The 71,754-nt window shown below is 41.5% G+C and overlaps 4 protein-coding genes across 6 annotated transcripts in view; 2 read left to right on the top strand and 2 right to left on the bottom strand.

Moving 5' to 3' along the window:
* Positions 1–4,647: 4,647 nt before the first annotated feature.
* On the bottom strand, positions 4,648–11,483 carry macroh2a1 (macroH2A.1 histone). 2 transcript variants are annotated; one of them, XM_026195474.1, is made up of 9 exons: positions 11,335–11,483; positions 10,625–10,801; positions 10,444–10,550; positions 10,014–10,202; positions 9,787–9,888; positions 8,104–8,194; positions 5,978–6,067; positions 5,722–5,896; positions 4,648–5,074 (listed from the first exon to the last, which is right to left on the bottom strand). In XM_026195474.1, the coding sequence occupies exons 2-9, from the start codon at positions 10,794–10,796 to the stop codon at positions 4,909–4,911; spliced, it is 1,092 nt and encodes a 363-aa protein (XP_026051259.1). In that variant the 5' UTR covers positions 10,797–10,801; positions 11,335–11,483; the 3' UTR covers positions 4,648–4,908. The 2 variants fall into 2 exon arrangements, with proteins under 2 accessions (XP_026051259.1, XP_026051260.1); XM_026195475.1 differs by having other exon boundaries at positions 11,138–11,453.
* A 1,863-nt stretch (positions 11,484–13,346) lies between these two features.
* Positions 13,347–18,085, top strand: faxdc2 (fatty acid hydroxylase domain containing 2). The gene is made up of 8 exons (XM_026195476.1): positions 13,347–13,465; positions 13,899–13,996; positions 14,083–14,186; positions 14,357–14,478; positions 16,197–16,402; positions 16,553–16,658; positions 16,736–16,902; positions 17,730–18,085. Exons 1-8 carry the CDS (start codon positions 13,457–13,459, stop codon positions 17,887–17,889), a joined length of 972 nt encoding a protein of 323 aa, XP_026051261.1. The 5' UTR covers positions 13,347–13,456; the 3' UTR covers positions 17,890–18,085.
* A 1,867-nt stretch (positions 18,086–19,952) lies between these two features.
* On the bottom strand, positions 19,953–38,582 carry LOC113038214 (la-related protein 1-like). 2 transcript variants are annotated; one of them, XM_026195478.1, is made up of 19 exons: positions 38,130–38,582; positions 35,718–35,779; positions 34,599–34,664; positions 31,149–31,293; positions 30,899–31,033; positions 30,384–30,536; positions 29,538–29,697; positions 28,328–28,472; positions 28,091–28,247; positions 27,773–27,930; positions 27,134–27,499; positions 25,717–25,840; positions 25,043–25,239; positions 24,858–24,964; positions 23,782–23,939; positions 22,512–22,656; positions 22,314–22,423; positions 21,183–21,310; positions 19,953–20,907 (listed from the first exon to the last, which is right to left on the bottom strand). In XM_026195478.1, the coding sequence occupies exons 1-19, from the start codon at positions 38,368–38,370 to the stop codon at positions 20,764–20,766; spliced, it is 2,901 nt and encodes a 966-aa protein (XP_026051263.1). In that variant the 5' UTR covers positions 38,371–38,582; the 3' UTR covers positions 19,953–20,763. The 2 variants fall into 2 exon arrangements, with proteins under 2 accessions (XP_026051263.1, XP_026051262.1); XM_026195477.1 differs by having other exon boundaries at positions 27,134–27,502.
* Positions 38,583–70,457: 31,875 nt separating this feature from the next.
* LOC113039162 (tripartite motif-containing protein 16-like) overlaps positions 70,458–71,754 on the top strand; it is a 5,436-nt gene continuing 4,139 nt past the window's right edge. The window contains exon 1 of the mRNA XM_026197058.1: positions 70,458–71,106. Coding sequence (XP_026052843.1) covers positions 70,534–71,106 — 573 coding nt within the window. The 5' untranslated portion in view covers positions 70,458–70,533. The remainder of the gene's footprint in view (positions 71,107–71,754) is intronic.

Here is a 71,754-nt window from a genome sequence, read left to right on the forward strand (position 1 = left end):
GGATATTATGACATTAATCCATGGAAGCCAAAGACAACCTGAGAACTGTAACACATCTCAGGTTTCAGATTGATTCTGCTGGATATTGCTGGGATTATCTGCGCTAGCCACTCAGTCTAGACAACGTTTGAGATCTGTTAGACACAGGCAATGATTAGACAGCTTGTGACTGTGAAAGAAGTCTGTAGTTTGGAAAAAGAGTGTGCATTACACGTATTTCATTTTATAAAATAAAATTAAAGCACTCTTTGAAGAAACTTAAGCATTCTATATAGTTTGTTTTGCAGTCATTGTCAAAATGCCTTTGATATTCTAATGCATATGACTCATAAATATGCATTAATCAGCATTGCTGTAGATCACCACAGACATTCAGACTTTACATTGTGCGTCTGCTTTTGACTCGGATGACAACCGGTAAGCTCATATTCTCTTAAGCTTTTAATTACCCTACATTGTGCCTGTGCACTTTGAACTATGACATGCAAGACTCTTTTTCTGCATACCGTACACAGGGACAAGCCTTTGTCATTCTCTATCAGATTCCCAGTGCTTTAGCAGGAGCTGAAGACCAGATCAAACACATCTGTTTATATCGCACATCCAATCAACACCATTGGTCTGTTCAGCAGTAAGGGGATGGTTCACACAAAACAATTGATAAATACAAATTTAGAAATATTACTCAACCTCAAACCTGTTTTGGTTACACACATTCTTCAAAATTCATTCTTCTTCAGCATAAGAAGAAGTCGTCTTTTGAGGAACCCTGCACTGGACTCTGCTAATCACCGAGGCACCTCAAGGTTCAGTGCTAGGTCCTTTTCTTTTCTCCATTTACACAAACTCAATGGGCACAATCGTAAAGGCACATGGCTTTCAGTACTACTTCTGTGCAGATGATATGCGTCTCTATCTGTTGCAACATTGACAGAGACAAGACAAGACACAGATAATAAAAATAATAATATACAAATATATAAAACTGACAATGTGCAAAATAGCAAAGACACAATATAGAAAATAGACAATTTAGTATGTACATGTATATGTTAGGTGCAAATTTGAAATGTAAATATGTGTTTTTTTATCGCACACACACACACACACACACACACACACACATAATTTATTACAGATCAGATCTTAAGTTATCTAACACCAATATCTCTATTTTTTGTATTCTATTTTCTTTTTTTCTCATTGCTCTTCTATTGATTTTGATTGCTTCTATTGTCCTCATTTGTAAGTGGCTTTGAATAAAAGCATCTGCTAAATGACTAAATGTAAATATTTTACGCATAATTATTGTTATTGGTAAATTATAAAAAAAGAAACATTAAATTATATATATTTTTCTTTACTCAATTTATTATAAAAAACAAAAACAAAAGCAAGAAGCCCTTTCACTTAAAAAGCATGTTTTGTGGTGATTGTGTTTGCACTGCTTTGGGATTTAATGTTCCAGGTTTAATGCTGATTGCAGAAGTGGCTGTTGAATTAACAGAGCTGTTTAGTTTGATTATTAGTGTGAACATAACGAAATACAGATAAAGAGACTGTAAAAGAAGCAGATATATGACATCACCTGCTTATATATGACTTCAACAGAAAGAGCAGTTAATTATACATAAATACATTGATTTCAAAATACTGGTATTACAATTCAGTATAACCCAGTAAAATGTAATGATGATGGAAATGTTGGCTGATATTCCAGTGAATAAAAAAAGAGATCAGAAATATGTTTTTGTTCTTCTGCAATACACCCTTAGCAAAGTTAAATCATGTAAATGTGACTAAGCTTAGCGTTCTACTAATTACTTCATGGGATGTACATGGGACTATTTGCTAGCGTTTTTTATTTTTTAATGCTTGAACTGAACTGTTCAGGATAAACACATGCTGCCATTTGTTCTGCTGAATTTACTCTGCACTATAAACAGTCTTTACTTCCTGATGGCACCACGTCACTCTATACACCATAACCTGATGTTTATTTCATTTCGTCAGCGACGAGGAGTCTGATTTCCGGCACCAATAACAGCCTAAAGGAAGCCAAAGCAAGCATTCCTGCAAAAGGCATGAGCTCAGAAGCTCCTGCTGAAAACACACGGGTGGAGTCCCAGGAAGAGATGAGCGGCTTGTTACAGAGCTTTTGTGAAAGCAAAACCTGAATGGCCTCCAGGCAAATGTACATACAGCTCTTTTGTTTGTCTAGCTGTGTGTGTGTGTGTGTGTGTGTGTGGTGAATGCTTGTATGTTTGACAGGAGTGACGGGATAATGATAAGAGGGTCTCCTCCCATGAGAGTGTGTGTGTGTGTGTGAGGTTGAGCTGGAGGTGTTGGGCTTCCTAATGAAGGACGTGACAGTCACACCATTACAGACGACACAATGCTGTAGACTCTCTGGATTAACGTGGGTCGTCCTGATCCAGCGAATCCCTCGGCAGACGGGATCATTATGTGTGGAAAAGCTCAAGACTAAAGAGAAGCAGCGGCCGCATACATGAGTGTGATGCACAAATCTACTTTCACAGACTCCACAGATGATATTTAGCTTTACACGATGGCTTTGTGTGAGGAACAGACCCATGTGAGCGGTTATCTCCTCCTCTCTGCAGCTCTGGAACGTCTCTTGTGCGTTCACGTGTTCAGACTTGCTGTGTGAAGATGCATTGGTTCCTCTGCTCTCTTCCCGGCTGAACACAGTCAATCACGTTGTGTTTAACCATTTGCAGATAGCAGGGAAAAGCTGAGGGGTCAGGCTTTATCTGTGGAGCTGACCCTTTGATCTGGCCTACAGATTAACCCCTGACGCACAGAGACCCCAGAATCACCTCCAGACCCTCGCAGCCCAATAAAAGCTCACCGGACGAAGAGGATTGTGCAAGCTGTGGTCTCCTGCAGCAGGATAAGGTCCACCGCAATGAAGCATTGCCATCGCTGAAGGATTCTGAGCTGGAAAAGTGGGACCATGTTCCAAACTTTCAATACAAAACTTAGTTACTGCATGTGTGAACTTGTGAGTGAAATTGTATTAGGGTTTAATGCAACTCTTGAGCAAAGTGGTAGGATTTCTGTGATGAAGCCAGCTCTCACTGAGCTTCTGGAGTTCTCATGCAGTACAGTATGATGTTTTTAGAGAAATAAACCATACATGGACAACCAGAAACAGTGTAACTGGGGTCCAAACACTTTGGAAAATGAAGAACATGAACTGGTTGTATTTTTTAAATTCCTTGATCAAACTTACTTTCTTTGAAAATGGATGAAATTTGGTGTGCCTCTTCATATTGTCCTAGTGTCCATGTGCTCCAAGTTTTATGAGGTTTGGACACTGTATTCCCAACATACAGGGAAAAAATCATCACGTGTCACACCCAGAAAATATATATCCACTCAAACTTGCCAGATAAAGCAGATAATCAAAATACTTTTTTCATGAATGTTACACAAATCTCATATCAGTCAGATGGGGAGTCTAGTTAGAGTATGAAAAAGAGGTTTCCAAAACATTAAAATGGCTTAAAAATACTTCAAAATTCAGTGAAGGGAGTTTAGACTCCAGCGCCACCTTGCTGCCAACTCTCACAGTTTGGTTTGTAGGCCACACAATCCTACATGTGTTGATGGATACTCAGGATCACGCAGGAACCAAGAGCACAGGTTCCCATCGGCTTCCTAAAAGAGCTGCAGGATCAGATCAGGTGTAAGAGGTGTGAGATGACTGCCTCCTGAGCTTCATATGAACATGAAGAGCCCTGAACACAGCAGCAGTATTATTAAGCATGTGCTCAAAATGTATGTATTTTCAACAAAAGGAGGTTAACTGTTTTACTAAGAATGGTTTTTACTCTTTAACTTTCATGCACAAGAGTGTTTTCCCACAGGTCAAGCATTTATCATCAAGCTGTTTAAGACTTTCTTGAGCTTCAGATAAGAGCTTTAACACTACAAGTGCCCTATAAAAGTAAATATAGTTTCAAGAAGTTGAAGAAGTCCCATCTGAGCGGCTGTGAGTATATTGAGTCGACATTCTTCACGATTAACAAACAGATTCTCCACATCCACTCAGAATGACGGATATACTGCGCTCCTTTCATGTGGACCGGCGTGATCTTTGATGACTGGCTATTTACGCTCCCTGATCCCGCTGATGTTTGCTTTAATTTCATCTAGTCCTCTGCCCCTCTGGGCTAACTCTCTACATGCAAAGAATAAAAACATCATCCGCCGGAGCTCTGGGAAAGCGGCCCTTTCCAACCCGTGCCTACAGATGCTTTGAGTTTGAGGAGACGAGGAGAGAGCTGCCCGTGTTTCCTGTGGATTAGTCGTCAGATGGTGGAGTCTGTGCTGGGAAACTGACCCGCCGCTGACCGCCATAACCCCGGGATGAAAGCTGAGAAACTGAGCTACCCAACATACAGAGTACTCCAGAGTTCATCTCTGATCAGTCCAGAGCGATCATAATTCACATGGACCGATATCACGGGAGCTAAAGAGGAGGTTTGAAATAAACTAATTAAACTAACTTACCCAGATGTCTCCTCACAGATCCTGTATTGTGTTCAATATAAGGTGACCTCATTGGAAATCTAATACTGGACTAAGGGCTCCATCTGCTGACAGCAGTCACACATTACACAAGTTTCACACTTTATATATATATAGATATAGTTTTATGCAAATTAAAATTGTGATACACATTATATATTGAAACAACAGAGCAAACTAGAGAAAATGATGCAGTACACAAAGCCCAATCCCGCTGATAAAAATCAAACCAAAGCCTCAAACTGTTGCTGTTCTAATAAAAGTAGCCCAAATATTTTACCCCCCAAACTTCATCATCAGGCATAAAATAATCCTAGTTCCAGCTCTGAGATCGTCAGAGGATGGTCTTCTTCAGTTGGCGTCGAGTTTGGCCATCTCCTGCACGTAGATCCCGATGCTCTCGCTGTCAAACAGCACAAAGAACACCGTCTTGATGGAGGACGACATGGTGGCCACGAAGTAGCTGGAGATGGCCTTCAGAATGAGCTGAGCGGCCGTCTGCTTGGGAAACCCGTTTCTACAGAGCAGAAACACAGGGAAGCATGCAGCGTCACAGAAATCAGGAACCGTTAGACTTCAACAACCTCCAGATGACCGACGGCAAACACAACCAGCATTAGCATTCAACAACTCATGGATGAGAAAACTAGCATGAGTATAAGCTAATCAGTCTGTACATCTTCACATTTCATTACTAATGACCTGAAATTATCTTTTTTCTGCACAACATGCATTTTGCGACATGTATTATTAATATTGTTAACTGAGGTTTAAATATACCCCTTTAATTAACCTATTAACTACTAACTTATTTAACAAGACCAACCTAATGTTTAGATTCTTGAAGTTATTTCTGACCTGACTGAACATGCATTCATAGGAGCTTCCCTTTCAGATGTGATTTACGAATGTCTGCGCTGGTCTAATGACTAGTATTTGTGCCATTATTTAACTCTCCCAGAAAAGCATGTCTTCAGTGATGTGTGCTGGTCTTTATGGACACGATCTGCAGTGTCTGTGTTCTGTAATGTGTGCACGGTTAGTAAACCTCTCACAGAATGATCTCCCATCTGTTCTTTCATGGAGTCACAATCTAACACTCATTTCCTCTGTTTAGTAGATCTGGTCTAGGGCTATAAATGACTTGATTTACTAAAGTGGTACCTGCCGCTGCCGATGGAAGGGAAGGCCACAGATTTGAGCTTCTTCTCGTCAGCCAGAGCCAGACAGTTCTTCACCGTCTTCTCCAGCATCTCCTCACATTTATCTGAGCCCCAGCCCGGACTGTTACAGTGGATGACGAACTTGGCAGGAAGACCGTGTCCTGAGGTCATGGCCGCTGAGCAACGACAAAGATAATGAACTTTATCAAACATACGGCATCTTATCCACAATTAACAACAGAGCGGGTGTAATGTACCTCCTGCCACCTCCAGAGGGCCGTTGCTCTTGCGTAGCTCCAGAACTGCTTCAGCAAGCTCCTTTCCTCCAGTCTTCTCCAAAGCACTGCCTGAGAGAGACACCGAACGGTCACCACAGACAAACGACTAACAGACGAGTCTGAGTAATGACTGTGCACATGTACTGGCTGGTGTACTTTATATGTTCAGTCACAGCCTACACGTACAGATTTCATGTCACTTCTGACTTCCGTCTGTGGTTGAGAGTCGAGTGACACCAGCTTCAGACACAAGAGCATCTCCATCACAAACACAGAGAGCAGAATCACTGCCATGCTTCACCAGACCAGTCCTGTCATCATCTGCTCATCCTCATGTTGGTTTCTCTCTTCCGTGGAACGATTTGAAGTTTTCCTTACACAGAGATGTATTACACACTTCAAACCTGACTCCTCTGCTATCTTCCGGAGCTTCTGAAGTGTTAAAGGTCCCCTTCTTCATGATCCCATGTTTTAAACTTTAGTTAGTGTGTAATGATGTTGTTGTTAGAGTATAAATAATATCTGTAAAATTCTAAAGCTCAAAGTTCAATGCCAAGCGAGATATTTGATTTAACAGAATTCGCCTACAAAAAACGACCCGTTTGGACTACACCCCTCTAGTTCCTGCAGTAATGACGTCACTAAAACAGTTTTTTGACTAACCTCCGCCCACATGAATTCACAAACAGGGGGCGTGGCCTTGTTGCGCTCTGACGGAGAAGAAGGAAGAGCTGTTTGTTTTTGTCGCCATGTTGTTGAAACGCTGTTTTTTTCATCTCTGAGTCCAATCATCTTTGTCTGGGCTTCCCAGAAACGCTGTACTTGGAGATTAATGGTTACAATTTATGTTTAACTCGGTTCCTGAAAATTATAATCCACATGTAAAACTATGTGCAGCTCATTTTGCTGAGGACAACTTTCTCAATCTGAATCAGTTTAATGCCGGATTCGCACAAAGATTATTCTTGAAAGATGGAGCAGTTCCCTCTTTGTCTGGAGAAGGTGTTGTTTATGGACCACAACTTGTAAGTTTATTTTATTATTTAAGTTGGTGCGTTTAACAGTTTCTGTAACTTATTACACAAAGGGCAACGCTGTTTAGCTTTGTTAACTAGATGTTAGGGCTGTGCAAAAAAACTAATGCGGTTTTCATGCGCATCTCGTCAGTAAAAACGCTCCTGTGACTATAAATACATCTCCAGCATGTGCGTTCTAGTCCAATCACGTTACCAGGAGGGCAGCCTGCTCTCAGCTGGTGTCGAATCACAGCACAGGAACCACTGGCCCAATCAGAACTCGTTACGTATTTCTGAAGGAGAGGCTTCATAGAACAAGGAAGACATCAGCCCGTTTTTTGTGACAGTGAAAACAGCGGTATACAGATAGGTGAACTGTGTGAAAAATACTGTTTTTTTACACGCGAAACATGAACACATGTTATATTGCACATTGTAAACACAATCAAAGCTTCAAAAAAGCGCGTAAAACGGGACCTTTAAGATGGTTTGTGTGAGGAACAGATCTAAACTGAAGTCATTATTCACTGTTGATCTGAAATCTTATCTGAAGAATCTGACGTGATGTGTCTTGAGCTGCTTTTTACAATGAATGTGTTTAAAGAAAAGAGCAATCTCCTTTTATAATCCTCATTAGAGAAGTCATATGGGTTCACAATGACACGATCATGAGTAAATGATGACAGAACTGGTATAAAAAAATAAAAAACACTTTACTTCCCAAAGATGAATATTAAAAGTTGGGTTTCAAATGAAAATGGGCTCAGGAATCAGTGAAGACACGCATGCTTGGGAAAACAAGTATAGGAAAACAAAGATGACAGAACTCATGTACTGAGACTAAATGACTAGCACAGAAAGCCAAACAGAGAGTAAAGCATGACCCAAACCACAGCCATGAGACTTAACTGCTGATCTTCATTAGTTTTCTAGCTAACAGATGACTAACAGACCAAATCTAATCATGAACACAACCAGGCCATTTAGACATGTGGCATACCTTGTTATTGTCAATGAGCAAATCTTATTAGACGGCATTATCTTTATTAATTGTGAGTCAAAGTGGCAGAGCTGTGGTGTTTTCTTTACCTACTTCACCACCCATGTAGAAGGTGGAGTTGGTCGGGTGAACAACCGCTTCACTTTCGATGCTGGCAATGTCAGCTTGCACAACTTGCAGCTACAACAACAGGCGAACAAACACAGTGAGAGAATGAGGTGAAACCATGACCAGAAGACACAGACCGGTTGGACTGGAAAAGACAAAAGGAAAGAGAAGGAGAAACACACAAACACACACGACTGCTGAATCCATTCACGAGAAGATTGATCGATCCTAAAACCTGTCCTGCTCACGTTATACCAGAGGTGATAGAAGTGAATTAAAGTTGTCCTAAGACTAGAGTCCTTTTTGGTTTTTAGGTTTTAGGACAACGCTGATGAATATTTGTTATCCACTTTAAATGTTGACTACTGTATACTGAATTAGGAATGTGGATAGATTTGGAAGCCATTTAGTGTACAGTGACTATTTTAACAATTACTCCCAATAACACAAAAAATAATGTATCGAAAATGTCCAATGTGCAAAATAGCATAAAACAGTGATATGTACTAGAGTATTGATAATCACGACAGAAGATGACAGGTCATGGTTATTATAACACCCACCAAGTTTGGTTTAAATCCACTAAACTAAAGCATCACAGAGATATAGCCTTACAGTATGTCTACTTTGGAGAGCTTTGATCAACTTGATTTCCATGTTTTAGAATTGACATGGTCTGAAGATGATATGGTTAGATTTTCATGGAAAATAGACGAACTATCTAGGATGAGTTCATAAAAAGACAAATACTAAATTGTGGGAAATTACAGCATGGGGTGTTTAAGAGGGTGACCAGAGGACAGATTTAGTTTCTAGCCCTAATGGTTCAAAAGTTATTAGCACAAATGTAAGTGCAGATATGAGCAGTTGGTGGCGCTAGAGGGTTTGAGTTAGAGACTCCAAATTTGGTGTGCTAAGTGCTGAGACTGTCCTTAATCTGTGTGCCAAATTTCATAATTACCTGCCATACGGTTCTATGGGTGGCCAAAGACTTAAACGCGGAAGAAGAAGACGACACGATGACGACATACAACAGGTGCATACAGTACACACCTTGGGTTCTTGGCCCCTAATTACAAACTCATGATAGTACTTAGAATGAGAATAATTTCATTACAGTTTTGAGGTGGATTCTAGATAATTGGATTATTATGGTTTTCTTTTGATCTCGAGGTGAAATGTGACCTGGAAGTGTGAGTTTAGCTCATCTACCAATCAAAGACCCTGGAAATGTGACTGAAAATGGACAAAACTGAGCGTGTGGGCTTTAACCAGCACTCTGTTCACATCGATTTCGCATTAGCTATTATTATTTACATTTCTGATGAAAATACAACTTCCAACAGATCTCGATCAAGCTACTTTGTAAAGTGTTCATATGGTGCGATTTCATTTCTTTCTTCCTCTTTGGAGTGTTACAAGCTCTTGGCAAATAATGAAGATCTGTAAAGCTGCAAAGACTAAAGTCTCAAATCCAAAGAGATATTCTTTGTTAAAGTAAAGACGTGTAAAACAAGGTAATAGCTACAGATGTTTCACAAAACAGAAAGATGATTCTGGACGTTAGCAGCTAGTCTCAGCAGAAGAGCGGACAGACAGAAGCAAATCATATACAAATATGCAGCTACTGTAGGAAGAGTGTAATCTAATGAAAGCAGCTTTACCTTCTGGCCGAGGAACAAGCTTTTGGAGGAGAGGACAGTGAGACCATCGGCCGGGCCGCCCGCTGTAGAGCTGGTCACTGCTTTAGCCATCGCAGCCCGTCTCTGTCAAGAGCAGACCACTGCATTCATCCACTGATAATCACACTGGACATGAGACCGCTTCACTGTCAGGAGCACCACACACTGCTGATGTGTTAGCATCAGTGTAATGAGAGTTCGGCACATACCTTTACTCCAGAGGAGTTTTTGGAGCCCAGTTTCTTGACAGCTGCGTGGTTGGTGGTCTTGGACTTCTTCGTTGGTGGAGGAGTGATGACGGCTTCCAGCTTTGCTTTCGCTCCTCTCTTCTTAGACAGCAGCTCTGTGTGGATGTTGGGTAAAACTCCTCCGGCAGCGATGGTGACGCCTTTGAGCAGCTGCACCGGTGTTAAACAGAGACGCAAACAAATCTTTGCACCGTAAAACACATCTGATCCAAATAAATATGATTTCATCATCTTTCAGGTGTACGATGTCTAGTATTAAATCTGTTCAGAGGTTGTGTAGTGCAGACAGATCAGATCAATTTCTAGTATAACATCACATCAAAAAGACTTCTAGAAGCCTGTGATTTCTGCGTCTGCGTGGTGTGAGAATGTTTGATCCTGAGCTTGTTACCTGGTGAAGCTCCTCATCGTTGGCGACGGCTAGGAGAATGTGTCTGGGAGTGACGCGGCTCTTCTTATTGTCTCGGGCTGCGTTGCCTGCCAGCTCCAGGATCTCAGCTGAAAGCACCACAGAAGAAGAGCTTCATGAGGACAGAAAGGCTTCTGATGCGCTGGTTACAGAAGCTTCGTACCTGTCAGGTACTCCAGTACCGCAGCCATGTAGACTGGAGCTCCAACACCAATCCTGTATTTGGGAAGCCCTCTTTTAACATAGCGCAGCATCCGTCCCACAGGGAAGATCACGCCGGCCCTCGCAGACCTGGACGTCTTGGAGATCTTCTTCTTCCCTCCTCGACTGGACATGATGCCTGAGGAGCAAACACGATGAAGTTCACAGTCCTGTCCATGCATTTCTACATTCTGCATCAAAACAAAGCGTGCTGGCACAAAGAACAAGTCATGTATTCATGCAAACGAGTTATTATTGCGCACATGAAAAGTTTGTGCTAACTAGGATCAATTAAATTGCCAGGAATGTGATCTTCTGTGAATGATGCATGTGCTTCATATGTCATCAGATGTTAAGCAGATGATTCAAACATGATTCTGTCATATTCTGTTCTCCATCTCAACACAGATGATGCATCTGACAAGTTCATTTAATTAGCATTGCAACATCAACAATAATAACAAACTGAACATAACTATCGAGTCTCTACTGAGCGTGCTGCTGTCGAGTATTTGTGTCGGTGTGATGAAATCAGCGTGACTGTGCTCCAGAGGTGTTTCCGCGTGTTTCTCAGGAGCGATGACTTCCTGATGACGCGAGAGTGAGAGTCGAGTCGCGGCGCGCGGACGCGCAGGAGTCACCGAGACGCGCGGGGGACAGCGGGAGACTTACAGCAGAGAGCTCGGCGTGGCGTCGCGTCGCGTCGCGTTTAGTCCAGCACAGCACAGCACAGCTGAAGTCTGACGAGCCCAGGCAAGTACCGTCCCACACACCCAGAATGCCCAGCGCGCGGAGGAGGTCACCCGTCAGCAGAGGCGCTGTGCTCGCTCCGAGGGCCAGGGTTATGTAAGAATGACATCTGCTGGAGACGAGCCTCTGGGGCTCACAACATTTAGCATGGTGAAACAGGCATTATATTTCCAAGACCTAGTCGTACAAAAGAAATGTGATCAGATTTAGCTGTCATAATAGATTTAGAAAAGGGATTGATAAAACAACAACAACAACAGTTGTCTGAAATGTTTTACACGGATACATTTGAAGCAACAAACAAAAAACTAAAATAAAACTGGATTATCCAGATCCCATCTGAAGATTGGACTCAAGGTGGTGAAAAAAATATAAAATACTTGTACAATATTTGTTTCATGTAGTATACGCTACAGATATCTTAAATATTTAGAAGATTATGCAGTCTATGATTAATTTGGTTGTGAGTCATCTGAAGTGGATATCTGGGATGTTTTCTGTCTCTGATCCAGAGCTAACAGAGGTTTGGTCATCTGGTAACTTTAACCCTAACTTTTTTAGGGAAACCTAACCGTAACCCTCTCGACACCCGCTGGTGAAAACACTGTGGATAAAACCAGACGCTTACATTACTTTACATGAGTCAGAACCCAAGATTACTCTTTAAAAATGAGTCTGAAAGGTGAAAGGGGAGGTGTTGCTACAATCATAGCAATATTTCCAGTATTTCTCAGAGCTCTGGTTTTAAGTATAAGTTGTTTGAAGTAATGGTGCTTTATAGAATATTATCTACAGCAATAAGTGTTAATGATAAATCCCTTGTGACATTTGTACTGCCTACTGTATACAGGAACCATACAGACTTTATCAAACAATGTGCTGATTTTACATCCGAGTTAGTGCAGATAAAGTCTTAATTGTTGGTGATTTTAATATCCATGTTGATAATGAAAAAGATGCATTGGGATCAGCATTTATAGACATTCTGAACTCTACTGGAGTTAGACAGTCTTCAGTTATCTTCCTGATGTATCCCAATTCCTTAGCATATCACAAACTTCAGAATAACTTGATGATGTAACAGAAACTATGGACTCTCTCTTTTCTAGCACTTTAAATACAGTTGCTCCTTTACGCTTAAGGAAGGTTAAGGAAAACAGTTTGACACCATGGTATAATGAGCATACTCGCACCCTAAAGAGAGCAGCCCGAAATATGGAGCGCAGCTGGAGGAAAACAAAACTAGAGGTATTTCGTATTGCTTGGCGGGAAAGTACTGTATCCTACCATGCAATTCGAAATGATTCTAATGATATTGTTTCTCTGTGCCTTTATCGTTATAGTTGTGGTGTGGACTCTGCTATTCTTTAATACTGAGAATGATTTTTAAAACTATGTCTTTATCACTATCTTTATTGTTATCTTTATAGTTATCATGCTTGCTGTGAACGGGCCTTAACTCTGTAAAGCTGCTTTGACACAATCTGTTTTGTATGAAGTGCTATTTAAATAAAGCTGAACTGACTTGAAAGGGCATGCACCTCTGAAGAGAATAGAACATCATAGAATATTTTTCACTTTCTAATGAATCTCTGGGATTCTGCTTGGTCTGTCATCAGTTTGGTTTGATCTGATTTGATTTATATAAATAAAACACAATAAAATAATAATAATAAAAAACGTATTAACGTTAAAAGGCCCGTGTTTTTACATGGCTTGAACTCAGAGAATAACATTTTTTTTCCCCAAGGGTCAGGTCTGTCTGATGTTTTAAGACCCTGAAACCCTTTGTCCTAAATTCACAGCTAGTGTAAGGATCAGCTAATAATCACATGCCGAATAAATAAATCTGCGAGTAATCACTATTTCTGACATAACGATATGTAATAACATATATAATTCTGACCAGTATCTCTGCTCCAATCATGTATCAGGGACTGTGTCAGCTGACCAGCGGTCGACCAATCACAGAGCGCTCGTGACGGTGTAAACAGCGGCGGACGCGCGCAGGGCTGTCAGATGCGCGCAGCTCCAGACACACATCATGGCCGGAGTGAGTCTCTTCACTTTATAACTCTCTCTGCACACTATTGCGATGCTTCTGTGTAACGTGTTTGTAACAGCATCAGTTAGAGATGTTTCGCGCTGAAATCGAGCTCGAACACTTGATAAATATCAACGCAATGGTGCTGATGGGACAGATTGAGTTATTCTTTGGCTTCATTCATAACTTTCAGACTCGAGCGATGTTTACTTGTTTGTTGACATTCCATCGAGTGAATATCAAACAAATATCAAACAAATAACGATGTTCCTGCGAAGATCTCACATCTATAAATCAGATCAGTTCACAGTCAGAAGTGTTCTTGTGTTATAGTTCATTTAAAAAGTAGAAAGTGTAAAAGTGCACGAATTAAAGGCTCTTATGATTGAACTTCATGCATTAGTTGACTTGTTGTTAATCATATGATCATCTCTGTGTAAAGGAGAACACAGGAGGATTGTGGGATTCGTTGAAGAAAGCTGCTTTTGTCATTGGATCTGGGCTGTTCTTCCTGGTGGGGTTTAGGAACTCTGTGACATGGTAAACAGAAAAGCACGTTTAATGTGCTCTTTGTGATCCTAGCTCTTGCTGAACATCAATTATTAATGATCTGTTTGTGTTTGCAGGCACTTGCAGAGGTTTTGGGGAGCGTCGGGAGATTTCTGGCAAACACAGTGGAGCAAACTTCACCAAGCCTCGGGGGGAAACGATGCGGCCTTGTTCTTTATCGGTTAGAGAAGTTGTTTTTGACCTTTACATGGCGTCCCTTCTGGACATTGATCACACATCTGTTATTAGACTCAAAACTCAAATCAGCTACAGACCACGTATAATCTTATAATGTCCCCGAAAATAAAGTGTTTCCCGCACAAATAGAAATCTATTCTGTTCTGTTAACAGGGACCATGTTGGTGCCAACGCTGGCGTTCTGGGTGTTTAACGGCCTCCTGATGCTGGTGGACACGACGGGAAAGCCACACTTCATCACACGCTACAGGATTCAGCCCGACAAGAACAATCCGGTACGTCCTTCAGCAAACACACTTCACTTCATCACTTCATCACTTCATCACTGATTCACTCCACCGTACTCTCATATATCCTCCAGGAACGGGAATCATTGACATAATTGATTGTTATTATACACTATACTGTAATGATGACCGTCCACTGACCGCTGGACGTCCCAAGGTCCACTCCGCTGGATGGAAATATTGCCCTGTAAAATCATAACTGCTGCTTTCTCTGATAACCGTGTCAGCACTGATAATAATTTCAGCACACTTTGCATGAATTCAAGATTACACAGCACAGATAATCTTAAAATGTCAATCATTAATATTTGCGTGTTTAGATTGTAATAATGTTCTGTGTGTGAGTTCAGAGTTCAGTGATTATATGAATCTCTACACAGATGAACTTGTGACAGGTCAGGTTTACACTAGAGTAACCTCAGCATGAGTCTGGATCCTGCTTCCATCACTGCGTCCGAGTATACACATTTCATCACATGAGTATTAACCTAATTACATGTATGCATCCTATCGTGTGTCAAATTATTAATTTAATTTAATTAATCTTAATAAAATCAGTTCAAATAGTAAGACACTATAGGGCTGTTACCAGTCAAATGAAATCCGTATCAGCAAGCATCAGTATCTGAAGTGTGTTTAGATGCATTTAGACGGGTTAATGCTGGACATGAATGCAGTTAATCTGCACTTACAAATGCATAATGATTTGATGTTTAAAAAACAAACAGTTGAATACTGATATTTCAAAATGAGGAAACTATAAATATATAAATAATACTATCACTAATAAAATCGCCAGTAGGTGGCAGCGAGTCACTTCATGTGTGAGTCATTGAGTCATTCACTCAAACGATTCGTTCGAACGCTGGATTGATTCATTAAAGAACCTGAGACACACATCAGTTAAATTAAATGAATGCATTTAGCAGACGCTTTTATCCAAAGCGACTTACATTGTATTCAGACTAACAGTTTTCTCCTGAAACTCTTCGTTTACTGTTTATAATGTAACCTCTTGTTTATTGAACTGTTCGCTGTCACATTAATGTCAGCATTCTTTGTGTGAAGTCATACAGGGGCTTTTTTGTCCCAATATCTTGAATTAATGTTTTTTGATATTTGGTCTTGATGATGTCTGATCACACATCAGTAAAACAACAAATACAATATTATCATAACATAATTATATCACACACCCCTAATGAGTTGTGCATCTAAAGTCAGTGGAAATGACCCAAATGACTTGCTGAATTGTGATAAATATCTCTGTATTTTTTTACTATTTGGATTTTGTTTTCTGTGTTTATGAAGAAATCCTGCCCAATGTTGTCCAGTGAAGCAATGTTTATATTCTAGGCCTGAGAACAAATAGCGAAAGCCATCATATTATCATGCATCCTAACACTGTATTGTAAAAACATTGCATTTTAAAGCAGAAGTTAAAGTCACTAAACTAAACCTGAAAAGAAATAAAAACAAAAGCATGGGTTAGTTGCATTATATTTGGATTAGCCCAAAACAATCCATCGTAAGAGGACATCATGTCATAATCTTTAATATACACTTGTTTAAACAGTTTCCAGTTCCTCACGAGACACATTAGTGGATATTTCAGCTAAAGGAAGCATCGACTCCTGACAGCAGAACAGAAAGCTTCTAGAGATGGAGAATGTCCTCCTCACACTGATCCTGTGTGTGTCTGACAGGTGGATGGTGCGCGGCTACGGCACGCGGTGAAGACGGTGCTCTTTAACCAGGTGTGTCTGTCAGGTCCTGTGGTGGTCTGCACCTATCTGCTGATGAAGAGGAGAGGAGAGCCGTGCGGCCCGGAGCTGCCCACCTTCCACTGGGTGCTGCTGGAGCTGGCCGTCTGCGGTCTGATGGAGGAGATCCTCTTCTACTACACACACAGGTGAGGAACACTGCTGGGGGTCACCATGTGCTCCAGGAGAGGGATGACCACTGTGAATAATGCTGAGAGGGTCGACTGGTAGTAGTAGATTGCCTTTATGTAACCTGTGTGTAGCGCTGCTCGTCCTCAGTCATCTCTCGTCTCTCTCAGGCTCGTCCACCATCCCTCGCTCTATAAGAGCATCCACAAGGTCCATCACGAGTGGACGGCTCCGGTCGGGGTGGTGGCGCTCTACGCTCATCCGGTGGAGCATGTGGTGAGATCCGTCGACCGGTCACAGATTCAGTCCGCTGTGGAACAGATGTGTTGAACGGCTTGCTCCTGTGTGTTCAGCTGTCGAACATGCTCCCGGCTCTGACGGGTCCCGTTCTGCTGGGCTCACACGTGTCCACCACCAGCCTGTGGTTCACCATCGCTCTGCTGGTCACTACAGTCTCTCACTGCGGATACCACCTGCCCCTGCTGCCCTCGCCCGAGTTCCACGACTACCACCATCTCAAGTGAGTCTCGAGCGACGGAGGTGAGCTGAAGCAGCTGGAGCTGGGGTTATATCGCCTGAATCACACCGTGCCATGTTATATAGGGGAAATTGAATAAATTGCAATTATATTTCTCATAAGTCTGAGAAAAAAACTCAATTGCAGGAAAAAGAATCTCTGAAAGGGGAGATACTCACGTGATGCACAGTCTGTGTTGTGTGCTGCTCATGACATCTACATGTTGTGTAAAGACTCAAGGCAAAGTGTACTTGGGTTAAAGGTGACGGAGGCCTGTTTTCTCTACTGTTTATCTCCGATTTATGTCTCTTTTAATAATTTCCTCACATTTATCTGCTTCAAGTGAAGGCTGTTTTGAAATCACACAGGTACAGTCTTCTCAAAATCAGAAGGTTTTACATTTTGTGTGTGTGTGTGTGTGTGTTGTAGGTTTTTACAGAAGAATCAAACGTTTGCTTGTTGATCATTTTCAGAAACCGTCCGTGTCCTGCAGTTTATCTGAACATGCAGTGTGTCAAAATAAAAGAGCAGAGCCTCTGCTTAAAAAAGTTCAATTTTTTGGAACAGAAAGCTGAGAAAATGTCTTTTTTGTTCAGATTGATGATTCAGTCCCTGTTGGCCTTTCATTGGGCAGATTTGATTTAAAAGCAGTTTAGTTATTCTACAGATGCATCTGCTTACACACATGATCGTGTTTCTGCTGATGTTCAGTATTGTGTCAGGAGATGAGTGATAGCGCCTCCTGCTGTATAACAGTGAAAACACCAAGCCTGAGGTTTCTGTCAGCGTCAGGGAGAGAAGAGACTGATCCTGCGCTCGTTTCTCTCCAGGTTTAATCAGTGCTACGGCGTGCTGGGAGTGCTGGACCGGCTGCACGGGACGGACGAGAAGTTTCGTAACGCTAAAGCGTACGAGCGGCACACCGTCCTGCTGGGATTGACCCCGCTGAGCGAGAGCATCCCTGACCATCCCAAGAAAGCCCAGGAGTAACCCTGCTCCTCTCCTCCGTGTACAGAAACACTAATGAACTGATCCGAGGTCCGAGACCCTGCTCCTGACATCATCCAGGCAGAATATGATTTTAATTCTGTATTTTAGCACTCAAATCTAGTGATAGTTTTTGGAAATGAATATTGTACTGTTTCTGATTGATCATCAAACCTCTCATTAAAGCTGATCTGCTGTATGAAGTGTGTTTGTGTTATTCCTGCACTGATACACACTGAGAGAAGCATGTGTTATAATGTCGACAGTATCTGATGGCAGTCCCTCAGCTTACCACCAGAGGAAAACCAATTCTGCCCCAAAGAAAGAAAAGAAAAGAAAATGCATCCAGGAACTTGTATGAGTCTGGGATAAACGGTTGAATCATGACAGAATCAATGCCAGACTAGAAATGGCCATTAATAATCCCTCAGACTACAGGAGGGTACATCTTCCTGCAAAAACATCAGGTCTACGAGAAAACAAGCCCAGATCAGTTATTAAAAAGTAATCTAATGCATTACTATTCATAAAAAGTGCAGTGCAATATTGTAATGCATTAGTTCCCCAACACTGGGTTGACCAAACCAAACCAGATTAGCAGGCTAGCTAGGTTAATTTCACTTTAGGTTGGTTTTATGCACCATCACCATAGCAACAGCTGACCTGCTCTTCTATTGGGTAAGAGATCTCTGAAACTGGACCAATCAGATGCGAGCAAAGTGATGATGCAACAACAAAATAAGCCACTCCCCCAGTTTTTTCTTCCTACAAATTAAAGGTCACTATAAAGTACCTTAAAAAATTCAACAAAATTGTCCGGCTTTATTGAAAATTAGGATTTATATACGATTTATATCATTATAATATGATTTATAGTACTATTAATCCATGACACAAGCAATCTGAGGTTAAATTCAGTTCATAGAAGAGTTCAGCAGCTGCTTTAAGGGGTTTGACCTTTTTAAATTTTTTATTTTTTTTTATTTTTAAGTATTAAAGATAAATTCTACAAATTATAAATCGCACTAAGAGCAATCACATCTGTTTAGAATTCAGATGAAGTGTTGTGATACAAGATGTGAAGTATTTTACACCTCTCATTCTTCTTCTCTCAGATATATATCTGTGTGTGTGGTATTAATGAATGCAAACAGTTCTTTACAGGTCCTTCTCAAAAAAATTAGCATATTGTGATAAAAGTTCATTATTTTCCATAATGTAATGATAAAAATTAAACTTTCATATATTTTAGATTTTGGCATACAGCTCATGAAAACACAAAATGCCGGTCTCAAAAAATTAGCATATTTCATCCGACCAATAAAAGAAAAGTGTTTTTAATACAAAAAAATGTTCAGTTATGCACTCAATACTTGGTCGGGAATGCTTTTGCAGAAATGACTGCTTCAATGCGGCGTGGCATGGAGGCAATCAGCCTGTGGCACTGCTGAGGTGTTATGGAGGCCCAGGATGCTTCGATAGCGGCCTTACGCTCATCCAGAGTGTTGGGTCTTGCGTCTCTCAACTTTCTCTTCACAATATCCCACAGATTCTCTATGGGGTTCAGGTCAGGAGAGCACAGTAATACCATGGTCAGTAAACCATTTACCAGTGGTTTTGGCACTGTGAGCAGGTGTCAGGTCGTGCTGAAAAACGAAATCTTCATCTCCATAAAGCTTTTCTCGTTGTGCAGTGTTTTTTTCCCACACTTTTTCCTTCCCACTGAGGTGCCTTAATACAGCACTCTGGGAACAGCCTATTCGTTCAGAAATGTCTTTCTGTGTCTTACCCTCTCGCTTGAGGGTGTCAATGATGGCCTTCTGGACAGCAGTCAGGTCGGCAGTCTTACCCATGATTACCCAAAATCATCAGTATTACAACAATAAAAGACCTGAAATATTTCAGTTGGTGTACAATGAATCTAAAATATATGAGAGTTTATTTTTTTATCATTACATTATGGAAAATAATGAACTTTTATCACAATATGCTAATTATTTTAGAAGGACCTGTATATGGCTTTCAGAATAACAGCATTAAGGGATGAGAGGCTTTCAGCACACCGCTGAGGTGAATAAAAGGTTTTAATTACATCAGTGATCACAAGATTATCAGGATTTGACCACATCTACTCTGAATGAAGAAGCCTATCGAGAAGGGCACTGCTAAACGTGTCGATAAAACCAAAATAAAATCAAAATCAATCACCGAAGAGAGATGAATGGAAACCAAACCAACTGAAAACTTCAGGAGCAGACAAACAAGATGTTCATATGGCAGCAAAACTCATAAATTAGATCAGGAACATTGCTTCTGATGTGAATGCCGTGGGTGAAGTTATCAGATGCATCACTTATAATCATCATTAATAGTGTCTGTCTTCACGATTCCAGCTCAGCTTCCCTTTAGACAGAGCGTCCTGCTGTTCTCATGAAGAAAATCAAGAAGCGATGCTAAAACAAACCCGTGATGACATCCAGCTCAGACGGAAGGCAAATATATCTCTATAAACAATAAATGACACGTACAGCCGGCGGTGTAATGTCTTAATTTGATGAATTCATATGTACAGTAGGATTAACTCAAACTGTGAGGACGAGGAGCGCAGGAGTGATCTTCTGTAACAGACACCTGGAGGAAGCCTCCGAGAGCTGCAGATCTCATCCAGAGTCGACTCTAGTCAAGAGCAATCCTTAAAGATCAAGAGTTCGGCCTAATCAGACTCTACGGAGGATATAAAGCAGGAAGATTCAACTAAAGCCGATGATACAAGAGGAATAAAACTTCAGTCTTTAATAAAACAGAGAGGGGAAGTAGTTCTGGTGCTCTCTGCTGTCGTCTGAGAGGATGAGGAGGAGGAGGAAGACCGTGGGGAGCTCATTTGGGCGGCGCTGCTCTCTGACCCGGGGCTTTGGCTTCATCTCTCTGTGTGTGTGTCCGGCTGGAGGCGTGTGAGGGAGGACGGCGACGGCTGTCTCCGCTGGACGGGTGTCTCTTACGCCCACCGTCCTCCATCGGGGGCTGACGAGAGAGAACACACACCGCTGTAACAACACACTCCTGACTGACCCGGCCATTCTACTGTTCATTACAATCTAAATGTTTTAACACCATTTTATTTTACAGAAATCAAGGAACCACAATTTTGAATAGAAACAGCGATCGTAGCCCAGCAGGTTTTGTTTTGATCAACGGGGAAATGAAGCGAAGAGTGTTTATCAGTCAAGACGAGAGACTGTGAAGGAAGCCATGTTGATGTCAGTCCAGCTAACACCAAGTGAAAGAAGTGCACTCACATCCACCCTGAAGTCCTCCAGGCGCTTGAACTTGCTCAGATGCTCCTGCAGCTTGGGCTCGATCTCCATGTTCTTGGTTTTGGAGTATTTGAGGAAGGCCCAGAACTTCTCGAGTCCGTACAGCTGGCCTGTCACAGCACAACAACACAATAACGACACAAGAGCTCATCACTCCGTTCAGATCAATTCACTTATTAATCCATTCATGGTTTTTTAATTTTTAATCAAATGTCAACATCCAATGTTTTGTACAAATCTTTGTTTTTAAGAGAAATATTGGGTTAGCAGGCAACCCAATCTAAAGCCATGCGCAGCTTTGTGTGCCATTTCTTTTCCCAAATAATTCTTATTTTTATTGTCGTTCACTTCTAATCAATTGTTTGAAAGACATTAAATCTTTTATTCAGCAAGGATGTGCTAAGTTGTTATAGCTCAGATTTATATTGTTAGAAAATATTAATATTTTGAATAAATGCTGTTCTTTTTAACTTTTCATTCATCAAAGAATCCTGAAAAAGTATCACAGGTTCCAAAAAGTGACTGATAATAAATCATCATATCAGAAAGATTTCTGAAGATCATGTGACACTGAAGACTGGAGGAATGATGCTGAAAATACAGCAATACATTACACTTTAACACAGATTCAGCTGATTTATATTGTAATAACATTTGCCAGACTGTTTTTTTCTGTATTTTTGATCAAATAAATACAGCTTTGATGAGCAGAAGAGACTTCTTTAGAAAACACCACAGGTCTCACAGACCCCAGTCTTCTGACCAGCTGTGTGTGTGTGTGTGTGTATAAATCTGTTCTGCTCATGTCCACAGCTCAATATGAAACCATAAATCTGGGGAAATTACAATTAAACATTAGTTTAGTTAACAAGAACTTAGTCTTGTTTCTGTTTTAATGTCCTTTTAAACTTCGGATCACATTAGAAGCATCATTTGTACGTTAGTGAATTATTTTTAGCCTAGAATTAAACTGCTTTACTGATCATCGTAGCTTTAATCAGCCGCATCTCTTAACAACTAATCGAGCGTAGAATAATGGCTGACATCCCTAGTTTCCAGTTAACCTCCTAATGATTCAAACACTTCCCAGCCGTATCTATATCACAGACGGACCTGCTTCGTAGTCTTTGACGGTCTCCTCTTGAAAGTCTTTAAATATGTCCGGCCTGAACTTCCTCTCGAGTCCATAGCTGTAGAACCGGAAGAGACACTCCAGACCGTACCTGAGGAACAGCAGACGTTCACAACACTCATCACAAACACAACAGAACTACACACTCATGATCAGAAACACTCTGCTGGTCTTCACACCTGTAGCCCTCCTTCCCGTCCTCCACCACCAGCTGTCTGAACTCCTCGTACATCTTCCTGTTGAAGTGATCCCGCAGGAAGAAGGACCAGAAGCGGAAGAGCGTGTTCATCTCCTGAGACTGACCGATGCCCAGCCGCTTGCGCTCTGTAAGGACAGACAGAGAGAGAGGAGTGAGACCGTGAGAGGAGTGAGAGAGTGAACGAGGAGTGAGCAAGGAGTGAGAGTGAGACAGTGAGAGAGGAGTGAGAGAGGAGTGAGACAGTGAGAGAGAGAAAAGTGAGAGAGGAGTGAGACAGTGAGAGAGGAGTGAGAGAGGGAGACAGTGAGCAAGGAGTGAGGGAGTGAGACAGTGAGTGAGAAGAGAGACAGTGAGAGAGGAGTGAGAGAGAGAGACAGTGAGCGAGGAGTGAACGAGGAGAGAGACAGTGAGCGAGGAGTGAGAGAGAGACAGTGAGGGAGTGAGAGAGACAGTGAGCGAGGAGTAAGCGAGGAGAGAGACAGTGAGAGGAGTGTGACAGTGAGAGGAGTGAGACAGTGAGAGAGGAGTGAGAGAGAGACAGTGAGCGAGGGGTGAGAGAGAGACAGTGAGCGAGAAGTCAGCGAGGAGTGAGACAGACAGTGAGCGAGGAGAGAGACCGTGAGCGAGGAGTGAGGGAGTGAGCGAGGAGTGAGAGAGAGAGAGACATTGAGCGAGGAGTGAGCGAGAGAGAGACAGTGAGCGGAGTGAGACAGTGAGAGAGGAGTGAGAGAGAGACAGTGAGCGAGGAGAGAGACAGTGAGAGGAGTGAGACAGTGAGAGAGGAGTGAGGGAGTGAGACAGTGAGAGAGAGAAGTGAGACAGTGAGCAAAGAGTGAGAGAGGAGTGATACAGTGAGAGGAGTGAGACAGTGAGCGAGGAAAGAGACAGTGAGAGGAGTGAGAAAGTCAGCGAGGAGTGAGGGAGTGAGAGAGGAGTGAGAGAAGTGAGACAGTGAGCAAAGAGTGAGAGGAGTGAGAGAGAAGTGAGGAGTGAGAGAGGAGTGAGACAGTGGAGTGAGGCAATGATAGAGGAGTGAGAGAAGTGATACAGTGAGCAAAAGTGAGGGAATGAGAGAGGAGTGAGAGAGAGAAGTGAGGAGTGAGAGGAGTGAGAGAGGGAGACAGTGAGCAAAGAGTGAGAGAGGAGTGAGGGAGTGAGAGAGGAGTGAGACAGTGAGAGAGGAGTGAGAGAGAGAGAAGTGAGGAGTGAGAGAGGCTCGGAGCAGCGGACGGAAGACGACAGGAACTCACCGTTAAGACAGCGCCGCCTGTACTTGTGATAGACGTGCTGCGTGAAGCCGTTCTCCTTCAGTAACTCGTGAGAGGGGTGCTGGAACTTGGGGAGAGACTGAGGAGTGCAGCCGTAATTCCCCATCGCTGGGGTGCCTTCAGACGGACTCGCATTGGAGCTGAGGAGACAACAAAACAAACCTGACAGCTCTGAAGAGGAAACACTCCTGCAGCGCTCAGACATCTATCCAGAACTAATACTGTTATTATACCATCACTGAAGAATACACACTGAGGTGAAAAAGCACGAGGTCTGAACTTAAATGTGTGTGGTTCATGAACGCTTTCCGTTCTAAAAGAGGACAATTATTGCTCAGTTTAGCTCAACATTTAAGTGAAAGTTATTGTAAAGAATGTACTTTACACATCTTTTTTAATATATAAGAAATATTTTTGGAATCTAAAATTGCTTTATTTTCGAAGGCATGTTGTATGTTTAACTAAACTATGCTCCTAATTTGAAGCTCATATCACAAAAATGTAGTTTCCTGTGAGATTAAGCGTTATATCAAAAACTCTTGAAAATATATCTCTCTAACAAATGCATACATTTCTGTCACAATATTCTATCACAAAATAATCACCAAATATGGAATCTATAATTAGAAAAAGTTTTGATAAAATATTTTAATACATTTTTGTAATATGACACTTGGTGCCGCCCCCGGGGGGGAGGGGCCTGAAAAAAGGACTTAAAGATTTAAAGGAAGAAACAACATCTGATCTCAATAAATTTGAGCGTTTAGGCTTTCAAATGATTTCTTATTTTAGGATAGTTACAGAAATATGTAATAGGGAAAAATCTAATTGAAAACAAACCAAAAAAAATTAATATTGGATAAATTAAACGCATGACTTCAGCAATTTTGACTGAATGTGTTTGATCTAGGAGTTAAATACTTGAAATTAATTACATTTTAGTTCTTTGGTATACAGTTCTTTATAACATGATAAATGGCATGATTTTGACTGGAGGAGCTCATCACATGCTCCTCCTCCTGTGAGGTGAAAGGTCATGAGGTGGTGTGTCTGCTGACCTGACGGAGGCGGTGCGTGAGCGGTGCTCTCTGGAGTCCATCACCCAGCCCACATGACACTCCATCGGAGGATTGGAGCTGTGCCGCGTCTTCCTCTTGCGAGGCGTCTGAAACACAAGTGCACATGTGTCCGGTCAGTAACTGATAATAACAGACAGGACCACACTGTGAGAGCGGACACATACTTTAGCGTCCAGCGGCCGTCCCTCCTTCACCACGGGGTAGAAGCGCGGTGTCTGTGTGGGGTCTCTGAGCCGCGGCGTGCGGGGCGTGCGAGGCGTGCGGTAGCTGGGAGAGTCAGGCACGGCCGTCGGGAGAGAGCGGGCTATAGCGGACGGCTCCGGCGCTCCGAACAGCTTGTTAGCTAACGCTTCTGTGGGGACTACAGGAGACAAACATGTCTTTAATCCTGCAGAACAAAGCAAGTGAGACGAGACTGTTCTGATGACTAACACCTTGTCCTAACCACACATCATTAAAAATATCAAGACATGTAAACTAGGGCTGGGGACTACGGCTAATAATACCATCCCAGCTTTTTTGTTTGAACAATTTCGATTTTTTTTATATTTAATGAATCATCCTAAAATGTATCTGATTCAAGTAATGTTTTATTAACCATGTGTTAAAGTTCTATTCCAAGCACAAGTGTATTTCTTAACATGGTGTAAATGTAAACAAAATCACTTGTTAATTATATTTGCTGAAAACATGCATGAAATATGAAGACAATTTTTGATTTTGCAATTTTTGTTTAAACACACATTTATTAGCACAGATGCATTCTGTGTGAATCTCTGCACTGCATCAGCTGTCATGCAATCACATCAGATCACATCTGTGTGTGTGTGTGTCTCACTCTGCTGGGGGCGGGGGGGTCCGGGGGGAACCTCCTGGTGGGGGTCGACGGGCGGCTCAGGGGTCAGACAGTCGAACTGCTCTCGGCTGATCAGGTGCACCTTCTTGAAGTTCTCCACTTCTTGCTGCAGTTACAATATAACACAGTCACAACATTTCCAAGCTCTTAGCAGTGAGACACACTCAGACCAGATCCTCCAGAACTATACAAGCAAAACCAGTAATAAAGCTCTGATACTAGAGAAGGACAGCTTTAATCAAGACACATCTCGCTCATACCTGTGAGCCGGAGCGAGCCATGACCCCAGCACTGTTCCTCACACACACACACACACACACACACACACACACACACACACACACACACACACACACACACACACACACACACTCCAGTAAACTGAAGCTAAAGCTATCTGGCTTGGCTAGCAGCGTTTACTGTACTGAATGAACACACACCCGGAGTCTGACAGAAACACACGTGCACACACACACCAGAGAGAGACGTCTGCACAGAACCGGACTCACTACAGCAGCACTTGTGCTTTAATGTAAAACAACTCAGAGATTACAAGACAATACTTGACAAACTGATTCGCAGTTTTTTCCTAACCTTACTAAATCTTATGTCAAATACATTAATATTAATAAACTTTTTCAAAATTATTAAAAATCTGAATCGGTAACCAATCAAATGAAATCAGTATCAACTAAATTCATCAGGTGTCACAGAAGAACATAAGTGGTGTTACAGACTCTCTGACGAGGTTTAGATGCTTTTAAATTAATCAAGTTACGAGGTTAATGTTGTGAGTATAAAGTTTAAATATAAAAGTATAAAATTATTAAAATAACTGAAATTATATTGTAAAAATGAAGTTAAATCCACCAGAAGTCTTTCACTGAATCATTCATTCAGTCGATTTGTTCAAACTGCTGATTCAGAACCGCTTTTATTGACTAGATCTGATCAATAACACACATTCATTCAGAAACAAAACAATCTGTATGATATATGCTGTATAAAATCAGTATCCTATTATCAAACTAACTTCACAATCATTAACTCTTTCACTCATCTCAATCTCACGGTCCTCTTATAATCATTAAAGCTCTACACTGTGCACTGAATCTATTATTTCCATCGAGTCTACACGGAGTTTGTGATGATGATAAGACTCCTGAGGTTTCATTCAACACTGAACAACTCTAAGCAGCGAGTGCACCTGACTTACTCTCCTGTGATTGGCTGTTGTGCTCAAAGCTGTAATCTCTTCAGAGCTCAAACACACACTGGTGCTAGGGGTGTGTGATACTGACAAAAATAATCTCTTGATATTTCTCAGTATATGGCGTATCTTATAATAGTAAAGTATATAATAACCCAGTGCTATACGTGACCGTTAACCCCGGCTCACCTTGATGGTGGCGTACTCGGGCTCGTACGTGTCGTCCCACAGGTCTTGTTCGTAGTAATACAGGCCGTCGTTGATGACTTTGACCAGTTCGCTGGTCAGTTTGGAGCGTGAGGTGTGGTTCCCGGTGCGGTCTCCTCCGGGATGCTTGCGCAGGTACGGCGGCGTCTGGGTGACGATCAGGATCTTGTTGACGTCTCGGTCGTCGATCTCACAGTCCGAATCTTCATCTGACCAGTCGGTGAAAGTGTTGCGCCGGCCGTCTATCTGCTCCATCTCCTCGTCGAACATGAAGTCCAGCTCCTCGGGCTCGTCCTGCTCCTCTCCGGCGGTCGGGGCGCTCTGAACCGGCGTCCGAGCCTCCTCCGTCTTCTGAAACACACCTCCATCACTCACACATCGGCTCCAGACACTACACCGTGACTGTAAGGGTACAGCTGCACAGTGATTGTGAACGCTGCTGTACTCCACATGAAGCATCATGAAAGCGTGGATGAGCATTATATTATTTTCAGCTATTCTGTCCATCTTTTAGGCAAACTTAGGCTTTAAATGTGAATATATCTAGAACATGTTTAGAAGATTATCCAGGTCATGTTCTGTGTCAGTGAACTGTGTGTGTGTCCGTCTGTGTGTGTGTACCTTGGGTCGCGCCGGAGACGGCCGAGGCCTCTTCTTCACCTCGATCCATGACTCCGAGTCCAGATCGGGCAGACTGGCGGACAGACCCTTGGGCATCATCTTCAGGTTACTCACATCACTGGTCTTGGAGCGCAGCGGCGCCGAGGCCCTCGGAGAACCTGCGGGTCAGAGCTCCGGTCAGGACGAGGGACACAACACCATCTCACAGTACTGAGTTCACCTGACAGATACTGTGAACCAAAGCGTAATGCCACAAAACTAACACACTTTAACAACGGCAGGTTTAGTCCTGAAGACTTGAGCGTTACAGCTCCTCACCTGTGTGATCCTCCACAGCGTTCCTGGGAACAAACTCTGGGCAGTCGATTAACTGAGAGAAGTCTGTGTGAGAAGCGAGCAGGGGCCATTTCTCCGGCTCGTGCTTGCAGCGGATCTTCAGATCGATGATCTCCACCACCTTACTGTCCTTCAGCGCCTGGAACAGAAGCAGAGGTCACGAGGTCAAGCGCTGCGGCTCGTCACACAGCGGTGCGAGCGTCCGGACGAGGATCTGACCTCTGTGATGAGGCTGAAGTCTGTGGTGAGCGCCTGCACTCGGTGGAAGCTGGCGATCAGAGCCAGCGGCAGGAAGCCCTCCTCATCCATCGTCCTGCGCAGGAAGAAATCCCTCTCCAGGTTATCCACGCTGAAGTAGTATTCACTGCAGAACACACACACACACTCCTGCTTTTAACACCCATGTGTTTCCAACGGCTCGAATAATGCAAACACTGTCATGAATAAACATTCTGCATTTCACTGTCAAAGAAACTCGTCAATTTCATCCGTTCACAAATGATTAGTTTCCATGCTTGTTTTTAAAGGGTCATGAAACACTAAACTACATTCTCTGAGGTGTGTGTGTTGAACTGTGAATCTGAGACAAACGCTGCTAACACGAAAATAAATATGTTTCAATATCAGAAGTAACCTGCTCTGTCTTCTGCAGGTTTCCTCTTTTCTCTGCGATGTATTTTTCACTCCGTGTAGTGTGAGAGCGCCACTGTTTGTCGAGGAGGACGGCTCTCTCACCTACTTATACTATGCTCTAGAGTTCTGTACTCTTCGTGAAGAAATAGTACAAACTTTTGAGTATGTATCACGCCTGTATTCTGTCAATCATCCGGTCACAGTTAAAACACACAGTTCGTTGAATCTGACTCCTACCGTATTGGAGAGAAATGCAGAGGCACGCTGATCTGCCAGTCGTGGCTCGATCATGTCGAGAACACTCTTCATATGTTCATATAATGATGCTTTTAAAAGTTAATGACCAAACATATCATTATAAAAGCACACAATATTACTGCAGATGAAATACAATGTGCATAACATTAAATATTTTTTAATCAGGTTAGACATTGTTTATTCATCACTCAAAGCCCTTTCTCTACTGGCTCGTGTCTCTCAGAACCGCCATGTTTGTAGTTTTTAAACACTTTTTTAAGCATGTTTGTAGTTCTAATGGAATCCTCGTCCACTGTGCAATGTGTTGTGGGTAATATGAGCCGTTGAAGTGTGCATCGATATGAGAACTGAAGTAGAAGACCATCAAGGAAACTTTAATTTCAACATACAGTGATTCGGGACATACTAATTCTCGATTTAGGACTGATATGTGCAGCGTATGTTCTACAATCGGCTGGAAATATCAACCATGTTGGATCTCCTCTGACTGGATGAAGCTAATAACACTAATGTGGAGGTCTGAGCGTGGTTCACTCACATCTGTCTCTTGATGTAGTCCTTCAGCAGGTCCTGGTCCACAGCGTACAGCTCAGCGCTGCTCATGTTGTCATAATAGTAGGTCACTTTACTGTTGAACTTCTGACCGCAGGCTCCGTCCTTCCCCTCGTAGCCTTTATAGCCATAGTAGTCATAATGACCTGATGAGAGCAGAACACAGAGGAGCGCGTGTTACTGTCCTGAGAGGAAACGTGCTGTTCCTGTGGTGCTCAAACTACCCTGTTTTAACCTTCAATTAAATTAAATATATTTTATTATGGTACCAAATTATATTTGTGGAGAAGTTAGGATTAATTACCTGCACAGACCTGAAAATGAAATGTTCAACTTAATTCTGAGTTCTGAAGAATTCCAGATTTGGTCTCTTTTTTGTGTTTAAAAAGTGAAAAACTAAAAAGTTCTTTAAAAAAAAAATTCACCAAAATATTATTTTGAAATATACATTTTCCAAAACATGTTTAACCCTGAAACTGCAATAAAAATCAAAGCCATAGATCTGAAAAATTTGTGTTTCAAATTTGAAGTTGATCTCACAAAAAAAAAAATATATAGATTTGAGATTTAATTATGAGCAATACAAGCTTTTCTCTTTTTATCAGGTCCATTTTAACCTTTTAAAGTCATGTCAATGTTTTGTTTATTTTGTACCATTGGAATAAAGTGTAAAAAAAAGTCAAAAAATGACTGACAAACACTTTTTCAGTAATAACATAGGGACAGACAGTCTTCACATCTTTAAACAAGTCTCTCCACAAACCAAAGCTAAACTATCTCAGTGAAGAGACTGAGTCCTGTGTGAGATCTGAGCTCTTCTGCAGTCCTGTACCTCGGCCGGCTCCTCGTCCTCGTCCTCTTCCTCGTCCCCGTCCTCGCCCCCGTCCCCTGGCAGTGTTTCTGTACGGCGCTCCCTCACTCTTCACGCTCGACACCTCGTCATGATCGTCCTTGAACTCATGATCGAACTTCCCACTGTGCCAGTCTGCAAACACAAACACAAGCCAGCAGTGAAGAACCACACAACCTTCGAACTCAAACACTCGAAACCTGTGGGATTTAAATAGTTTTACAGAAGCCTCTTCTGCTCACCAAGCCTGCATTTATTTGACCAAAAACACAGAAAAAACTGTAATGTTGTGAAATATTATTACACTGTAAAACAGCTGTATTCTATGTGAATATCTGTTCACCTGTAATTTATTTCTTTGATTAAAGCTTGAATTTTGTTCCTAGCTTGTTACAGCAGGATTGATACTCAATGTTAGTTCTCCAGATGAGGAGTGTGTTTATGGTGTGTATCTGGTGAGATGTGGTCTATGGAGCAGGGTTTGGATGTGTGAGCACCTCTCAGGTCGTTTCTGGCGTTCGGAGGAACTCGATGAGCGTCGAACTGTCGTGTGTTGTTCCTGGAGGCCGAGCGCTCGCGAGGACCCTCAGACTTCACCTCGATCCTCAGAGGAACCCACTTGTGCTTGTTTCCTACAACAGCATCAGCACAAATGAGTCTTTATACATCTTACAGCTGACACAAGGAACATTATTCGAGCTCATTCATTCACTCCCAGATAGAGCTCTTAAAAAAGGCTTCAAACACCTCGCTTTTTTTGTCCATTTCTCTGCGACTCCTCGTCAGTGTTTTTCTCTTCTCCAGAGTCGTCTGATTTGGCTTTCAGGTTTTCTTTGCTCTCTTCATGTTCCCTCTTGTCTTTGGTCTCTCGTTTGACCGCTGACTTCACCACCTGACGGGTTCATCAAAAACAAACAGATCAATAATCACAAACCTGACATTACACTGCACAGGGTCACCACTCTTTATCGGTGATCACTTTCCAGGACACTTTTACTTTAATTATGGCAGTAATAAAAGACAAGAAGCACGCCCCAAAGATATATACCCCTTCTTTAAATCTTTTAAAACATACAGTTTATGCCTATGACTTAACTATAAGATTAGCTCTTTAAACATGAGCTCTTAATAAATGTAGATTACAACAAATGATTTTCAGAACCAATTTCATTACCGAAGCAAAATAAAATATACTGAAGCAATACATTTTATTTACCCATTTAAAACACATAATAAAACAGATAGTTCCGGTCCTTGATTCTGATTGGCTGAGCCGCTTTCGAAGCTGTTGAAAATTACAAAGTAACATACATCTTTGTTTATGTTTGTGTGTTGCTCGGCAACCACTTCTGTTACAATAACAACTGTTTCTGAGGAACTACATTGTTTGGTGGAAGAATACGGTGTTTATTAATATCATTACACTTTATTTGTTCGGTTTTATTTTGTGAAACCTAACTACGTGTATGAAATAACAGTTATATAAAAGCAATAAGCCTCGTGAAGCCATGGTTTACAGTGAGTTTATAACAGTTAGGGTAGGGTTTTAGTCACTCCGCTTCACATCGTACCTAACAACGACCCTTAGCTGTTATAAATTCACTGTAAACCACGGCTTCTTGGAGCTTACTGCTTTAATAAATCAGTTCATTATTTATGCTAACAATAATATTAAAGAAAACTTAAAATATTGGCATGTATCCTTCAAGTATTTTAAATTCGGTGCAGGGCAAACTTTCTGTAGCCATTTAAAATGAGAGGAAACAAGTGCATTTTGATCACAATCCGATAGAGCTGGACAATAATTCAATATATTCAGGGAACTACACTAACCTTTTCCACTGGTGGCACTTGCACAACTAATTTTTTCAGTTACTGGCCCAAAACATGATTTGGTCACAATTTTTTTTTTTATAGTAAGCCGCTCTGGATAATAATGAAACTTTATTGCATTCAGATGTGCTTTTTATTTTACTTGCCATCTTTTAAACCACACGTCGTCTTGTTCTATTTCTTACAGTACACACAGTGCATTGCTCCGTCTTGTAGCTGGGGTTAGATGGGCCCCGGTGCAGGGTGTACAGTGGGCCCTGTTTAAAATGGTTTAATATTTACTGTATGTTAAAACAACTCTATCTGATTTTTGGATTGACTTTGGATTAATTCTTGTTCAAACTACAAAGTAATTCAATCAAGAGCAGTGATTGATTTACTTTCATTTTCATACATTAAAGACACTGACAGCAGAGCTAGTAAATTAGGCGCGGTCCCTTTAAGAGACACGCATCCAATATAATGATACACATCCGATTTCTTTCCAACTCTTTACTTTCACTAAAGACATAACCACAGACTTTTCGAACACACTTTCCAAAACAGGTATTTTTACATATTTAGTATGTAGGCCTATTTGTCGGTACAAAAGCAGGAAGACTTAAGACGTCTCTGCATGTGTCCTGAACACCAGAACACCGCGCTGCTGAATCAAGATCTTTCGCATCCTTTTCTGTTTGTTTAAACTGCGATTTGTATTTGTTCGTTCAGGTGCAGAAGGACGTGATAGTCCTGGAGGAGAGCTCGGTTCAGTGTTGCTGTTCGTGAGACGCGGCTCTCTCTCGTGCGCACGTGTCACCAGCTGCTCAGTTCAGCTTTCCCGCATCGCCGGGCTGGAGACAATTTGATGTGTTGAATGCTCAGAGCACGTTATTTAGCGTATTCTTAAAATACACATTTCTGTTTAAATAAATGCTCATAGTAAATCATAGCATATTGCCTAAAACATAAGGTAGGTACAAAAAATAATCAGTGATACATTTGTCACCTCATAAAAATTAAGGTTGCAATGTAATTTCAACAGGTTGCATATGCAACAATTTTGGTCGCAGTGTAATTCCCTGATATTTCACTCTTCAGAAAAGTTTCGATGGTATTTTCATTTTATCAGCCGTTACAGTGTAAACCAATGTTTCCGCCGCTCCAACAGCACCTCCTGCTGGTGGAGAATGTATTTGGTATTTTTTATGTGTTCAATATAAACTGAGCACTTTACATATTTCGTTATCCCTTTTCAATCTATAAGAATCAGCCTATATTATACTGTAGTTTAAAAGATATTTACATTAAAAAGGCGAGTCTGAAAATCTTATGTTTATTTAATACTGATTCTACAGTTCTTGTTTGTATGAAAGCTTAATACAAACAAAAGGTGAAAATTATTTCTACCTTTTTGTTTGTTCTAAAATAACCTAGTTTTATAGAAGGAGGTTTCCTGGACTTGGCAAATTAATTTTTAAATTAAGTTTGTATAGACATCTGGCGTTTTAGCCAGTTATTCTGAGGCTATTTAAAATATTGTCCATATCGATATCGGAATTATATCATATCGACCGATATTAAGAAATATATTGTGATATCAATGTTGGCCAAAACATCCAGCGATCCGAAGAAAGATTCTCCATACATCATCAGTTTCTGATCTAATTTCAAAATCTGAAGCAAAAACAGAATGGTCTAACTTTATCTTTGTCAAGTTACACAGCATATATATATATCAGGATACAGAAACAGCACACTGGTCGATTGAGAACACACATTCTCTCTCTGCCAGCAGGGGGCGCTTGAGGAACAGCAGTGATACAGTGTTTCCACGGTCCCCGCTGTAAACAAAGCAGCTATACCGTGTTTCCATGGTCACTGCTGTAAACAAAGCAGCACTGTACTTATAAATACTTTTTAAATAAGGATTATACAGTGATGCGATGAAAAAATACCATCTAAACTTTTCTGAGTTCCCCTTCAGAGATAGATTCATATAAACCCCCTAATAAAATTGTATGGATTTCCTTCCAATATTTTGAGCTTGCTCTGCCAGTATTATCTCCTCTTATTGTTAGTCTTCAGCATCTCTGGCCTTTGTTAATGTAACATTTACGGACTTCGTAATATTTCCACACAAATGACATTTGGAAAAATGCTTGCTATAGAGTGTGTGTGCAAGTCTGAAAACAAAAGAGCTGCTTGCTTAATAGTGTGTTTGGAGCAGAATGAGTCATCAGTTTTCCAGGTTTTCCAGGATGATCAGCTGCATTGAAGGATCCCGTCTCTACACTTCCAGACTCCATTAAAGCCATATATGAGTTCATACAGAAAATCATCTGGTATTAAGGTTGAGATTGAAGACGTTTGACACGGTCGTACCTGGACTTCCTTCGTAGCCATCTCTCCAGGGGTCGGCCAGTTGTTTGCATCTCCAAAATCACCCACCTACAAAAACAGTGTTCATTTGTGATTTGTCTGGATTGTGTTTAATTCTTATGGATTACTTGTGTTCCATTTTAATCTTTTTTAACCCTGTTTTAATGGGCCAATTAAATAAAAAAAGCATGTCTAATTATTTTAAATCAAAATGTATACAATTTAAACAAGTATTAAACGTAAGGGTTAAAAAAGATTTTTAGGGCCATATGAAATCAGTTTTCTTTTTTTCTCAAATTCAGTGTTTTCCATTTCTGATTTATGTGGATTCAATTTTAATGTTTAAATTAAACTAACAAACAATGTCTAATAAACTGAATTTATTCAAACTCAAACTTATTACATAATAATATAGCCTCATATTTTATTTTCTTCAAATTCGGTTGTTTTTCAATACACATTTATTCTTCAAAAACCTAATCAAACGATTGCATGAAACATTAACAATTTAATCTTTTAAAACAATCAATCAAATCAAAATTTAACAATTCTGGCAAATAAAGTGCTGTATACTGTAATGTGAGATTAATTCTTTAAAAATAAAGTTTTGCTTAGTAATAATAAAACAGCAATAAAAGGATTACTTTAACAGGTATATTCTAGTAATTTTGGCTCAATGTTTTCACACACACAGATTCATATTTCAAAAGCAGTTTCTTGTGGTTTATTATTCACAGAGTCCATACCATATGATTCAATTAAGTGCACTGAACTTCTTTCAGTTCATCCAAAACGTGACATATTTCTTCACATTACATTTAGTCTTGATTCTGTCCGTGTCTAACTGAGCTCTGATCTAATTCCTAATGTACATCTAAACACTCATGAATATAACTGTAATAATTACCTGGACTCTAACTTGCGTCAGTCTTTCAAATAAGTCTGGTTTGGCATCTGATTAAAGACTCGCAGGCTCCTGCACAGCATTAGAGCTGAACCGGTCATTATTTACTGCTGCTCTCACATGTGTGTAAACCAGGTCTCAGTCGTGCGGAGGAGTCTGTTAATCTGCTAAATGTGTCTGAGGTTTGTGTGCTGCTGTCTCAGATGAACGTCACTCACCTTCCCGCCGCGTCTCGTTCTCGTGTTTCCCGCCTTCACCACCTTCGTAGACCCAGAATGCTCTAGAGCAGCAGAAGAGAGCAGCCGTTAAAAACAGCTCAGATTAGAGCCTTAAACCGTTCAGAACGGGTTCTATTAATGTTCTCCGCCTTCCTTTAAAAAATTAAACACACAACATAATTTCTGAGGATTTTTTTAAATTTATACAATTTAATTTAACTATAAAAAAAAAAAAAAAAAACAAACAAAACAAAAGCTGGTTTAAACACTGTAAACATTTGTTTGACAGTGATATGGTAATATTGTTTTTAACCTTTTTACTCCATAGTAATAATAATAATGATAATAAAATTATTAGATTTCCCCCAAACTGTGCAGCGCTAGAGTAAGTTTATTGTTTTAGGAATCAAGTATTTTACTGATTATTCCATCGATTAATCGAGGAATCTGATAAATAGACATTTTCCTTTTTTAAAGAGCAATAATAAATATACAAGAGAAAATAAGATGGGTCTCTTTAAAGAAACAACTAATTCATTTCCTACAGTAATAAAGTAAGACCAAACATTGCATGCATGTGGTGCGATGTGTCTGCATCTGATTGTGTTCTGCTGAATGAGAAAGATCTGCAGTCTTTGGGTCAATAGCTAGAGGTTTAAAGGCATGCTTCACCCAAAATTAAAACGCTGACTTCCATAGGCACAGACTTTGGTTTGTTGTGTTGGTCAGGGGTTTGTGGCGTGGGCAGAAATGTAGTTTAGATTACTTTGTTTTCATCTTTTAATGCATTTCAAACATATTAAGCCTGCAATGATCATTGTGCTTTAGTACCTTTAATACCAAACAAAGTCTTACATTTCAAATCATGTCTGTTGTATTGCAGTATTTAAACAATAAATGCCATTTTGGCTCTGTTTAATAGATAGTGTTTACAATTTAGGAGCATTATTAATTATGTGTTGAATTTATGTTTTTAAAGAGACGCTGCAGAGCGGGACATCATTTCACGACCATTGCAGCTTTACACAATAATAACATTTCCAAAATCTTTACGGAGCATTTCGCACATTTGTAAATCTGTTTCCAACCAGTTTTCCATCAAAACATCAGTTCAAGGGTTAAACTTCTGCAAGTGAAGAAGAGTTTTACTACTATACTGTAAGGAAAGGAGTATACATATGATTTTTGTCCTTTACATTTTATAGTGCAGCTGTGATGTAATAGTAACACATTCCTGTCTTAAGCATCACAAACCTATAAAAGTATTTTATTATTTGGCTTCCTAAAACACCAGTGTGTTTAGAAGCGGACTGAGACACTACATCACAACTAGAAAGAGCTTTGAGGGTTTGTGGAAATCAACAGACTTTGTTCTTGGGGCTCAGCTCTAAATAAAAGCAAACCATATACAACTAGACTAATGTATTTATGTGGTCTTTTGGACAACAACACACACACAAACACACTCTCTCTCTCTCTCACACACACACTCACTCTAACACACTCTTTAGAGCAGAGATAATGGAGCATCGGCTCGAGAAACACATTTGAGGAACCCTGGGATAGCAGCTCCACTCCAGACCTTCTGCTGATGTGAAGCACTGCGCTCAATCAGGTCCGCCTGCGTGTTTAGGTTAGTGTCAATCTCACAGACGCGTGTTCATCAGGAGAGCTCCCAGGCTAACAGACATGTATGTGTGTGTTTAACTTTCGCGAGAGACGCTTTTAAACCGCATTCTGAGCGGAAAACGGATTCAAACCGATTTCACTCGAATCCGAGACAAACACGTGCATCTCACACGTGTCTCTCCATAAACGACAGATAGCTGCAACACTAGGCGAATACGGTTTAAAATCACAAACACACACGCATCTCATCGAGTGTGACAGTAAAACTTTCACAAATGAAAGGTTTGTGCGGCTCTTTGCTAATAAAGCGCCATTAGTCCTGGCCTGTCAGAGCTCAAACAACAGGCCGCTAATGCTAATGCTAGCCATTTGTTCAGAAAAGCAGCGAAGGCGAGGAATAACGACACGTTCAGTGTCTCAGATGAAGTTAGGACCTCAAACAATCAGATGTGTTGTGCATTAGCACGTCTTTATATGAATGCGCTGATGTTTGGAGCCCTAAATCACCGACTCGAGGCCTAACTCTGTCATGAGTGTCCTGAGGAGAACCGGAGGACTAACGGTCACCGTTAAGACAAGCCATACAGCAATGTAAAGATTGTTTATTCAGCTTTCAGATGATGAATAACATTAAACTCCCTTTATAAAATGGTCCCATATGACTGTTTAGTGCTCCGGGGTCACAGAAGACCTCAGAGATCCACAACTAAGTTAGCTGTCTGCAGACTGAGTTAGCAACCTGACGGAGGCTGATCTGAGGCGCACACACACACACACACTGACCGTGGTTGACTCCGCTCGTCTTCTTCGTCCAGGGGTTGACTCTGGGCGGAGGAGCCTCGGTAAACTCATTCTTCGAGGCGTCTTCTTCCTCCTTCTCCTGGATGTTGCTCTCGTCTTTCGCGCGCTTGAGGCTTTGCTCCTTCAGCGGGAATCCTCCGTGTTTCTCGGGCTGGCCCCGGTTCTGCTCCTCCTGCTGGAGCAGCGCGTTCCTCGGCAGGAGAGTCTCCACCTCGGTGGCCATGTCTCCGCTAACAAACGCCTCAAATCCGCCGCAATGTGCTGCTAAAAGACCGCCGCTCGACGCGCGCCACTCCACTCCTAGACCAACCGGCTTCAGTCTGAGAAACAGAGAGGTGGAGTGCAATTAAAAATCATGTAAAAGAGCGCTGGGAAGCTTTAAAAACTCGGGCTAGGCTTTGCTACTTACGGCAATGTGAAAGAACCACGCGTTGAACGTGAGCGCGCACGTACGAGCAGCGGGGCGTGGCGACTACAGATCGCGACGTCACGTGACTGCCCTGCAGACGGCGCGTGATCGCGCACGCAGCGACGGCCCGGGCCTCGGTTTGTTGTAAAATCTCTTAATAGGTTTTAAAATATCATTCTTTGTATGATTAATTTTTGTAGAACTCAAATAGCATCACTTATAAACCAGATCACTTTAAAACTGAGCTCGGCACTCATAAACATCATAAACAGGATTTGTGATATTTATCTGAATTAAATACAGGGATGTAAAATTACTGGGCTTTACTACTACTTTTAAAATTCTTCAGTACAAATTACAGATATTTTTAGTTTCATTCAGATCTGCTTTTCAGTACAAATTACAGCTATTTTTAGTTTCATTCAAATCTGCTTTTGGCCAAATACCTTTGTTTTTAGAGTAAAACTGCAAAAAAAAAAAAAAAAAAAAACAGTGTTAAAGTAAAATTTCCATGATTTTATATACCGTATTTTCCGGACTATAAGTCATACTTTTTTTCATAGTTTGGCTGGTCCTGCGACTTATAGTCAGGTCCGACTTATTTATCAAAATTAATTTGACATGAACCGAGAGAAATGAACTAAGAAAAATGAACCAATGGAAAACATTACCGTCTACAGCCTCCAGAGGGCGCTCTATGCTTCTCAGTTCTCCTGTAGTCTACACTGAAGACATAGAGCGCCCTCTCGCGGCTGGAGACGGTAATGTTTTCTCTTGGTTCTTGGTTCTAAATAAATGCGACTTATAGTCCAGTGTGACTTATATATGTTTTTTTCCTCATCATGACGTATTTTTGGACTGATGCGACTTATAGTCCGAAAAATACGGTATATAGATAGATAGATAGATGTTCCCCAAGGTTTATTTCTAATGTTAATAAAGTTTTTTTCACAAATAAATGTGGTAAAAGGATCATTTTCAACCCTCATTCTGAGCCTCTCTCTGAAACAGCTGTTTTTAAGGGATCCAGATGTTACAGTGTAGCAGAAGGTTATCAGTAGTCCATGAGTGTAACTATTTGGGTATAATACTTGACTCAGAATCTTTCAAAAACTTCGAAATCATGTTTAAAATGTTTGGAATAGAATCAAATTTCATCTGGAAAGTTTTAGACATATTAGGAATAATTTTACCATTGCGGGTTCAAAGTTATATATTAATGCTATGATCTTTCCACAGATGAATCACTGTCTCCAGCCGGACACAGACAGATGGATGCTTTACAGCCAGCAGAAGCCTGGATAAAACACTGGATGAAAGCTACAATTCATATCATCACTGTAAACTTTTATCTAAAAGTAGGGGTTTAAACTGGGAAAACATTATTAAATATGCAGATATTTTACTTAATACAAATTTTGCATGGTATGCCCCCACCTTCACCAATTCTAACTGATTTACTACATTTACATTTAGTCATTTAGCAGATGCTTTTATCCAGAGTGACTCACAAATAAGGACAACAGAAGCAATTAAAATCAACAAAAGAGCAATTCAGTCTCAGTCAGCTCAATACAGAACATGTAGCAAGGGCTTTTTTATTAAATAAATACAAACATATAGAGTAGATAAAGAATAGAGCAAGCTAGTGTTAGAGGTCTTTTTTTCTTTTTGTTAATTGTAATGAAAGAAAACAAATAGAATACAAAAAGCCAGTGTTAGTTCTTTTTTAAACAAAACAATAGAGTTCAAGTCTGAAAGGGACAAGTGTTCTTTTTAAAAACAGAATTAGAACAGTGCAAGCTTAAGTTAGAGGGTCAAATAAAGATCACAGATGTGTTTTAAGCCGATTCTTGAAGATGGCTAAGGACTCAGCTGCTCGGATTGAGTTGGGGAGGTCATTCCACCAGAAGGGAACATTTAATTTAAAAGTCCGTAAAAGTGACTTTGTGTTTCTTTGGGATGAACAATCAAGCGACGTTCACTTGCAGAACGCAAGCTTCTAGAGGGCACATACGTTTGAAGTAACGAATTTAGGTAAATGGGTGCAGAGCCAGTGGTAGTTTTGTAGGCAAACATCAATGCCTTGAATTTTATGCGAGCAGCTATTGGAAGCCAGTGCTAATTGATAAACAGAGGTGTGACGTGTATTCTTTTTGGCTCATTAAATTAAAGTTTCCTCTGAGGGGTAGGTTTAGGGTTTGGATGAGAAGATAGAAAATCTGAGAAACCATTACATCTAAAGAAGAACTCATAATACATGGAAACCCAATGTGTGTGTGTGTGTGTGTTTCAGAGAGAGCAGTGCATTAATACAGAACTGACTGGAGCTACATGATTCAGTGGTTTGAGCTCACGCCTCCCAGCCAATCAGAATCCAGTATTTACACAGACCATGGTGTATATATATGCAATGACAGAAACAACTGTCCTGCATGTTAGCTCGATTATTTAGCTCTAGAGTCACACAAACAAATCTGACACAAACTGATCACCAGTCCAGAGCTGTGCTTTCAGGAAACGCTGAATCGTTAAACTGTGCTTGTCTAATCTAATCACATATTCAACATAAACGCTGATCTGAAATGCAGTGTTAGTGACTTCATGAAAACTGTGAGTTACGTTCTCAGTAAATACATTTCTAGGTCAACAACTAAGTTTCTGTCAGAACCTTTTATTGTGAATGAATTATGGTTCAAAATAAGTAGAATTAGCCTGGTTTATAATGAGTGTGTGCTGATGTAGAGAGGTTGTGATTGTGCAGCTCTCCTCTGAAAGCTCTGACACGTGTGCCGTCAGCTCTATTGTTGAATCAGCTCCTGGCTCCAGCATAAAAACTCAACTCAGCAGCTGGTCAGCACAACACAGCCCAGCCTCGAGGAGCAGTGCATGCTGGGAAGGGCGGCGCAGGCCAAGGGCACTTCAATCCATTCAGTCCACAAACACAGCGTTTCTCACTTGTCACAAGTTTTGTTGCTGTTTATTATTTTTTTCAAACGCATGTTATTTCTGAGTTCTTATTGTTTCTGTAAGTTAACTTTATTATTAATCTCCTTTGTTTTTCTGAATAGGAGTCAATGGAAAAGGAACATAGGAAGGGAATGAAAATAGTACATTTATTGGGGTAGTTCTCAACAGAAGCCTGACCAACTTTAAGGTCTCTATAGCGCCACCACCTGTTCAAAAATGCACTTTTCAAATGGTTCTAACTTTTGAACTCTGTTCTAGATAAATGATGTTTATTTCCTCTGATTTCTCTCATCATGGTTATTTGAAATGAGACTCAGTACGTTTTCTCACCATAATCTCAGCGCAAATGTGAAAGTTGGGAACAACGCCATGGACGGGTCATGAGATGCCAAAAACTAGCATTTGCCCATAACTTTTGAACAGTTTGTCAGAAAGTCATGGTCTTGGTGTCTGCATTGTTCCAGAATTGGATGAACCGCATGTCTGACATATAAAAATTAGTCATTTCATCTTTTGAACAATTTGACATATTGGCACAAAAATTGGTAAGGATCATAGACAGCATCTCCCGGATGTACCTGAGAAGTTTGAGCACAGCGCCACCTAGTGTTCCAGAGGATCTTACCATTGATTCCTAATGTATAGCCAAAAATACAAAGTTCTTCTCGTTTTATAATGTCACACTGTTTGAATGGATTTTAAATGGCACAAACTTGCATTTTGTTCGTTTAGCCTTGTTTTATTCTCATTGATCCAAATATTTGTGGATTGGAAAGATATGGAAAATTGTCAGGCTTGTGCTGCAGTGTTATGAATGTTTTTCCCTTCAGGTCTTTGAGGCCCCGTCCACATGGAGACGCGTTTCTGTGAATACGCACACATTTTTTATCGGATAGGCGTTTCGTCCACATGGATCCGACGTTTTCATCAGGTGAAACCACTATTTTTTGAAACCAGGTCCCAGAGTGGATAAATTTGAAAACGCCGCCTTTGCGTTTTCATCTGGACGGCTGATCCGTATATTTTCTGAAACGATGAAGTCATCAGCCCACGTCTCCCCCCTAGTCAGACACCTCTACGTCACGTAACAGCAACAAGAACATGAAAAAACACTGAACGATTGTCTTTTTATTAACTAACATTAACACAGATTAATCAATGTATTGTTCCATGTTCGTTTGTGTACCACGCGCAGGGTTTATGAGCATAGTCCAAGTCTTCTTCTCTGGTTTTTAGTGTATCTCTGTGGCAGAATTACAGCGCCACATGGCATGTATACTACATCATTATGCAGTTTCGTGTGGACGTGGATATTTCTTGAGATGAGGAAAAAAAAGATCGAATTGGGGTAAGCTCCGTCTCTGTGTGGACGGGTCCTCACAATAACGTGACTGAAAACTGGGAACTGAACATTACTAACGGTCTAACTAATTCTTAATCTTCTTCCTTACAGAGTCAGAGCAAAGAATGTGGAAGAAGCAGAGTTCATGTTTTCAGTTATATATGAGTTACTGGATATATATATATATATATATATATATATATATATATATATATATATATATATATATATATATATATATTCATTTCTAGAAACAATTTGTAAATTTTTCAAAAATAATACATATACAAAAAACTTTGTGGATATAAGTAAATGTGTGAGGGGAAATACAAAATGCTTGAGAATTGTTTTTATATCTATACTCTCTGTTTTGATGAATTATTGCAATGTTTATCTTAAGGTGTTTATACTGTAAAATACTACATCAGCAACAGTAATCATACATATTTCAGAATAAGAGTCCCGGTGCATTGTTGCGATTAAAAGCATTATGTCCCGCATTATGGATATTTTTTCTTGCTTGATAGTGATACTTTGGTTAGATAATAAACAATATCTGCCATTTAATTCTTCTTATGCCACTTAAAGCTTCTGTCTGGGCAGCCACATCACAGGAACAATTATTAATAGTTTTATTTAATTATTATTATCATTATTACTAGTATAAACACAGTAATCTGTTTTTATAACAGTTATATATTATTACACGCACACACACACACACACACACACACACACGCCAAACAAAGAAACAAACCCAATTATAATACATAATTCTTAAAAATAGAATCAGAAATAAATAAACATCTAGACTATGTTTTATATTTGCTTGTAAATATATTGTTGTATCCCTATATAAGGGGAAATACATTATTTGATACATTAGATTCATAACTCCCCTGAAGTCGTTTATTACTGCTGCGCTTCTTGGGGAAAAATAATTGTTTTTTAAGTTTTGTAGAGACGACGTTGCTATCTTCTACAGAGCCTGGCAAGTCACGTGTTCGGGGGCAGTGTGGGGAAGAAAAAAATCAGTGGCGACGGTTTGGCAATCCGTCCCCTCAGTTTATAAACCATACTCACGAATTTCCAATTCTTGTGTCAGATTTTGTAAACTGTAGACCTACCTTCGGTTTTTAATCCGTATCCACAAATTCATAATCCATGCGCATGGTTTCGCAATCCATTCCCTCGGATTTGTCAACTGTACCAGAGACAGTTTATAAGAGACATGTCACTTCCTCAATCCTCAATACAACTATATAAGGAAAACCCGTAACTGCAAAGATGGCGGTTGTGTGCACATGCCCCGCCCCTCCCACTGGAAAGCCAATCATCTGCTTCTAACAGTCAAGCCGGGAAACATTTAAGCCTATCGTCTGGTTCCACTGACGTATGCACACAGTTGAGGAACCCTTGCGCATGTAGTAAAGGTATAACCTGTGGGGAAAAAGGCGTTTTAAACCTTATTTTGGGGCAAAATCATCAAAAATTTTCAGCGATTTTTATCATATTTCACTGCTGTTTCTATACATGCTGTTTTTATATCCCGGTGACCAGTGAAAGTGCAGTTCTGACTCTCTGCCCATTCATTTAGATAGGAGCTGGTCTTGTTATTCTGAAATAGCTGCCCGGAGGCGTTGCCAAGATGGCGGCCGAGTGGCACGACTTGCCTGAAAGGACTTTGACTGTACTCACGGCATATGCCGAGTTTTCACCGAAATTACCATAGACAGTAAAAGAAATGGACACAGCGACCCCACTGGATTCAACGGAGAAGTCAATTTGAAGAACTCACTTCCTGGGGGTCGGGCGTACTGCGCAGACTCAAACTGAGCTTGATGACGTAGATGTCACGTGAGCAATCTGTAAGTCTTCTAATGGCTGTGCCAAGAGAAATCTGAATCACCCACCGAATCTTGCAGAGAAGGCGAGCGTGAACAGGAGCACATTTTGGTAAGTATTCTGATTAATTATCTCACTTGACTTTATGCCTCCACATCCCCCCGATTGCCTCATAGACATTAAAAGATTGTCTGCGAGCTTCTCCTCCTGTCCATACGTTAATTTCTCTACTGTGCGACAGAGAGAGAGAGTCGCTGGTTATGACGCAATCATTAGCCTATTTTTTTTTTTTTTTACAAAAACTGCTTCTACGGGGCCATAATGTAAGATACAAGGTAATGGAGCCTTTTATACATTTAAGTGTTTCTTTAGAAATAATGAATGGACAAATGGATTCTTTAAATGCCTCAGATGTAAAGTTACTCACTGTCAAAGTGACGCCAAAATGAATGGGAGTCAATGGAATGCTAACAGCAGGTGGGGGTCCACTAGCCAATGGCAGCGCCCAGGGTTGCTTCCAAAAAATATGAAACCCTGCCCCCCTGGAAATTACCCGGAACATTTTTGTCAGGAACTCCCAACTCCAAACTTCTCTCTGTATATTTACAATAAAATTAAATATGATATCAAATACCGCTGCCTCCTTTCGTTTTCATTTAAACATAATAACAGCTGTCTCCGAGATCGGCGAAACACGTTTAAACAGGCACTGTCTTTATAAATCAACTGCAGTTTTGAGTTTTAAACAACTACATTCTCACTTGAAATACTTTTAAAATTAAATTTCATGACACAATAACAGTAATATTTTGAAAATGATCCGAATAAATGGTGTTTGAACTCAACCAATACTGCATGAACTCAACCAATCAGGATGTTTCATGCCCAAGCCCCGTCCCCGAAAGTTCCAGAACTTTGAAAAAGTACCACCCCGCCAGCAGGGACTGAGGGGCATTTTTTTACCTGGAAATTTATTTAGTTCCTGGTTCCTGCGGTGGAAACACACCAAGTACCAGGCCAAAGTCCCTAGTTCCTGGGTAGAGTTCCTGCGTGTTACGGAATACCACAGGAGGCTGAGGATAACAGAAAGACAGTATATTGAGGCAAAAGCAGAGGAGTGGGTAGTGCTGTGTAGTGATATGGAGTATTGCTGTGATGAAGTGATCCGTAGTAGCTGGGTAGAGACGTCAAAGGAGGGAGGTGTACCACACACATGCACGGAGATGGCTGGGAACTTCTGAAGATCGCTGGAGAGAGGTAAGTAGGGATAGAGTTAGTCCTTGGAGTTAGCATACAGGTAAGACCTTGTTGTGAACGAGACCGGATGCTGACTGGGTGCGTGTGTGTGGTATTTGTAGTGCAGACGTGATTGGATGATGATGAGGGTCAGGTGGAAGTGTTCAGGATCAGCAGGAGATCAAAATGTCACGGGGCCCACTCATTGTTTTAATTATACACTAGATTTAATTATAACTCATGGAATCGATCTTACTGATATAGATATTGTACCTCAAAGTGATGATATTACAGACCATTTCCTTGTATCGTGCATGCTGCGTATCACTGATATTAACTATATGTCGCAGCGTTACCGTCTGGGCAGAACTATTGTTCCAGCCACCAAAGAAAGATTTGCAAATAACCTGCCTGATCTATCTCAACTGCTATTTGTACCCCAAAATACACATGAATTAGACTAAATGACTGACAACATGGGCACTATTTTCTCTAATACCTTAAAAACTGTTGCCCCCATCAAATTGAAAAAGGTTAGAGAAAAATGTACTGTGCCATGGTATAACAGTAATACTCACTCTCTCAAGAAAGTAACTCGTAGTCTTGAACGCAAATGGAAAAAAACTAACTTGGAAGTTTTTAGAATTGCATGGAAAAACTGTATGTCCAGCTATAGTCAGGCTCTAAAAACTACTAGGGCAGAGCATCATAGAAACTCATAGAAAATAACCAAAACAATCCTAGGTTTTTAATAACCACAGCGGCTAAATTAACAAATTACCAGACGCCACCTGATTCAAATATTCCACCAACGTTAAATAGTAATGACTTTATGAATTTCTTCACTGATAAAATAAATAACATTAGAAATACAATAGTGAATGTAGATTCTACAGCGTCTAACACTTCAGTTTCATCCATCACACCCAAAGATAAGCTGCAGTGCTTTACAACCATAGGACAGGAGGAGCTAAATAAACTTATCACTGTATCTAAACCAACAACATGTTTATTAGATCCTGTACCCACTAAATTACTGAAAGAGTTGTTACCTGTAGCCGAAGAACTGCTTCTCAATATCATTAACTCGTCACGTCCCAAAACCATTCAAGCTGGCGGTTATCAAGCCTCTTATTAAGAAACCAAAACTAGACCCTAGTGTACTGGCAAATTATAGGCCTATTTCAAATCTTCCATTTATGTCTAAAATTTTAGAAAAAGTTGTGTCTGCTCAATAGAGCACCTTCCTGCATAAAAATGATCTGTATGAAGAATTTCAGTCAGGTTTCAGGCCCCACCATAGCACAGAAACTTCACTTGTTAAAATTACAAATTACCTGCTCCTTGCGTCAGATCTAGGCTGCATCTCATTTCTAGTCTTACTTGATCTTAGTGCTGCGTTCGACACAATAGATCATGACATACTCATAGATCGATTACAAAACTATACAGGTATTCAAGGGCAGGCTCTAAAAGTGTTTAGATCCTACCTGTTCGATCGCTACCATTTTGTTTACTTAAATGGGGTGTCATCTCATTTATCATCAGTAAAATATGGAGTGCCACAAGGACCCGTCCTAGGTCCCCTTCTATTTTCAATATACATGTTGCCCCTTGGTAATATTATTACAAAATACGGAATTAGCTTCCACTGTTATGCTGATGATACTCAGCTATATATCTCAAATGTAAAAGTTTGGATGACAAAAAATTTTCTCCAATTAAATTCGGATAAGGCAGAGATATTAATTATTGGACCAAAAAAACACTACACAGAATCTTATAGATTACAATCTGCAACTAGACAGATGTACTGATACTTCTTCTACAGTCAGAAATCTGGGTGCTATATTAGACAGCAATTTGTCTTTTGAAAATCATATTTCCAATGTTACAAAAACTGCATTCTTACATCTTAGAAACATTGCCAAGCTACGAAACATTTTATCTGTTTCTGATGCAGAAAAGCTAGTTCATGCATTTATGACCTCTAGACTAGACTATTGTAATGCACTTCTAGGTGGTTGTCCTGCTTCTTCAATAAACAAGCTACAGGTAGTCCAAAATGCAGCAGCTAGAGTCCTTACGAGGTCAAGAAAATATGATCATATTACCCCAATTTTACAGTCTCTGCACTGGCTACCTATTAAGTTCCGTATCAGTTACAAATTATCATTACTTACATATACAGCCCTAAATGGTTTAGCTCCTGCGTACCTAACTAGCCTTATACCACGTTACAATCCATCATGCTCCCTAAGGTCAAAAAACGCATTCTCACATTTGGCTCCCAAACTCTGGAATAGCCTTCCTGATAATGTTCGCGGTTCAGACACACTCTCTCTGTTTAAATCTAGATTAAAAACACATCTCTTTCGCCAAGCATTCGAATAATGTATCTCTTAAATTGTGAGTGTAGTTGCATCTGATCAAATGTGCATTTTTATTCATTAGTTTGGGTTAAACTAATTTTACTTTGTTGGATCAGCAGCTATGCTAATAATGTTTCTATTTTGTTTCTATGTTTTTTCACGGGATTTACATCCCATGGTAACTAGGATTTACACAAGCTCCAGTCTGGATCCAGAACACCTGAGAAGAGATGATGCTGACCCTCAGAGGACCCCAGATGATGCTAACCCTGAATCGACAAACAGAACTAACAAATATTGCTACAAGAGTGACTGCATCATATAATAATTATTAATAATATTAACAATGTTCATCTTCTGGCTGACTACGTCTTGTATTATTTCTTTCTAAAAAATCCTGTCAAACGTGCACAAACTGACAGTCACCACCATAAGCTACTACTAAATATTGTAGAAACATCATTTTCTGTAAAGTTGCTTTGTAACGGTTTGTATTGTAAAAAGCGCTATACAAATAAACTTGAATTGAACTGAATAAGGTGAGGGCGTGCGTTGTGGATGAGTGGAGGTGGAACCTGGCGTGTTTGTAACAGTACCACCCTCCTCATGGCCCGCTCCTGAGGGCCGAGGACCCCGACGACGTGGTGGACGTCTTCTTCCTCTGGGAGCTGGCCGGTTAGGATGACTGGAGTGGAAGGTGTTTAGTAAGTTTGGATCAAGGATGTCGTTGCGTGGGACCCATGAACGTTCCTTTGGACCAATAACCCTCCCAGTCCACTAGGTATTCAAGTTGTCCACCACACCGCCGGGAGTCCAGGATGTCTCTTACTTCGTAGGCAGCACCGTCTTCAAGGAGGAGTGGAGGGGGGGCTTCGGCTTTGCCAGGTTCTGTGGAGGGAGAAACAGAGGGATGGTAAGGTTTAAGGAGAGACACAGGGTAAGTGGGGTGAATCCGGTACTCAGGCGGTAAATGGAGTCTGTAAGTGACCTTATCGATCTGCTCAAGGATGGTGAATGGGTCAATGAATCTGGGACTTAGCTTGCGGCAGGGCAGGTGCAGGCGGATGTCCCGGGTGGACAGACAGACCTTCTGACCGGGTTGGTATGTAGGGGCCTCAGATCAGCGAAGGTCGGCTGTCATCCTGCGCCTGCATAGGGCCGGCTGGAGTTGGTGATGGGCCGCGTCCCAGACCCTCTCGCTCTCCCGGAACCAGTAGTCGATGATGGGGACATCCTAGGGTTCACCTGACCAGGGAAAGAGTGGAGGTTGGTAGCCGAGCATGCACTGGAATGGAGTGAGTCTGGTGGAAGTTGTCCCAAGGACTTCTGTGTGTACTCGGCCCACCCTAGGAACTGGTTCCAGGAGTTCTGGTGGCCTTGACAGAAGGTACAGAGGAAGCGTTCAATCTCCTGAACCTTCCTCTCTAGTTAGATTCTGGGTGGTATCCGGAAGACAGACTGATGGCCACACCTAGGAGCGAACAGAATGCTTTCCATACCCGGGAGATGAACTGAGGACCTCTGTCTGAGAGCATGAGTTCTGGGATGCTGAAGTACCTGAAGACATGGTTAAATAGTAACTCAGACCTTTCAGGGGGAGAAGACGACATGACTTAGAAAATCTATCCACTATGACAAGAATGCAGGTATTATTATTTGAAGGAGGAAGATCAGTATTAAAATCCACCCCTAGGTGTGACCACGGGCGACTAGGGATGGGCAGAGGATGGAGCTTGCCTGATGGTAGATGGCGTGGGCTTTTAGAGATGGTGCAGTCTGTACATCCGTTCACATACCTTCTGACATCCGAGGCCATGTTGTGCCACCAGAAGCATTCCCTTAGCAACGAGAGGGTTTCATTGACCCCCGGAATGACCAGTGCCAAGAGATGTGTGAGCGGAGTGAAAGAGTGGAGTGCGCCGTGTCCTGGGGATGTACTGGTGTTCCGGTGGACAACCCGGCGGGTTGTTGGTAGCAGGATCGGATGGAGGAAGGGTCTTGGCAGACCAGTTAATTGGGCTGATGATGACTTTTTCTGGGAGTATGGTTTCGGGTTCCTCTAGGGTTTCTTTGAGGGCATGACACCGGGACAGGGCGTCAGCCTTCACGTTCTTTGCCCCTGGGCGATACGAGATGGTAAAGTGGAAGCGGGTGAAGAATAGTGCCCAGCGGGCTTGTCTTGGAGTCAACCTCTTGGCGACCCGAAGATACTCAAGGTTCTTGCGGTCAGTGAGAACCAGAAAGGGGTGTTTGGCTCCCTCCATCCAATGCCTCCATTCTTCCAGGGCCAACTTGATTGCCAACAGCTCATGTTTGCCAATGTCATAATTTACCTCCGCTGGGTTGAGCCTCCGGGAGAAGGCACATGGCGACTGGGATTCTCCTGCTGCTGAGATAAGACTGCTCTCACTCCGGTAGTAGAGGCGTCGACTTCAACAACGAAGGGTCGTTTGAGATCAGGATGGACCAGGAGTGGAGCGGTTGTAAATGCCTTCTTAAAGGAATTGAATGCCTCTGTGGCGGCTGGAGTCCAAGAGAGTGATTTTGGCTTATTTCGGAGGAGACTAGTGAGAGGGCTGGTGATGGCACTAGTTTTGGATGAAGTGTCTGTAGAAATTGGCAAAGCCAAAGAATCGTTGGAGTTCTTTGATGGTGGTAGGAATGGGCAAATTCCTTACAGCATTCACCTTCCCCTCGTCCATCTGGATGCCCCTGCTGTTGATGTTGTAACCAAAGAATTGCATTGAGGGCTGATAGAAGGATCATTTCTCGGCCTTGAGGTAGAGCTGAAAGGCCCTCAGGCATTGCAGGACCTATGCAACAAGGCGATGATGTTCCGCTAGGCTCCAGGAGTAAATGAGGATATCATCAATGTAGACGAGTACGAACTTATGGAGGAACTCCCGGAGCACCACATGGAAAAAATCCTGGAAGATGGAGGGGGCGTTATCAAGTCATGCGGCATCACACAGTACTCATAGTGGCCAGTAGGGGTGATGAAGGCAGTTTTCCACTCATCCCCCCCTCGTATCCGAAGGGGATATTGGAATTTGACGGTTATGTTGTTAAGAGCCCGATAATTGATACAGGGTCGTAAGCCTCCATCCTTCTTTTCGACAGGGAAGAAACTTGAAGCAGCAGGGGAGGTATATGGACGAATGTAACCCTGGGCCAGTGCATCCTTGATCACTTGATCGTCACTGAAGGGGGCATAGCATGTAGGGATGGAGATGGATTGATTTTCCACTGGGCTCTCAATTGAGGTAGTATAAACTGGAAGAAGTGCTGGAGAAGGTTTGGCTGGGACAGGACAACCTGTGATGCAGCTCTGGAAACAGGAATTGCCCCACTTCAGGACTTCACCAGTCTTCCACGAGCTGACAGGGTTATGCTGCTCCAACCACTGGCACCCTAGGATGACGTCAGCGGTGGATTCCTCCAGAACCAGCAGATGGATCTCCTCCGGTTTGGAGGTAATGGGACCCACACTATGACACACACATCTTCTACTGGCCCTGGTGCTCTTCTAAGCACGACTGCATACGGGTGGCGAAGCGGATGGAAAGTTGGATGAACCGTTCAAGCCTGATGGTATCCTCGTATGCAGCGAAAGGCAACCGCACTCGAGGTTCCAATCCTTGATGGTAGGTAGCAAGGCCTGTTGGTTCCATCCACTGGTGGGTTAGGTAGATGAAGCTGCAATAAGACTGGATAACTGGGTTATTCTGAGTCCAAATTGAATCTGCCCACAGAAGTGCTTTACCTTGCAGTTGAAAAATTACAAATGCTACCTTAGATCTCTCAGTTGGGTATAAGTGCGGTTGCATCTCCAGGACCAGCGAGCATTGAAGAAGAAAACCCCTGCAATCGTCCGTCGAACCAGAGTTGGGCTCCAGCCTGGCCATGGGACTGGAGTGCACAGCAGGTGAGGAAGTGCTCGCTGGTGTCGGGGATGCGGGTAGAGTGGTGAGTGTCCTACGTAGTGCATCGACCAGGTCTTGAAAGGGGTTCGTGAGGCTCATGCTTGTGCCGATTGGTGTTAGGTCTGGTCTTCTGTTATGGAATACCACAGGAGGCTGAAGATAACAGAAAGACAGTTTATTGAGGCACAAGCAGAGGAGCGGGTAGTGCTGGGTAAAGTGATATGGAGTATTGCTGTGATTTAAGTGATCTGTAGTAGCTGGGTAGAGACGTCAAAGAAGGGAGGTGTAGTACACACACACCCAGAGATGGCTGGGAACTTCTGAAGATCACTGGAGAGAGGTAAGTAGAGATAGACTTAGTCCTTAGAGTTAGCATACAGGTAAGACTTTGTTGCGAACGAGACCGGACACTGACTGGGTGCATGGTATTTGTAGTGCAGAGGTAATTGGATGATGATGAGGGTCAGGTGGAAGTGGTGGTACCTGGCGTGTTTGTAACATTGTGGTGGAAACGCGGCAATAGGCATAATTTGCGTGTAGGATGGGTGGGACATGTCCCCACCACTTTTTGCCATGGTTGATTTTGTCCCTAATTGCCTAATTGAAAAATATATTGTGGAAGGTAGCCTTTGTATTAAGAATCAACAAATAATTCTTCATAATCTAATTAGGGTTATAATAAAAATAATAAATAAAAACATTTGACTTTGTTTGACACATGCATAACTCATACAGTGCAATAATGACACACTTTTCATTTTTGTTATAGCATTTTATTTTAAAAATGGAGCTAAGTATATATAAGTATAATGGAGCTTGTGCTAAGTATAGACCTGCCCTCTACTAAAGATTTTTCTAGTCAACTAGTCGCAAGTTATATTAAATTGATTAATACAATAATTTATTAAACATTCTTTGGTAACACTTAATAATAATAATGGTCCGTTGTTAACAAGTAACTATGCAGGAAGTAATAGATATACTAAATTAACACTTAATTAGAGTTGGGGTACTCGAACTTGGACTCGGACTCGAGTCCGGACTCGAGTCCAATTTTGAATGAACTCGGACTTGTCACGCACTCGGGTGAATTTGTACTCGGACTTGACACGGACTTGAACATTTTGGACTCGGAAAATATTCCGAGTACAGTCGAGTCCGCGTCACGTGTAACAATAAAACCAGCATAAAATTGAAATGATAAATTAATGAATGTCTCCCCTTCTGTCATTTTACTGCACCACACCGGCAGGCAGAAGTCTCCTGCTTGCAGACGAAACACACGCACCACTCACTGGATATCAATGTGGATTAGTGATGGGAAGTTCGATTCTTTTCCGCGAACCGGTTCTTTCGGACGGTTTGATTCAATAAACCGGTTGAAAAAAAAAACAGTTCACCGGATACATAATCCATTGCGATTTATTTGTTATTAAATGAACTTACGTTTCGTCAGAGTGCCTTTCCTTCAAGCCCTCGGTTTACCCGCACTCATTACATTAGCACAAAATCAGTTCAGAATCAATCACCAAAAGAATCAGTTCGGTTCAGACGTGCTGTGAGTCATTCGGCTTCATGCTGAATCACGAATGCGCAGTATCATCAGCTCCTCGGTTCTCGAATCGGACGCGTCCGAAAGAAACGGTTTTCGGTTCAGTTTACTGATGATCTGAAAACTGATACAACCGGTTCTTGACTCGAGAACGCGAATCGCTCAAAACCCGGGTAGGAAAATCTGACAGGGTAGGATAAAATGTCAGGACACCGGCATGTGCTGCAGTTCAGTATCATCAGCTGCTCTACTCATGTTCATGTTCTGTTTACTACAAACTCAGTTTGTGAATCTGTCATCATTAACTATAAATACAGTACAGATATTTCATAAATCATCCCTTATTCATATTAAACATGTCTTTAGAGTCTTAATTATTGTCTAACTTCCCTGAAAACCCCTTTGGCCCATACATAATCTACAATATACAGATTAGAAACATGTAGCCCCGATCTTAAAAAAAAAAAACGTATATATATATATATATATATATATATATATATATATATATATATATATATATATATTTTTTTTTTTTTTTTTTTTTTAGTTTTATCACACTTTCCGATGTTTAACAAAATACTTGAAAAATTACACGCATGCGCAGTATCATCAGTTCATCGGTTCTCAAATCGGACGCCTCCGAAAGAAACGGTTTTCGGTTCAGTGTACTGGTGATCCGAAAACCGATGCAACCGAGTACCAAAGACAGCAGCAGCAACCAACAGATGCTGCACAGCTCAGCATTGCAGGATTTGCAAGACCAGAACTGACCAAACAAGCAATGCAACTTTATGATGCAAGTTCTCCAAGACAACAAGAAATTCATAATGCCATCATTAAGGATCTCCTCATTGGCTGCACTTTACCTCTGTCAAATGTGGGGGAGAGGCATTAAATAACTGAAATGTCATCTTTAACTGGAGGACAATATAGTGTGATACAATAATAAAATAGGTTCATTTGTATTTTCATGCACTTGTAATACAATAAAACCTTTGAAAACTTTTTTTGATAGGAAACTAGTTAGGTTGACATAAAATAAAAATGTTCAATGGCAATGACTAGATGTAACAGTGGTATTTTTTTTTATTACATTTTTATATTGCCATTGGTTTAATGGGTTGAAAGGTTAAAATATTAATAGAATGTAAAAATGTACAATACCAATTTATACTCTTTTTTTAATTTAATTACTTTCTGGACTCGGGCGGACTCGACTCGGACTCGGCCTTTAAGAACTCGGACTTGAGTCCAACTCGGCCCCTTTTGGACTCGGACTCGGACTTGGACTCGATGTTTGTGGACTTGGTCTTGACTCGTACTCGACAAAGGTGGACTCGGACCCAACTCTACACTTAATATTAACCAAAAGAGAAGCAAGACTAACAAAGCAGTAAGTACTAGTGAAGTTAGGACAAAGGTAGTTCTTTATTAGATATTTGATATTTACAAAAAAAAAATCCTCACTGAGAAATGCTTGCTAACTATAACCAGTTAATAAAGAATAAACAATTACTAATTACAACAGTAACCTCTTAAAAGTGAACAATTGGGTTATTGGTGGAAACTCATTTATGAATATGATATCCCCCACATAAGTTGAAACTGTGACCTCTAGTCTTACCTAAGGACAGATGTCCTCTGTTTATTTCAAACAAAACCGTAGGATAATAAATAATGATGTTAACTTGACAAAACTGGCTAAACCGACTGTCTGCTAGCTGCCTCACGTATCAGAGGTCAGCTAATTTTCAGCACATAGAGACTCTTTCACCTAGATATCACACTATAGAGACTGTGTCTGTTCCCCGAACTAGAAAATACAAAAAAATGTACAAACCAATTTAAAAGTAACAATTAAATTGAGGTTCAACAAATAAAAAACAGATGCAATACGGATAAACAAGTGATAAAGCTTGGCTTATTGAATATCAGATCCCTTTCTATGAAAGCACTTTTTGTAAATAATATGATTACTGATCATAATCTAGATGTGCTTTGTTTGACAGAAACCTGGCTAAAACCTGATGATTACATTATTTTAAATGAGTCCACCCCCCAAGAATACTGTTATAAACATGAGCCACGTCTAAAAGGTAAAGGGGGAGGTGTTGCTTCAATTTATAACAATGTTTTCAGGATTTCTCACAGGGCAGGCTTAAAGTATAAACTCGTTTGAAGTAATGATGCTTCATATAACATTATCCAGGGAAACAAATGTTAATGATAAATCCCCTGTTATGTTTGTACGGGCTACTGTATACAGGACACCAGGCCACCATACAGACTTTATTAAAGAGTTTGGTGATTTTACATCCGAGTTAGTGCTGGCTGCAGATAAAGTTTTAATAGTTGGTGATTTTAATATCCATATTGATAATGAAAAAGTTGCACTGGGATCAGCATTTATAGACATTCTGAACTCGGTTTAGACAACTATTGGGTTAGACAACACCTCTCAGGATCTACTCATTGTCGAAATCATACTCTAGATTTAATACTGTCACATGGAGTTGATTGATGGTGTTGAAATTATGCAGCCAAGTGATGATATCTCAGATCATTATTTAGTTTTGTGCAAACTTCATATAGCCAAAATTGTCAATTCTACCTCTTGTTACAAGTATGGTAGAACCATCACTTCTACCACAAAAGACTGCTTAAGTAATCTTCCTGATGTTTCCGAATTCCTTAGCATATCCAAAACCTCAGAACAACTTGATGATGTAACATAAACTATGGACTCTCTCTTTTCAAGCAATTAAATACAGTTGCCCCTTTACGTTTAATAAATGTTAAGGAAAACAGTCTGACACCATGGTGTAATGAGCACACTCACACCCTAGAGAGAGCAGCCCGAAAAATGGAGCGCAGCCGGAGGAAAACAATACTAGAGGTATTTCATATAGCTTGGCGGGAAAGCAACCTATCCTACAGAAAAGCATTAAAAAATGCTATATCCGATTACTTTTCTTCTCTTTTAGAAGAAAAAAAAACAACCTTAGGTATTTATTCAATATAGTGGCTAAATTAACGAAAAATAAAGTGTCAACAAGTGTTGACATTTCCCAAAATCACACCAGTAATGACTTTATGAACTACTTTACTTCTAAAATTGATACTATTAGAGATAAAATTGTAACCATTCAACCGTCAGCTACAGTATCACATCAGACAGTGCACTATAGACCCCCTGAGGAACAGTTCCACTCATTCTCTATTATAGGAGAGGAAGAATTGTATAAACTTGTTAAATTATCTAAACCAACAACATGCATGTTAGACCCTATTCCATCTAAGCTCCTAAAAGAGTTGCTTTTAGAAGTCATAGATCCTCTTCTGAATATTATTAATTCCTCATTGTCATTTGGATATTCAATTCAATTCAACTCAAGTTTATTTGTATAGCGCTTTTTACAAAATAAATCGTTACAAAGCAACTTTACAGAAAATTATGTTTCTACAATATTTAGTAGTAGCTAGTAGTTTGTGCACATTTGACAGGATTTTAGAAAAAATAATAATAATAATACAAGACGTAGTCAGCTAGACGATGAACTATCAATATTATTAATTAAGTTATTATATGATTCAGTCACACATTTAGCAATAATTGTTAGTTCTGTTTGTTGATTCAAGGATAGCATCATCTGGGGTCCTCTGAGGGTCAGCATCATCTCTTCTCAGGTGTTCTGGATCCAGACTGGAGCTTGTTTAAATCCTAGTTACCACGGGATGTAAATCCCGTGGCGAAACATAGAAACAAAATACAGACATCATTAGCATAGCTGCTGATCCAACAAAGTAAAATTAGTTTAACCCAAGCTAATGAATAAAAATGCAACTTTGAACAGATGCAACTACACTCACAATTAAAAAGATACATTATTCGAATGCTTGGCGAAAGAGATGTGTTTTTAATCTAGATTTAAACAGAGAGAGTGTGTCTGAACCCCGAACATTATCAGGAAGGCTATTCCAGAGTTTGGGAGCCAAATGTGAGAAAGCTCTACCTCCTTTAGTGGACTTTGCTATCCTAGGAACGACCAAAAGTCCAGCGTTTTGTGACCTTAGGGTGCGTGATGGGTTGTAACGTGGTAGAAGGCTAGTTAGGTACGCTGGAGCTAAACCATTTAGGGCCTTATAAGTAAGTAATGATAATTTGTAACTGATACGGAACTTAATAGGTAGCCAGTGCAGAGACTGTAAAATTGGGGTAATATGATCATATTTTCTTGACCTGGTAAGGACTCTAGCTGCTGCATTTTGGACGACCTGTAGCTTGTTTATTGACGAAGCAGGACAACCACCTAGAAGTGCATTACAATAGTCCAGTCTAGAGGTCATGAATGCATGAACTAGCTTTTCTGCATCAGAAACAGATAACATGTTTCGTAGCTTGGCAATGTTTCTAAGATGGAAGAATGCAGTTTTTGTAACATTGGAAATATGATTTTCAAAAGACAAATTGCTGTCTAATATAACACCCAGATTTCTGACTGTAGAGGAAGTAACAGTACATCCGTCTAGTTGCAGATTGTAATCTACAAGATTCTGTGTAGTGTTTTTTGGTCCAATAATTAGTATCTCTGTCTTATCCGAATTTAATTGGAGAAAATTGTGTGTCATCCAATCTTTTACATTTTTAACACACTCTGTTAGCTTAGATAATTGGGAAGTTTCATCTGGTCTCGTTGAGATATATAGCTGAGTATCATCAGCATAACAGTGGAAGCTAATTCCGTATTTTCTAATAATATTACCAAGGGGCAACATATATATTGAAAATAGAAGGGGACCTAGGACGGATCCTTGTGGCACTCCATATTTTACTGATGATAAATGAGATGACTCCCCATTTAAGTAAACAAAATGGTAGCGATCGGACAGGTAGGATCTAAACCATCTTAGAGCCTGCCCTTGAATACCTGTATAGTTTTGTAATCGATCTATGAGTATGTCATGATCTATGGTGTCGAACGCAGCACTAAGATCAAGTAAGACTAGAAATGAGATGCAGCCTTGGTCTGACGCAAGGAGCAGGTCATTTGTAATTTTAACAAGTGCAGTTTCTGTGCTATGGTGGGGCCTAAAACCTGATTGAAATTCTTCATACATATCATTTTTATGCAGGAAGGTGCTCAATTGAGCAGACACAACTTTCTCTAAAATTTTAGACATAAATGGAAGATTTGAAATAGGCCTATAATTTGCCAGTACACTAGGATCTAGTTTTGGTTTCTTAATAAGAGGCTTGATAACCGCCAGCTTGAATGGTTTTGGGACGTGTCCTAAAGTTAACGACGAGTTTATGATATTGAGAAGCGTTTCTTCTGCTACAGGTAACAGCTCTTTCAGTAATTTTGAGGGTACAGGATCTAATAAACATGTTGTTGGTTTAGATACAGTGATAAGTTTATTTAGCTCTTCCTGTCCTATGGTTGTAAAGCACTGCAGTTTATCTTTGGGTGCGATGGATGAAACTGAAGTGTTAGACGCTGTAGAATCTACATTCGCTATTGTATTTCTAATGTTATCTATTTTATCAGTGAAGAAATTCATAAAGTCATTACTATTTAACGTTGGTGGAATATTTGAATCAGGTGGCATCTGGTAATTTGTTAACTTAGCCACTGTGCTAAATAAAAACCTAGGATTGTTTTGGTTATTTTCAATGAGTTTGTGTATATGCTCTGCCCTAGCAGTTTTTAGAGTCTGTCTATAGCTAGACATACTGTTTTTCCATGCAATTCTAAAAACTTCTAAGTTAGTTTTTCTCCATTTGCGTTCAAGACTACGAGTTAATTTCTTGAGAGAGTGAGTATTACTGTTATACCATGGTACAGTACGTTTTTCTCTAACTTTTTTCAATTTGATTGGTGCAACAGCTTCTAATGTATTAGAGAAAATAGTGCCCATGTTGTCATTAATTTCGTCTAATTCGTGTGTATTTTTGGGTACAATTAGCAGTTGAGATAGATCAGGCAGGTTATTTGCGAATCTTTCTTTGGTGGCTGGAACAATAGTTCTGCCCAGACGGTAACGCTGAGACATATAGTTAATATCAGTTATACGCAGCATGCACGATACAAGGAAATGGTCTGTAATATCATCACTTTGAGGTACAATATCTATAGCAGTAAGATCGATTCCATGAGTTATAATTAAATCTAGTGTATGATTAAAACGATGAGTGGGCCCGGTGACATTTTGCTTGACTCCAAAGGAGTTTATTAGGTCAGTAAACGCAAGTCCTAATGTATCATTTGCATTATCAACGTGAATATTAAAATCTCCCATGATTAGCGCCTTATGTCCCCTTATGTCCCCAAAACCTTCAAACTGGCTGTTATTAAGCCTCTCATCAAAAAACCACAACTTGACCCCAAAGAACTAGTTAATTATAGACCGATCTCAAATCTCCCTTTTCTCTCCAAGATACTAGAAAAGTTAGTATCCTCACAATTATATTCGTTCTTAGAAAAAAATGGTATCTGTGAGGATTTCCAGTCAGAATTTAGACTGTATCATAGTACTGAGACTGCTTTCCTTAGAGTTACAAATGACCTACTCTTATCATCTGATCATGGTTGCATCTCTCTATTAGTGCTATTGGATCTTAGTGAAGCGTTTGACACAATTGACCACAACATTCTTTTGCATAGACTAGAACACTTTGTTGGCATTAATGGACGTGCATTAGCATGGTTTAAATCATACTTATATGACCGCCATCAGTTCGTAGCAGTGAATGAAGATGTATCATATCGATCACAAGTGCAGTATGGAGTACCTCAAGGCTCAGTACTAGGGCCGCTACTCTTCACGCTTTTCATTTTACCCTTAGGAGATATCATTAGGAAACATGGTGTCCGCTTTCACTGTTATGCTGATGATACCAGAGACAGTTTATAAGAGACATGTCACTTTCTCAATCCTCAATACAACTTTATAAGGAAAACCCATAATGGCAAAGATGGCGGTTGTGTGCACATGTCCCGCCCCTCCCACTGGAAAGCCAATCATCTGCTTTTAACAGTCAAGCCGGGAAACATTTAAGCCTGTCATCTGGTTCCACTGACGTATGCGCACAGTTGAGGAACCCTTGCGAATGCATAGTAAAGGTATAACCTGTGGGGGAAAAGGCGTTTTAAACCTTATTTTGGGGCAAAGTCATTAAAATCTTTCAATGATTTTTATCATATTTCACTACTGTTTCTATACATGCTGTTTTTATGTCCTGTGACCAGTGAAAGTGCAGTTCTAACTCTCTGCCCATTCATTTAGATAGGAGCCTGGTGTTGTTATTCTGAAATAGCTGCCTGGAGGCGTTGCCAAGATGGTGGCCGAGTGGCACGACTTGCCTGAAAGGACTTTGATGATACTCAGCTCTATATTTCTTCGCAGCCCGGTGAAACACACCAATTTTCTAAAACTAATTGTACAAAGGTTCAAGGATGGAAAGGAAGAGGACGAGGGGTCGGCTTGACCACTGACGGCTTTATTAAGTAAACAATTATCTAAATGGTGTCACTCACAACGGCAACAACAATAACTCTAAAGCCTTCCGGGTTGCGGCTTCCGGCTCACGCAGTCATCAGCAGTCCTTCTCTCTCTCTACTGCTCCGGTTTCCCCTGACGTTAAATACTCTCTCCACGCCAATTACTGAAACAAGAGACAGGTGTTGATTATTTCCGTTCAACCCGCTCACTCACCGTTCGTCTCCCGACTCTCTCTCCCGCTGCAGGCTTCGCTAAACCATGCCTCCGCCTCCACATACCCCCTCCGGCTCCACAATAATGGAATGCATAGACGACATAAAAAATTGGATGACGAATAATTTCTTACTGCTAAATTCCGAAAAAGCAAAGGTGTTAATTATAGGACCTAAAAACTCTGCATGTAATAACCTAGAACAATGTCTAAGACTTGATGGCTGCTCTGTCAATTCTTCATCATCAGTTATGAACCTAGGTGTGCTATTTGATAGCAATCTTTCCTTAGAAAGCCACGTTTTTAGCATTTGTAAAACTGCATTTTTCCTTCTCAAAAAATATATATATCTAAATTACGGCCTATGCTCTCAATGTCAAATGCAGAAATGTTAATGCATGCATTTATGACCTCAATGTTAGATTATTGTAATGCTTTATTGGGTGGTTGTTCTACACTTAGTAAACAAACTACAGCTAGTTCAAAATGCAGCAGCAAGAGTTCTTACTAGAACCGGGAAGGCTGACCATATTAGCCCGGTCCTGTCAACACTGCTCTGGCTCCCTATCAAACATCATATAGACTTTGAAATATTGCTTATTACTTATAAAGCCCTGAATGGTTTAGCACCTCAGTATTTCAATGAGCTCCTGTTACATTATAATCCTCCTGTCACGGTTCATAGATCTGTGTGTTCATTCTGCATGTCTGTTTTCTCGTTATCTGTCTGATTGCTCATTCAGCATTGGTCCGGCAATCATTGGGCTGATGAGCTAATCAGCATGGCTGCACCTGATGCTGGTTCTGTCCCGTCTTTATCTGTCTTGTGGTTGTACTGCATGTTGTCAGATCTTTGTTCGTACTTGTCGATGCTGGTCTTGCTCTCAGTCCTCAGATATCTCTTGCGCTCTGCCAAGGAGATCACCCAGTGTGCTTCCACCCCTGCTCTTAGGAGAATTCTCTGGGTTGGTTCCAGTCAGTGCCTCATAGCCTCCGTGTTACAGAGACAGCTCTCCAGCTCACCAGCTCACCTGCTCTAATTTCTGGTTCCCTGCTGTTTTGCATTGTGGCAAATAAACTGTTTTACTTGCAATTGGATTTTCTGTTCCTTTACCTGACACCTCCACGTCCGCTGCATTCTCAAAACTCAGACAATTTGATAATACCTAGAATATCAAAATCAACTGCGGACGGCAGATCCTTTTCCTATTTGGTGCCTAAACTCTGGAATAACCTACCTAACATTGTTCGGGAGGCAGACACACTCTTGCAGTTTAAGTCTAGACTAAAGATCCACCTCTTTAACCTAGCTTACACATAACACTAATATGCTTCTAAAAAAATCCAAATCCGTTAAAGGATTTTTAGGCTGCATTAATTAGGTGAACTGGAACCGGGAACACTTCCCATAACACCCGATATACTTTCTACATCATTAGAAAAATGGCACCTGCGCTAATATTAGCCTGTTTCTCTCTCATTCCGAGGTCACCGAAGCCACCAGATCCAGTCTGTGTCCAGATCAGAGGGTCACTGCAGTCATCCGGATCCAGTACGTATCCAGACCAGATGGTGGATCAGCACCTAGAAAAGACCTCTACTGCCCAGAAAGACAGCGGAGACCAGGACAACTAGAGCCCCAGATACAGATCCCCTGTAAATACCTTGTCTCAGAGGACCACCAGGACAAGACCACAGGAAACAGATGATTCTTCTGCACAATCTGACTTTGCTGCAGCCTGGAACTTAACTGCTTGTTTCGTCTGGTCAGAGGAGAACTGGCCCCCCAACTGAGCCTGTTTCTCCCAAGGTTTTTTCTCCATTCTGTCACCGATGGAGTTTTGGTCTCTTGCCGCTGTCGCCTCTAGCTTGCTTAGTTGGGGTCACATCATTTACAGCGATATCGTTGACTTTATTTCAAATGAATGCACAGACACTATTTAAACTGAACAGAGATGACATCACTGAATTCAATGATGAACTGCCTTTAACTGTGATTTTGCATTATTGACACACTGTTTTTCTAATGAATGTTGTTCAGTTGCTTTGACACAATATATTTTGTTTAAAGCGCTATATAAATAAAGGTGACTTGACTTGACAAAAACAATTCAAATTCTTAAAGAAGGCATCGACTGCATTTATACTGTGTTAAGCATCAAACCACATATTCCAGATTATGGTGTCTGGTAAAATATCACTTGTGCCTCACATAAATGTATGTGTAAGATATAAAATATGTTAAATAACTTATTAAATTACTGAGTGGTTAAGATGTTTTTCACTTGAAAATAATGGTCCAGATAATTATTGGTTCCTGCAGGCTGACTGTTACGAATGCGAGATCCAATCACAGTATTTTAATGGGGCAATCCAAAATCCAAATCCAAATCCAAAAAACAGGCAAGAGGTCATAACCACAAATCAGTCCAAAACAAGAAACAAGAAAAACACAAGGGAACATGAGAAAGCCGGGTGACGGAAAACAAGGACTCCATGAAACAGAAAGAGAAAGGCTGGTTTATGTGGACAGGTGAAAACAATGAAAGTGGAGATAGCTGAGTGCAATAACAGGTGTGCAATTACAGTGATGAATAGGACAAAGGTTTGTGGGAAATGAAGTGCCTGCAGTGGGGTGACTATGGGGAAGTGAGACCACTAGAACACAAAAACAAACCAAGGAACACAGAGACCAGGGGGAAGTGGACTGGTGGAGGACCAGAGGGAGGGACGGAGGGAAGGTCCATAGAGGGAAAAAGAGAAAAACAAAACAACAACAAAACAAAGAGGCCAGGAGAGAACGGAAAGTTCAGAGACCCAGGGCAGAGCCGAAAGGGCAGGAATCCAGGGTGGAGCAGGTGGAACTGGAGCCCACCAGGATGGCACAGATGGAACTGGAGACCACCACAGCTGAGCAGATGAGACAGAAGCCCACCAGGGTGGCGCAGAAGACCACCACAGCCATGTGGTTAAGACAGAAGCCCACCAGGGTGGCGCAAAAGACCACTACAGCCGTCTGGTTGAGACAGAAGCACAGCAGGGCAGCGCAGAAGACCACCACAGTGGGATTGATGGCACAGGAGAGCAAGTCTGGTTAGGTAAACCTGACATAGAGAACATGAACAGGTTAAGAGTGGCCTCCGTGACCCTGGTGAGATGGTAGATGGTCTCCATGACCATGACAGGGCAGGCGGTGAGTTCCTGGATGGCCTCCATGGCCAGGACAGGATAGGACAAGCACTCAGGAAGGCTCTGGTAGTTCAGCAGAGACGTGAAGAGGCTCTGGTAGTTCCGCAGAGACATGAAGAAGCTCTGGTTGATCCGTGGTGATTTGACTGGGTTCAGGAAGATCAACTGTGACTTTGACTTTGTTCAGGAAGATCAACGGTGACTTGACTTGACTCAGGAAGATCAACGGTGACTTGACTTTGCTCAGGAAGATCAACGGTGACTTGACTTTGTTCATGAAGATCATTGGTGACTTGCCCATGCTCATGAAGATCATTGGTGACTTGCCCTTGCTCATGAAGATCATTGGTGACTTGACTTTGCCCATAAAGAACACTGGTGACTTGACCTTGCCCATGAAGATCATTGGTGACTTGACTTGACTGTTGAGGTCTAACTGTGGTAGTGCTTGACTCATGAGTGTTAATGGTGACTTGACCTGACTCTGGAGGGTCTACAGGGACCTGACTCGACTTTGGAGCGTCAACGGGGACCTGACTCGGCTTTGGAGGGACCACGGGGAGCTGGTCAGTGGAGACATGACTTACCTCTGGACGGTCACCGGTGGCTGCCATCTTGTGCAGTGGCACAGGACCAACAGCCATCTTGTGCAGTGTTGCTGGGTCGGGGGCCACCTTGTGCTGTGGCTCTGGGCTGTCTGCGACCTTGTGCAGTGGCGTTGGGCCGGCGTCCATCTTGCGTAGTGGTGCTGGGCCGGCGACCATCTTGCACAGTGGCACTGGGCCGGCGACCATATTGCACAGTGGCACTGGGCCGGCAGCCATCTTGCGCAGTGGCACTGGGCCGGCGGCCATCTTGAGCAGTGGCTCTGGCCTGGCGGTCACCTGGTGTTGTGGTGCTGGGCTGGTGTCCATTTTATGCAGTGGCGCTGGGCTGGTGTCCATCTTGTGCAGTGGCGCTGGTCAGGCGGCCATCTTGTGCAGTGGCACTGGGCCGGCGACCATCTTGCACAGTGGCACTGGGCCGGCAGCCATCTTGCGCAGTGGCACTGGGCCGGCGGCCATCTTGAGCAGTGGCTCTGGCCTGGCGGTCACCTGGTGTTGTGGTGCTGGGCTGGTGTCCATATTATGCAGTGGCGCTGGGCTGGTGTCCATCTTGTGCAGTGGCGCTGGTCAGGCGGCCATCTTGTGCAGTGGCGCTGGGCAGGCTGGGCAGGCGGCCACCTTGTGCAGTGGCGCTGGGCTGGCAGCCATCTTGTGCAGTAGCACTGGGCAGGCGGCCATCTTGCGCAGTGGCACTGGGCCGGCATCCATCTTGTGCAGTGGCACTGGGCCGACGACCATCTTGCACAGTGGCACTGGGCCGGCAGCCATCTTGCGCAGTGGCACTTGGCCGGCGGCCATCTTGAGCAGTGGCTCTGGCCTGGCGGTCACCTGGTGTTGTGGTGCTGGGCTGGTGTCCATATTATGCAGTGGCGCTGGGCTGGTGTCCATCTTGTGCAGTGGCGCTGGTCAGGCGGCCATCTTGTGCAGTGGCGCTGGGCAGGCTGGGCAGGCGGCCACCTTGTGCAGTGGCGCTGGGCTGGCAGCCATCTTGTGCAGTAGCACTGGGCAGGCGGCCATCTTGTGCAGTGGCACTGGGCCGGCATCCATCTTGTGCAGTGGCACTGGGCCGACGACCATCTTGGGCAGTGGCTCTGGCCTGGCGGTCGCCTGGTGTTGTGGCGCTGGGCCGGTGGCCATATTATGCAGTGGCGCTGGGCTGGCGGCCATCTTGTGCAGTGGCGCTGGTCAGGCGGCCACCTCGATGTATTTTTGAAAAGTAGAAATTAAGTTTTTACTCTAAACTCTAAACACAGTACCCAAATAAATTGGGTTATTAAATAAAAAACTAGCAAAACAAGTTGCGAGGTGTCCCCACCAATTTTCAAAACAAAGTTACGCCACTGTTTTGAATGGAATACTGGATTGACTTGTTGAACTGAGAAATTTTTCCAGTCACCATAATGAAGATGTGTGATGTAATCATAATAAATTACAGAGTTTTCTTTACTCAAAAAAGAAAAATACATAGAGAGTCTTGATCTGGTAGCACTCATGCACTTATTCATATCCAATAGGCTACTACAGCATGAGCTAGATTTTCTAGATTTTGGCCAAAAATTTTTATAAAAAAAAAGTAAAATCTGTCAATGATTTAAAGACATTAAAGTATTTTTTTTCAAGATATTTAAAAATGATTAAAAGCTACCTGTATAAAATCGTGTTTTAAAGAGGAAAAAACTAAAGCGGCGTAGGCTGTAGGTTGCATTTTATTATTACCTTTAGAAATAATGTACGCTGAAATACAGGTAAATCCAAATGTTTACAAATGTTATAAACACAACTAAGCTAAATAGAGAACAGGCTACAATGTCAAGGTAGAAAAAATATGTTTTGTGTAACTGTCTAGCTTTGGATCGTGTCACAATGAACCTAAACTCAGCACATTTAATATTTTTTTTGATATCTATTCATGATATAAGTGAACTATATTTCTTGCATAAGCCTATATATTTATTTTTATGTGTACAGTTTTATTCTGTTTTCTCTGTTACTGGAAGCACTGCAGGTGTGTGTTACCATGTTGTTTCATGTTCTGTTATACTGTTCTGACATTTTTGCTGGTTTTAAACACACAACAAGATGAATATTTCTTGAATATGACTTTTTGTTTTATCTGTAGTGTGGTGGCACTATGTGAGGGCTCAACATAAAAAAATGAAGGTTTGAACTGTTTTCCGAGTTCGAGAATGGAGATCTTACATCTGTTTGCATTATGAAAGTGAGTTTAAACAAGTGGTTTAATACCATGTCTAGTATATTATAGAAGGGGGCTGGAAATGGAGGGTGCTCTGGAGGAGATAGTGATTTAATATAAATATGGCTTGCCAAAAAAGTCACAGGTGCTTGTGTCTTTGGTGCGGCGAAAGTGGGGATCGTGCACTGTGGCACTGGCTTTGTTAAACGCAGCAGCCTTGACCTCGACCACAGGCTGCCGCATTAACGGGCTAAGGGAGAAAGCCAAGCTCGGGAGGCTACTGGGGTGGTTGGGTTTGGGCAGGCAGGAGGAGCTGTTGGTGTGGTATGTAGAGGTTCCCGGCACAGGGTGAGTGGACGCAACATGGCTCATTCCTGAGGGGACTGGACGAGGAAATTTTGGCTGTTCATGAATTGTTCAACCAGAGGACCAGATTAATGAGCTCGATCAAGGGGAAATCACCACCAGGAAGAGTGCAGCGGATTGTGTTCTCGTCCAGCCTCAGCAAAAAACAGGTGCCCAGGAACGAGTCATGATAGCTCACCCGGTTTGCGAGCTCAAGGACATCCACTACATATCACTCCAACCTCCGACCGCTCTGCCTCAAACACAAGAAAAGGGGCATCCAAATAAGGTAAAATCAAAAGGAACAGGAGAACAGTCCCTGTCTGTGACATTACTCCCCCGTCCTGGAAGTCTCGTCCTGAGCTGTAAAACTGACCATAGCGAATGTGGAGACTCGGGTGTCCAAGGCGGATCTGGAGACTCAGTTGGCCAAGGTGGATCTGGAGACTTGGGAGGCCAAGGCGGGTCTGGAGACTCTGGCGCCCATGGCGGATCTGGAGACTTGGGAGGCCATGGAAGATCTGGAGACTCACCCCAACTCCTGCCTCAGCCTCTATGGCTTGATCCCCCCCCCCAAATAAATACTTGGGGAAACTTACAGGGCTGGACTGTCAGGATGGGGCCTGGAGCAGACAGGATGGTCTGGCTACCAGAGAACCTGCTCTTGATCTAGAAACTCTTATGGATCAAGCAATCCGGCTGGATAATCGCCAAAGAGTGAGAAGCCGGAACCGCCCATCTGTTTCCTCATTGTCTGCCAGTGCAGCTCTTGCTCAAATGCCACCAGTGCCCCAAGATTCTTCGGAACCCATGCATTTGGGTAGGGCTAGGCTTTCCCCCTCAGAACGAGACCATCGTATGAGAGAGCGCTGTTGTCTATATTGTGGATTGTATGGACATTTTCGCTCCACCTGCCCCGAGCTTTCGGGAAACGCCCAGACCCATACAGGCAAGGAAGGACTTGTGTGAAAAAGTGGAAGTGACGGGAGTTACACGCACCACTTCACCTTCCAACTCTGGGCTGTTCCTTCCTATCACACTCACTTGGAGAGAACAAAAACACCAACTCGAGGCATTGATTGATTCTGGCGCTGCCGGGAATTTCATGGATGTTTCTCTTGCCAAGAGTCTCCAGATCCCTACTTATTCTCTTCCTGCACTCCTTACTGTGACAGCCTTGGATGGAGGACCATTGTCTCCCAGGAAAGTAACCCACCACACCTCTCTCCTTGGTCTGAGCACTTACCAGCACCAGGAGAGAATGTGCTTTCACCTTATACAGTCTCCAGAGTTCCCTGTTATCCTCGTTCACCCATGGCTTCTCCAGCATAATCAACACTTTGACTGGTCCAATGTGTTATTTTGGCCACTAGAGGTCCCCAATGTGCCCTCACATCAACATTGTGCCTTTCGTAATCAGTGTTATTGTTTTCACATGTTTCTCATTCTGGGCTGTCTATTTAAGCTGATCTATTTAAGCTGATCACTAAGCAAGTTACTGCCGTAATTCTGCTGATCTATTCTATGAAAGTCTTTTTTTGAAGTGTTTTCCTGTGATTAGTTTTGCTGTTTTTCTCTGAGTTTTTGTTTTGGAGACTATTTTACTCTTTTTGACCCTTTCTGGTCTGAAGATTTTTCTGTTTTGTAACCTAACTTTAAACAAAGGACCTTTTGTTCTCTTTTGCTGTTTTTGTTAAATAAACTCTTCTGAGTTAAGTTAAGAAGGCATCTGACTATTGGGTTCAACTACCTTCTGTGCCTCAGCAGTAAATATTAAGACTCTGGCATCAGAGACCCAAGTCCGAGCCCCGGTTCTGACACATGAGTGTGTGTGGCATGGGCAGCTTACACATCTGGAAAGGCACCATCAATGCTGAAAGGTATATCCAAGTTCTAGAACAACATATGATCCCATCCAGACGTTGTCTCTTTCAGGGAAGACCTTGCATTTTCCAACATGACAATGCCAGACCACATACTGCATCAATTACAACATCATGGCTGTGTAGAAGAAGGATCTGGGTACTGAAATGGCCAGACTGCAGTCCAGATCTTTCAACCATAGAAAACATTTGGCTCATCATAAAGAGGAAGATGCGACAAAGAAGACCTAAGACAGTTGAGCAACTAGAAGCCTGTATTAGACAAGAATGGGGCAACATTCCTATTCCTAAACTTGAGCAACTTATCTCCTCAGTCCCTTGACGTTTGCAGACTGTTATAAAAAAAAGAGGGGATGCCACACAGGGGTAAACATGGCCATGTCCCAACTTTTTTGAGATGTGTTGATGGCATGAAATTTAAAATCAACTTATATTTCCCTTAAAATGATACATTTTCTCAGTTTAAACATTTGATATGTTATCTATGTTGTATTCCGAATAAAATATTGAAATTTGAAACTTCACATCATTGCATTCAGTTATTATTCACAATTTGTACAGTGTGCCAACTTTTTTTGGAATAGGGTTGTACTTTAATAACAGCCAGATGTGTTGAAAATAAACTCTGAAACTAAAGCAGGAGCAGGAATGAGGAAGCTGTTTTACAGACTCACAGACACACCTGTTTTACACACGTCACTCAAACACAGAAGCAGGAAACAGGAATCGCATGAGCTCAGGTAAAGAGAAACTGAAGTGTGGTTGAGCTGTTGTGTGTTTGTGTCTCTGTATTAATGCAGTAAAATGGCAGAAGCCAGATTTTCTCAGGATGAGTTCTTGTGTCCGGTGTGTCTGGATCTCCTGAAGGATCCAGTGGCCATTCCCTGTGGACACAGTTACTGTAAGATCTGTATTACAGACTGCTGGGATCGGGAGGATCAGAAGAGAGTCTACAGCTGTCCTCAGTGCAGACAGACCTTCAGTCCAAGACCTGCTTTATCTAGAAACACCATGCTGGCTGAAGTGGTGGAGAAACTGAAGAAGACCAGACTCTCTGATGACTGTTACGCTGGAGCTGGAGATGTGGAGTGTGACGTCTGTACTGGAAGAAAATACAGAGCCGTCAAGTCCTGTCTGGTGTGTCTGAACTCTTACTGTCAGAATCACCTCGAGCAACATGAGAGTTTCTTTAGAGGAAAGAGACACAATCTGACTGAAGCTACTGGACGACTGCAGGAGATGATCTGCCAGAAACATGAGAAGCTTCTTGAGGTTTTCTGTCGCACTGATCAGAAATGTATATGTATGCTGTGTATGATGGATGAACATAAAAACCATGACACTGTATCAGCTGCAGATCAGAGGACAGAGAAACAGGTATTTAACACTAGACACTGATAAAATATTGCTGACACTCATTTCATATGTGTTTATATCAGCACCATATTAACAGCTGACAGTATTCACACGTCACACGACAGCAGAAATGAACAGCAGCTGCAAAAAGAGTTTGCTGAAAATACATTGTGTAGCTTTATCAGCACAATCTTTCATAAAATAGGCTTTGATTTAGCAACTTAATGGTTGTCACATATTGACAGAGTTTGTGCTTTGTTTTCAGTCTGCACCATTTTCATTCTCAGGGTTAGTGGTTTGTTTTCATCATTTAGTTTAGGTGTGCAGGGCTCGCAAAATTAAAAATCCCTGGAAGCACTTCGGGCAGGTACTCTTCAGATTTTGGTAGCCTGAAAATTCATTTAACTAGCCCAAATAAAAAAAACAAAACTTTTTTTTATATAGAAAATCTGTAATTATATAGAGTCTATATGTCAATCAAAAATGTTTTCCATACACAACCTTCATCCTCGTGTTCATGTGTACTAACAACACAGCGCTGTGACAGGAGTGAACTATTCAACTGTTCTTTGACAACATATAGACTTTCATCAGTCAAAATACAATACAAATGCAGTAACAGACAACCTTCTGTTCAGTAAATCTGACTGAATACAGATGATTTCAGTC

Source organism: Carassius auratus, chromosome 21 (genome assembly GCF_003368295.1).
Source record: "Carassius auratus strain Wakin chromosome 21, ASM336829v1, whole genome shotgun sequence".
Classification (NCBI taxonomy): Eukaryota; Metazoa; Chordata; class Actinopteri; order Cypriniformes; family Cyprinidae; genus Carassius; species Carassius auratus.

What these genes read in the sequence shown, in the direction of transcription:
- faxdc2 (XM_026195476.1), top strand. An exon ending in TTTAGGAACTCTGTGACATG is followed by an intron (nt 13,997 to 14,082) that starts GTAAACAGAAAA and finishes TTGTGTTTGCAG; the next exon opens with GCACTTGCAGAGGTTTTGGG. An exon ending in TGCGGCCTTGTTCTTTATCG is followed by an intron (nt 14,187 to 14,356) that starts GTTAGAGAAGTT and finishes TTCTGTTAACAG; the next exon opens with GGACCATGTTGGTGCCAACG.
- macroh2a1 (XM_026195474.1), bottom strand. Translation starts at nt 10,796, where the DNA reads ATGTCCAGTCGAGGAGGGAAGAAGAAGATCTCCAAGACGTCCAGGTCT. An exon ending in GCTTGTTCCTCGGCCAGAAG is followed by an intron (nt 8,195 to 9,786) that starts GTAAAGCTGCTT and finishes CTGTTGTTGTAG; the next exon opens with CTGCAAGTTGTGCAAGCTGA. An exon ending in CCCTCTGGAGGTGGCAGGAG is followed by an intron (nt 5,897 to 5,977) that starts GTACATTACACC and finishes GTCGTTGCTCAG; the next exon opens with CGGCCATGACCTCAGGACAC.
- LOC113038214 (XM_026195477.1), bottom strand. Translation starts at nt 38,370, where the DNA reads ATGGCCACCGAGGTGGAGACTCTCCTGCCGAGGAACGCGCTGCTCCAG. An exon ending in ACTTCAGCCTCATCACAGAG is followed by an intron (nt 28,248 to 28,327) that starts GTCAGATCCTCG and finishes CTTCTGTTCCAG; the next exon opens with GCGCTGAAGGACAGTAAGGT. An exon ending in GACGGGAAGGAGGGCTACAG is followed by an intron (nt 22,424 to 22,511) that starts GTGTGAAGACCA and finishes GCTGTTCCTCAG; the next exon opens with GTACGGTCTGGAGTGTCTCT.